Source organism: Sceloporus occidentalis, unplaced genomic scaffold, assembly GCF_023333645.1.
Source record: "Sceloporus occidentalis isolate IW3139 unplaced genomic scaffold, rSceOcc1.0.p SCAF_205, whole genome shotgun sequence".
Lineage (NCBI taxonomy): Eukaryota > Metazoa > Chordata > Lepidosauria > Squamata > Phrynosomatidae > Sceloporus > Sceloporus occidentalis.
The window spans coordinates 826,300-884,048 of NW_028317185.1; the positions used below are offsets into that span (position 1 = coordinate 826,300).

Consider the following 57,749-nt stretch of genomic DNA (forward strand, 5'->3'; position numbering starts at 1 on the left):
TAACCCGGCCCCTGAGTGCCTTATTACCCCTGTAACATCTTATTACAGTAACCCGGCCCCTGAGTGCCTTATTACCCCTGTAACATCTTATTACAGTAACCCGGCCCCTGAGTGCCTTATTACCCCTGTAACATCTTATTAAAGTAACCCGGCCCCTGAGTGCCTTATTACCCCTGTAACATCTTATTACAGTAACCCGGCCCCTGAGTGCCTTATTACCCCTCTGACACAAATAAATATTATTTTTAATAGGTGTCTTGGTCTGTCTGCTGTAAGTTATTACCCCGGGCAGCATGCAGAGCAGGTCTGTAATAAGAACGTGGAATGTGACGGCAGATCAGACCCATTCAGCCATCTATCCTGATATAAAGACTCCGACGTTAATCAGTCCTTGGTGTTTCAGATTCAGCAGCCGTATGCCTATCCCATGCATGTTTATATTCCCTCGCTGTAATAACATCTACCACTTCTGCTGGCAGGCTGTTCCACTCATCTATCACCCTCTCAGTAAAGTAAAACTTCCTTCTGTTGCATCTTAGCCTCTGACCCCCTCGTTGTAATGGCCGTTGGAGTGTCTGGGTCCCCTCGGACAGGGTGGGCCATTATGAATCCTGCAGTGAAATCTGGAATTCATATTAAAGGCGAACCTCCCAGGAGAGGCGAAGGAATGCCTGCCTCACTCCCTCGCACACAGCTAGACTGTCAGCTCCTAGGGTTTGGGAGCTCAGCTCACCATAGCAATTATGTTTGGTTTTCTCCTGAAAAACTACAAAAGTTTTCCCGTTATCCTCTAATCCCAAATTTAAACCAGAAGTTTATTTCTGTGTTTGTTGGCTGAGATTTTAGGAAAATAAAAACCTTTTTTCAAACCCAAAAATTTTGCAGAGGTTGTTTTAATTACATCGAGAAAAGTGGCTGAGAAATATCCCCATCAGACTCAACTGCAGTGCGAGACCACTGGTACTTGGTCTGCGAAAGACTACAACTCCCATCATCCTCAGAACATACTCACAACATAGCTACTGCATGCTACAACTCCTATCACGCTAACATAAAAGCTATGGATTACAACTCCCATCAGCCTTAAAATATTTCCCATAATATTTAGAGGAGACTAAGCGATATGGAACAATACTCTGCAACTCCCAACATGCCCAGCCATTGTCTTTCCTTAAATATAGATTGGCAACCCCTCTGGATGGCAATTCCCATAATCCTCAGCCAATCAAAGCGTTTCCCAAACTATATAATAAATACATAGGTAGATTTAACAATCTAAGTGTTTTTCCAAGGACTACAGCTCCTAGTATGCTCAGTCAGCTAAAGGCAGCATTGCAATGAACCACAAATCCTAGCCAGTCTTTCCCCAGAAGTAGCCCCAAATAAGGCTGGTAGTCCATGTCACTCCCCACTTCTACAAACTACAACTCCCATGATTTCCTGCCAACTCCTACAACTCTCTGATAGGCTTTCCTGCAATACCTTGGACTATAACTCCCATCATGCTCACTATAAGTCAAGGCTAAGGGGCTATGAATTATAGCCGCATCACGCTCAGCCAGGCACAGCCCTTCGCAAAAGTAAATCAAACGAGCGGCGGGTACACTCTGGCACTCCTCCTGCTGGGGACTACAACTCCTATCACGGAACTGGATCTTACTGTGGAATTAAGCATCATGATGGGAGTTGAAGTCCATGGCAGCTTCAATGAGGCGAAAAAACCCCCAAGAAGTTAACAATTAAATATCCAGATGTATGGCGACTAAAAGGTTAACCCATTCAATGCCAGACTGGGTGAGCAACGAGGAGGGGCTGCAAAACTCCCAGCATCTGTGATCTATCTGTCCGCAGAGGGTAAATAAGGATGCTTTATTACCCAAGTCAGGGTAAATCCACCCTCTTCTGCCCCTGTGCAGGGAATCGCGTTACAGAGGCAGCCATCGGGCTGAACATCTGGATCCAGTTAGCGGTCACACAGAGAACAGCCACCCAGCCCCTGGCCACGCTGGCAAATACCCCCTCAATGGACCCCTTGATGACATATACCCCACCACCCCCAATTGAGAGCGTGACCCCAAATTCCTCAAGACTCACCCACACAGCCTGCTGGACCCCCGGCTCACACAGCAAGTCTGCCGCCGAACTTCTTCTGCATCTCAAGTCAGCCTCCGGCCGGGACCCCCCCCTGCGCTGCCACGCCCCCTGCCACGCCCCCTCCCCCCAGCCCTTAAAGGGACAGGATGGCATCACCCAGCCCCTAACTGCTGGCACGAGAAGGACTGCTCTGTTATTATATTCATATTCATTATATTCATATTATATTCACATTATATCCTATTATATTCACATATATACATACAGATATACATAGACCTATACTTTTATACATATATACATACAGATATACATAGACATATAGATATACATTTATACATACAGGTATACGTAGACAGATATACATATAGATTTATACATATATACATATGTATATGTATTTATATATGTAGATCTTTATATATATATATATATATATATATATATATATATATGTATGTTTGTATGTATATATGTCTGTATATGTAGATAAAATTATGGGTTGCATGAGGAGATAGCATGAAAAAACTCAATGATCTTTATACACCAACCAAAAATACGTAATTGCTGCCTTTCTTTGCTGGTTTATATGCATTGTAATATTAATGTATAGTATTAGTAACGTATTAGTCCAGTAGACACAATGTAAAAAAAAACATTGCAGAGAATGCGGCGATACCTTTTTTATTGGACTAACATAATATTTAAAAGACTTTAAAGCTTTCGAGAGTCATCCTCTCTTCATCGGGTATTGAGTATTGCTTCAGACCTGATGAAGAGAGGATGTATCTATGTATATACAGAGCTGGAGGGTATATTACTGTATACAGCGCTGGGGGGTTATTACTGTATACAGCGCTGGGGGGTTATTACTGTATACAGCGCTGGGGGTATTAATACAGCGCTGGGGGTATTACTGTATACAGCGCTGGGGGTTATATTACTGTATACAGAGCTGGGGGGTATATTACTGTATACAGCGCTGGGGGGTTATTACTGTATACAGCGCTGGGGGTATTAATACAGCGCTGGGGGTTATATTACTGTATACAGCACTGGGGGTTATATTACTGTATACAGCGCTGGGGGGTTATATTACTGTATACAGCTCTGGGGGTTATATTACTGTATACAGTGCTGGGGGTTATTGCTGTATACAGCACTGGGGTTTATACCAGGACAAAGGATACAAAAAGGACAGGTGTTTAGAGCGACTGAGGTGACAGCCGGCACTCAGAGTGTTTGTTTAGGGATAACATCTGTGACAGCGCCGCTTCCTGGCCTTGACAGTGACGGCCTCCCAAGGTTCAAGAGCCAGCACAGAGGGCAATGGGGTATTTACAGATTTTAGAGTGTAAGCTCCTTGGAGCAGGGCTCTCCTCACATTTAGTTTCGGTAAGCCCAAATTGTTATGTCATGGACTACTTGTTATGTCCCGTTCACCCACGGTACAGCGCTGCGGAATGTGATGGCGCTATATAAAACAATAAATAATAATAATCTAGATGCCATCGAACTCCAAACAAAAGCCTCTGAGTGTTATTTTGCCCCACCATTGGTAATATCTCTGCAGAGATCCTCCAAGGCCTCAGACACGGGGCAGAAATACAGACTTGGGGCAGAAAGACAGACACTGGGCAGAAATACAGGCACAATTGCAACTTATTATGATGGTAATTACAAAAGAATGCAAGGGGTTGGTTTTGACCCCGTCCTTCGCCACCAAAGTGCCCCATCACCCCTCGTTACTGGTATGGGGAGCAGAACTATACAGCCCGGCGACTAAGAATACTGGGGTTTGACTTCATTCTCTCCAGTACCAGTATGTAATTCCCATGTAAAGTGCTGCCCCCTGCAGGATGTGGGGTGTATAAACTCACAGAAGGGGGTCTGTTAAGCAGGGGGCAGCACTTTACGTGTGGCGGTCAGCAATGCGGGAAACGTATATGAAAGAATGGCTGATGCCTGACTTACACTCTATGTGACACAGAAGGTGTGACGGCAGCGGGACGTGTCTGTCTGTGGCGATTACCGTACGGTAATATAAGACGGGTATATGCCCGTCTCATAGAATAACAGCGTTGGTCGCGGATGTGGTCACGTCCTTAGCCACCTTATACCTGTCCAGAGGGTCCGCGGTAATCTGTCTCTTCTGTCGCTTTGTATAAATACCTCCATTCACCTGCACGGCTTGAAAAGCCAGACTACACTGAATACGAAACAATTAATCAGTGATAGTAAATAAATTGTTAAAAAAAAAAAACGGACCAATTGATATCAGAAAAAAATGCAATAATAATAATATAATAATAATAAAATCAGATGCAATACTGGGAAAAAAATTATTAAAATGTTGCTGTATACGAGTACTTGCGGAGGATACCAGCAATGGTGGTCCGGCATCTCTGCCGCAGACCCTTTATTGCTGTTACTCTCTAGCAGCAGATATTCAGCCCCAAGTGATCCGCCCAGAGTGAAGCAGAATACATGTAGCAGGGGCACCTGAAATAATCACTCAGGGGCCCCTCTGTCACCTCGGCTGATCCTAACCCGGCCACCCTTGGCAAGGTGATGAAACGAGGCCCTATATATTTTCTTGGCTTTGCGATTGTGATCTGCTGTGCCTGGCGTTTCTCAGCCTCTCCCCTGCTCTCCGCTGACGGCTCTGGCACGTTCTTCCACTGGGATAAAGTGGCAAAGGGGAGGTGAATAATTTGGACGGAGGACATTCCTCCTGCAGACAGCCCTGCGTATGAATGAACTGGATACACAGGTTTCCACACCGATCCGACGCACTACATACATTCATTTTATCTGCTCAGATTCATGTCAACTTAATTTTTAACAATTAGTGCTAAATCTCTGAAAACGAGGAGGATCCCCCGATGAAATTATTTGCCCTGTGTGGCAGAGGGCCAGTCCGGCCGTGGTTAGATGTGCCTGTCTGCCAGCTTCCGCCCAGTGCCCTACCAGTTTTGCTTGCCATCAGATCTAGTCTATACATCATTTAATCATATATATATGGTTTCCTTCTGTACGATGCCAAGATCAGAAAGCAGGATTTCTGCCAAAACTTGATCACTGTATGAATGAAATATGTACATGGATGATTTTATCTGTGTATGAATTAAATGTATAATTGGATTCCATATAGAATGCAATCTATAGTGCGTGTGTGTTTTTTGTTGTTGCTATAACCAGCTGTGTGCATGAATGAACAGTACGGCTCCTTCCTGAACACCACATACGAATGAATGCCAGGATTGGTTTGAATTTATTATATATATATATATATTCAGATATATAAGCTGTATATCTGAATGCATTGCTCTACGTGTAAACAACTCACCCAAAGCTTCTCTCTGTACATGAATGAACAACGCTCACGCAATAAACACTTAACTTTATTACAAAAGTAGCTCACACGGCGATGGTGAAGAGGAAGTGACAAGTGTGACACCAGGTGAGAAGGTGGCCTGCCTGGCGGGGACAGCAGTGTTATAGGGCAGGGTGTGTTATGCTAGGAACAAGATGATGGGAACGCAAGACAGACAACAAATGTTTGGGGGCAGCAGGACAGACAAGAGGGCACAGACACGACGTTAAAGCAGGACAGACGTGACAACGATACAGGCCGACAGACTGATGCACACCCGTCAGGTGCTAAACAGAAATAGGGGTCATTAACACGGGTGGTCTCGCTGCAGAACACAAAAAGTTTCACACCTGGCCTGGTATCTGTAATGTGAATGCACACAGAGGAACACGGAACCCCAAAAATGGGATCAGTCTCAAAAACATCTACACCATGGGCCCAAGCGGCCCTTATTTAAAATGCCCGTTAAAAAAAAGATAAATTACACAAGAAAATAGTTGGGGTGGGGGGTTTAAAAGTGTTTGTAGTGTGATTCTGTCAGGGAGTCCCTGAGACTTTGTTAAGGCTGTTGTGGGCCAAAATATTTAAATGTCCCAAATTCATTCTATCAAACCGAGCAACACGGCGGCCCTGTTTTTAAAATCCAGCGTGGAAAATTTCAGTTTCTTCTTCGCGGTTTCTTCTTCCCTTTCTCGCCCCTGTTGCTCGATCACCAGAGTGGCCCATAGGCAGTGCAGGGGCCCGGTTCTCAGGTGGTCACAGGACGTCCAATCAGAGCACAAGCTTTGTCTCTATACTATAAAGATTAAAATCCCACCATCTTTCTGCAGTCCACCCGATCTAATATTTCATTTGGTATCCGAGGGCCGACACGCCACAACGCGACCGAGCCCTTGGCGGCAGTGACACGGAGACTGCCCCGATATCCCAGGCACAGCCGTGGAAAGTTTAGGCTTCGATCCTGCGCAGGCTGGAGCGGGTCATGGAGTCCCTGGAAGGGAGAGAAGGTTGAAGTGAGCGGGGAGCGGTTGCCGCCAAAGCTTTTAGCGTACTTCAACTATAGTTTGTGACTTTTGTTTGACAGCCAGCGTAACGGTCTTGGAAATATTTACTTTATACGTTCACCTCGTGGAAGGTGAAATCTGCGTCTAAAAGCGGCACAGCTAATATTATTCTAATTATTTTTACGTCCCGAAGTTCTGGTGTTTGCCAAAACCCCCTTGTACCTGGCATTGGTGTGAGGCAGGAGGTCGCTGTATAACTGCGGGATCTTGCGGGATGTTAAAGGGCTGAGCGCTTCCTTTAGCCGGTGGTAATTCCTCTCCAGCTCCCGGTGATATTCTCTCTGATCTGGACCGATGAGGCTTTTGTTCTTGCGTAGGGCGTCCTCACACCTGGAAAGACCGACGGCACAGCGATAAAATACTTTGTAAGGCCCAGGAGAGCGCGGAATATCTTCCTACAGCCGGGGCAATAAATATCTTACCCTTTATACATCGAGGCTAGGTTTAAATCACAGATGCCCTGCAAGATGTATAATCCATCAAGTCTCCATAAATAAAAGGGCTATTATCTGACAACCTTCCCTTTAAAGTGACCCCACGCAGCGTTCACGCTTCACCCCGTTATACCCGTATCCATGCCTGCGCCGAGCTCGTACCTCTTGGTGAAGTCCCTGAAGCAAAGCCGCAACTTGTTATGTAGACGGTACAGACGAGGGTCCTCTGGAATTTCTGCCAAAAACACTTGGGCCACCTCAAGAGGACCCTGAGGCAAAAACAAGGTCCACGTAGAGTTAGTTGCGACCCTCACGGCATGCGACCTCTTCTTCGTATAGCACATACAATCAGGATCATTGATTATTATTACTACATTACAACACCGACACGCAGACAAACGGTTGGCAAAATCCGGGGCTTGCCAACCAGCGAACACGCTACCCGCAGGGAAAAGCAGGACCGGCACGGGCAGCGAGCAGCACACGTTACACGTAAAAAAAGTGGACCTGGAAATTAAATGGCGCTCCTCTAAAAAACAAAAGGCTTGGTGCTTTCCAAACCCTGACCATGGTCTTCGCAACATGGATTTAAAGATCAGGGTCAGAAATGATTTAAGGAAGATTATTATTAAAATATTCAGTTCACGCGGTATGGTTATAGCCAGTGTCTCTCTAACTTCCGCTGCCTTTAGTACATTCCAGTACACACCGGCAGGTCACACATCATTATTTATTCACCTGATTGACGGTTGTTCCAACGCAACCCTGTAGAACCATCTGCAGCATCTTGGCGTCGGCTGGCTCCTGGTGCGTAGCGAATGCCAGCTCCTGGGTCTTCTTTTGCATGTCTTCAATAGCAACCTCTACCGGGATCAGAACCACCTGGAAGTTTTACAACAGTGCAGAATACAAAGAGTTAATTTATTTTGCTTTACTCTCAGTCTTTACAGGTAATTTAACTCATCCGGTGCCAGTGCCCTCCAGAATCTCTGCCACCTGTCTGCACATCTCCCATACCAGTGACCCATTAGATCCTCCTTATGACCAACCTATATCCATCATCTTCAAATTATCATGGCGTCCATAGTCCCTACCCTTGTGTCTTCTTGAAGTCCCTTGTGTCCCAATTAACCGCCCGCTCTCCATGTTGTCCAGCCAGGTCCTCTTACCTCCTCCCGCTGCAGCACATTGACACGAGTCTTGATGTAAGGGAACGCGTGCGAGGTGGTCAGCACCGTCTTGCGCTTGTACTGCTCATGCAGATCTCCGTGCGCCCGGCCGTCCAGCGTGAACGGAGTACAGAAGAGAAACGTGCGCAGGTTGTAGTTTTTGTCGAAGTAGGTAACGCGGTCCTTTAGCTCGTACGTGTCAAAGAACGGTTCCACGTACGTGATCTGGATGTAAGCCTGGACCAGGAGAAGAAGAAAGCGTGAGGTTTCAAAGTTCCATTCAACAAAACTTGAATACCTTGCCCTAAGAAGAGTCCCGAGATTTTGCACTCTTCCATTCCAGGGTAAACATCTCAACTACATACAATAAGTCTGGAACGCATGGGCAGCACAAAAAAGATAAGTATTACAAAAAAAAGGAAGCCAAGTTGTACGGTCCACCCAGAAAGTAGATTGTTTTGGTGGAGAATGTTCCAATTTCATCCTCGCTTACCTTGTTTGGGTCGAGTTTGGTTTTATCTACATGATTGGAATCTTTTACAACCACGACATTTCCTTCACCGAACCGCTGAGCGTAAAATTCCTACGAGGGAAAAAATTATAGAGTATAGAGTTTAGTTCCGGTACCGGTAAAGCCAGCAACTCAGCACCTACATAAAGCGTCGATACAATGTAACCAGGATCAGCTCCCGCATTCAGTACTCAGACACAGACAGTGACGGCGGTCATCCTCACCTCCAGACGGTGAGAGATCTCGGCCAGTTTGGTTATTGACGGTTCTTTGTACACAAACTCCTGGTCATCCAGGTCCCCAAATTTTGAGCCATAAAATCCAACTCGGAAATATGTTCCAAACATACGCTGAATGTCTGGGGGGGGGGGAGGGAGCGATAGGGTTCGGTTAGATGGATTTGGGATCAGGAATGTATTTTGGGTACAGGAATAGCAGAGAGCCGTCGGGTGTAGTGTCAGATCTGTGTATGTTGGGTACAGGAATAGCAGAGGCATCGGGTGTAGCGTCAGATCTGTGTATGTTGGTACAGGAATAGCAGAGAGACGTCGGGTGTAGCGTCAGATCCGTGTATGTTGGTGCAGGAATAGCAGAGCCATCGGGTGTAGCGTCAGATCTGTGTATATTGGGTGTAGGAATAGCAGAGAGCCGTCGGGTGTAGCGTCAGATCTGTGTATATTGGGTGTAGGAATAGCAGAGAGCCGTCGGGTGTAGCGTCAGATCTGTGTATATTGGGTGTAGGAATAGCAGAGAGCCGTCGGGTGTAGCGTCAGATCTGTGTATGTTGGTGCAGGAATAGCAGAACGTTGGTGGAGTAGCTGTGTCAGAGTGGTGTTTATAACTCTGGAAGAGCTGAGACTTAGCAGAGGTGTCGTGTCTTCTACTCACCAACACGTCCCAGTCACATCAGCCCATCAGCGGAGAGATGCGGGAGAGAAGAAGAAATAATTAGAATACAACACAGACACCGGGATAAAAGAGCGCTTAGAAGGACGCGGCCGATGCCAACGAGAACTAGCAATGTATAAACACGCGCTACAAGTGTTCACGTCACATATACTCGCAGTGCATATAAAAGTGCCAAAACATAGACATACCTAAAACAACACACATGAAACATGTATATAACACTCCTAATAAACATTTACATGCCAAAACACACATATGCACCCCTCATCCCTCCTTTAAAAGCACAAGAAATCTCTGTGTATACACAAAAGACACGTGTGTAACGGACACACACATACACAAAACACACAAAACAATGCACTGTGACGTACAAAAACATCCTCTAGTTATGCAGTAGGACTCGGACAGCTGCGTTACTGATGGAGGACACGTCGGCCTTTGGCTGTGTTTACAGCTCAATGTTTGGGGTCTTGGGGGGGGAGACAACCACGAGAGACATCGTTCTACTTAATGGCCTGCGGTCTCAACAAAACAAAACTCGGCTAATGTTCTCCTATGGACATTCGGTAACGGCAGACGTTCCCCGGTCCGCCACTGGGTGCGTTACTTTCCTAGAGGTGCTGACCCTTCTCCTAACGCCTGCACCATTTATTAGAAGATACGGATTATATGTAACGGTTTCTATATCTTCACAGGACATGGGGCATTGGAAATAACAATAAAGTTGTTTTCCGGGGGAAACATTTTTCTGTTGCTCATGTTCAGCACTTCCTGAGCTAAGCGCATTACCGCAGGAAGTGAGTGCGCAGGAATAAGGATTCCCCCAGCTGACGGGGGAATTCCGTGTTCATACAGCAAAAGTCCCATCAGATATGGAAGAACTTACATTGTCTTTAAGTGAAAAGGACTATAAATGATAAAATATTTTAGAAAACCATTTTTTTAAGCGAAGCCCCAAGAATTGTGGATCATGTTTTCCGTTTAACATGCGCCATGTGATGTTTGGGTATCAGGATGGCTGCCGCTCCTAGTGCATAAGTAGATTGTTTTCACCATGGCTGTGCTTATCGTGGGGTTAGCTGCCGTGCAGCGCGTCATGGTGGGTAAGAGAAGCAATGGAGGGGGGAATGTGAGAAACGGGTTAATTTTCACACCGCCTACCTCCCAGCCTGTGATCTGCTCGGGAGCAGAGAGGGGGGAAAAAAAAGGGATGGACAGAGGGAGAAAAAGGGGAAAAAAGTATGAATGTATCATATCGGGAGAGCAAAGAGACACAGAAGAATATTGGGATTTTTGAGAAATCGCATAGGAAATTAATTAAATACATGATGACAGACATTTAAGATGAGAAAAAAAGGGCAGATAGAGAAAAAAAAAAGAAAGGGAGGGAACAAGGAGAGAATGGAAAGAGAGCACAGATTAATAAACAGTAACACCCAACAGGTCTCCATTCCACCCCAAAGTAATACACTGCACCCGAAGCTTCTGGAACGTTACATCTTTTTCTACGTTGACCCCCAAAAAGGCATCGACATCATCTAAAGCTTTTGCTGTCTTTTGGGATAATACGGCTCTATCTATTGATTGATCTATCGATTTATCTATATGACAGCATCTGCTGAGTGGGCAGTTTTCCCGGTGGGGGTTCTTTGGAGGATCTCAGAATGTTACTGAACTATAACTCCCACAAACCTCTGCCAGACACTTGCCATGTTTTAGCTGAAGCTCACGTAAGCCGTAGCGCACAAACAGCCTGCGATCTATGTATATAAGAGCCCCCCCTGGCTGATTTACAGAACACACACCTGGTTGGTGATCTTGTTGAAGGCGTCTTGCAGCTTCCCGTGGACTGCAGCCAACTTCTTGTAATCCCGGTTAGCCTCATAGATGGGAATCAGCAGCTTATAAACCTCGTTCACCGCCTCAAACAAGCCGCCCTGCCGAGAGACGCACATGCGTTACATACCAACAGACTCGTTATATATATATATAGACATTGCCCAATAAGTCCTTAATGAAAACATATATATATATATATTCATTACAGGGAGAATGATGATGATGGGAGCGGCAGAGTGAATATATGCATCTGCGTGGCTACAACTTTTGTCTCCTATAGAGCTCCTGGAAAAGCGGCAACCCGAGTACATTGCTAGGTTGCCTTATGGAGAATCTGGAGTATGGCGGAAAGCGGTCCCCGGGGGGGGGGGTTCAGAGGCGGCCCACCTTGTCGAAGCTGAACACGGCCTTCTCCAACAGTCCCACCAATCCGGCCTCGGTGAAGAATTTCCCAGAACATATTCCTTCCTCGTCCGGCGACACCACATCGTCCGACACCGCCGACTCCTCCAGGACGTTGGACGAGATGTTCTAGAGGGAAACACCGGGAGGAGGAGGTAGGAACAGGTGAGCAATCTGTTAAACGACTGAACATTTATCCCCCTTAAACATTTAGAACCCCTTAAGGACAACCGGTTGTCCTTAAACCCATTAATCAAAATTAATGTACGGTCTTTGTCGTGAAGGGGTTTCCACATTCCATATTCCATCCCAATAAATCTAATTATACATTCGGCCAATTCTGCAGTTATTTTGCAGACCATTAATGAAGGGGCGAGAAAGCCCAACATGCCGAAGCGGACATTAGATTATCGCTCCAGGATAGTCTTTTTTTCTTTGACCAAATCAGCCATTTTTGTCCCTCCGTTGTGCTTACCGTTGGTCCACAACGTTGACCATGGCTTCCAAAACTCATATTATTATAAAAACGGAGCAATTCGGTGAGAGGTAAAGCGTTCCACGATCCATAACATACGAGGTAGTACAGATAACCTCTGTGTATCTACCTGGAAGCTGACGCACCCCACGGGCAGATGTCTGCCGTCCTCCAGCATGCTCAGATATTCTGAGACCAGCGCCGCTCCGTGCACAAAGCAATGAGCTGCCTCAGCGTGGTTCCCACGCTCAGTGTGCTTGGCCGCCATGTTCTGAAGCCACGTCAGACGGAGGTCCGGTGAGTTCTGGTATCCTTTGGCAATCCTGCGGTGAAGGGACAAGTAGGACAAGGTCAACCGAGAAGTTCCAGCCAAGCCTGGATTTATAAGCTGGCCATCTCTACGCAAAACATACGCAATGAGCCTATATCTCTAACCTGACCTGAACACGAGTCTGGCCTCCTACGGTCGGATGTCCAGCTAAAGGTGGACATATTAAACACAAACACAGGGGCATTGGTGATTGAGGTTTCATGGACCGGACTGAAAAAGTAAAATACAGTCGACCAGAAAGGTGGCCGTTCTCCATCTACTGGCGAACTTGATCACATGACTCTTGGATTTTATAGATAAAAATGTGAAAATCTGGCAAATAGTTTTGGATTCCACTGTGGTTAAATGTTTAATGTAGCCTGCAAACTCCTGGTTTAGTGAATAGACCTCTCTCTGGATTCTTACCTGTACATTAAATCCATTAACATCTCAGGATCTTCTTGATGCTCCTTCATTTTCACCGTGTCGGTCAGTATCATGTGCAGATTAAATACCAGATCCTGGACCTGCAGGAGCAGCGAAACACGGTGTACCGCAGTCACATACCCGCGCTACGACACTCACTAACATTCCTCCTAATCCTACACCCCGAAGCTCCAAATCTCGTTATAATAGTTATTTACTTATAATACATTCCCAATTTCATTGTGGTGTCATTACTTGCTCTGGGAAGCTGGTGTCTCTCAGCTCCATGTCCTCCTGCGAGTAGGTCAATATGGTCTTTAGCGACCGACGTATGTAGTCCTCGTTAAACTTCTGCGAGGTCCCCACCAAAGACGACAAGGACATGGTGACCTGCATCTTCACACGTGCGAAATTCTACAACGATAAAAAGTCCTTTTAATATCTTAACAGCATCATGGTGTTTATGGTCCGAACGCCGTAACTTCCCCTGTCCTGGTCTGTTAACGCCTCCTACTGCAAAATGTTATTGTCTTAGTTGACGTCTTTTTCTTCTGTTTCTGAGTGGAAGCCACGGAATTCTCTGGCGTTATTTAGGAAGTTCCAAGGCAGGACCGGTCACGGTTTTACTCACATTGCCAATTTCAAAGTTCTGCCTCATGAGCAGGTAGAGGGAGGCGCTGGCGTGGGCGCGCACGCTGCCGATGCCGCTGCTGCAGTGGCGCAGTAGCCGGAGACATAGGTCAGAGCACAGCTCGGTGTCATCCTCAAACAGCATCTCCGGGAACTAGGAGAGAAGAGACACGACGGGTTAAAGGGAACAAGGTGATGGTGGTACAGCCAATATGGCGGTGAGGGGGGTCCAGAGGTGGTAAAACATCTTCGAAAAGAAACGGCAGTCACTGGAGGGGGGAGCGGGATTAATATGCGCATTAAAAGGGGGCGGACTGGACTTAATATAAAGGATACGCTTTATTTGGAGTATTGTTACCTTGCACACTAGCGCCCTCTGGCTGGTGAAACAGTGTTGCAGGTACAGCGCGCTCTGATTGTAACCCATGCTGTGCAGCAGCACTTTAAGAACTCCCCCCAGGATGCTTTCCTTCATCTCCGACATCATCACTGTCTGTAAGGGGGAGAGAAATCAATTTATTGGACTCTACGGCCCCTTTAAATCACTAAATCACTTCCGCCTGGGCCAGCAACCTGAGGCATCTCACCTGCACTATGATCTCCAGCGCGTCCAGCACCACCAGATTGGCCTCGGACGCCATATTGCCTTCCACGATGACATCCAGCTCCCGCTCTGCCTGAGACCTGGAGAGGTTAGGATACGCCGAGTTACCCCCTGAGATCTGCACACGGCATACAGCCCTTCTACCTGTATAATAATCACGCGTTTTGGGCAGATTCTGGGGGGGATCTGTGTGCCGAGGATCCAACGGCGTGTATAGACACTGCCGGTGCCTGTTCCATCAGCAACCGCCCCTGCCCGCTCCAAGCGAGCCACGGGAGATTAGAGAAAGTGGGCATCGGTGGGTGTGATTCTATGACATGTATGTTCGCTTTGACCATCACAAATATTTAATTACACATTTTATTAACCGAAAATATTAGCGATTCTTTAAAGGGAAATACGTCTGGATCCAAAATGGGTTTTCAAAAAGCCCTGCGCAAAATGCCCTGGGAACGCGGGGAGGGAAACATCTCACAATTAAAAGCTTTGGCTGCCAAACATTACATGGAGCCGAGCCCTGAGAGTTTACTAGCCGAGGATGATAAGAGCCGTGGGCCGCAGCTGGACTGCCAATGGCCAGCCACGGCCGCGCTGGAAGATCCCGCGGTACCGTCACCCTAAGGTCTCACTTTTCCGTTTTGTCGCCCGTTGGCCTCCACTGCGTGACATTCTTTCTCCATCGCACGTTCTCCTGGCTCACAAAAGGGCTGCGCTCTGCAAGAATGGAGTCACGGGGCGAAAGTTATTGGCATGACAGGGATTTTCAGCCCTTTTCCGGGGCAGTATTTCTAGCCCGTCTTAACTTTTTTCCCCGTTCTCCCTTTTAGAGGTTGCTTAATGTACGTTTTTATATCTTTGGTAAGCATCGCCTCACTACTGAAACCGAACCCCCCCAAGGCTTGGTCGGTGGGGACACGACAGCGTTAGTCTCGTAAAATGGCGCTCACCTCTGCTACGTTTCACCATGTCCTGACGCGCTCCGATGGTTCCAAGTATCGCCTCTTCCAGTCGGGCCTTCATGTCCACAGACTTTTTAAACGTTAGGCTGTTTATCCTTTCAAGGGCCTTCTTACCCTAGGGGCGACAACCCCGAAAAAGAAAAAAAAAAGTGAAAGAAAGATAGTTGCACCATCAGAAAGGGGTAAAGGAAGGCAGGCGGGGGGTGACGGAGGGGCCGCTCACCTTGTACTGGAAGCAGGACACACACAGGCTTAAGAGTTCCAGGAGCCGAGTGAGCTGCAGAACGGACAGACCGGAGAACCAGCGCTGCAGAAGGTCCTGCTCCGCGTTCTTCAGCACCCAGAGGACGCAGACGAGCAAATTCCTGCTGGACTCCGCGGAGAGGACGTTACCTGCACGGGGCGGCTACGAAACCAGAGGCAGAGAACAGTGAGAGGGGGCCAAAAAAACCAAACAACCCTGGCTGGAGGGTACGACCAGGAATGGGACTTTGGAGGATTATTCACTAAATCGAGTGTTGACGGGAGAGGCGCGATAATCGTTATGGCAGAAGGACCGAGCTGACCCTGTATAAGGCGCAATTCAAAGGGTATAGAGGCTTTGAAGAAATCTCACTAATTTAACTATGCATTACACAGGGCCCGTCATGTATTGTGAAGTAAAGGAGCTGAAACACAAGTCTTCTGCAAGTCCTCCTGACAACTCTTTTAGTGAATAGCTCCATTTGGGTGTGGAATGTAAGAGGAAGGCAAGGATAGCAAGACGAAGATGGAGCAAAGGGACTTTGCGGACGGGAAGAAGATAAGGGTGTATACTGGATGAAGGGTAAAAAGAACGAAGAACAGGATAGAGGGCAATCATGGATGGGGTGGACAGGAATCGTCTCATGAAAAGGAGGAGGAGGTCAATGGGTCAAAGTAAGAAACTAAGATGAGGGAGAGTTCTCTGAACGGTCACTCACGGGAGGGGGCATCGGGAAGGTGCTGGTTTTCTGCACGCAGGGTAGCGGAGCTCCCGCGATTGCCATAGCAACTGATTGGCTGATGAAGGTTCCATCGCCGTCCACCTCGTCTGCCGGTGCGGACGAAGCATGTCGTACCCTCTGGCCGTGGGGCTCCGCTTAGGGAAGACGATAGCGTCAGCACCAACAGTGTAATATTTAGACGGTATATTTATAGGGTAACATTAAAAGCTTGAGCGTAAAATGCCGTAAATACCCGTAAAGTCGTACAGCTGGGGGAGGGCGTCCATGACGATGCCAATCAAAGGCAGGTAAAGGCGGGCAATGCTCTCCTTGACCAATGGTTTGCCGTATCGGGGGTCGGTGTCATGGCTGCAAAGCAGGTTGTGCAGAGTGCTTATCGCCTTCTTCTGGAGGAAGAACACGCTGCGCAGGGAGAGAAAACGGGCGTCTCAGACAATGCGGGTGACAATACGGCAGGAGGTGGACAATCTTCTCGACAACAATGTATCTCTACAGGGAACTCAAACCCCGAGAGAAGATAAAAGGGCAGAGAGTCTCACCCCTCCAAGTCTGGCTCCAGAATCATGGCCAGTTCACTCAGGATGAGCCCGGAAAGGAAGTGCTGCTGTCTGAACGGGACCGAGAGCTCGAACATATTGGTGACGGTCTTATCCTGAGCAGGGCTGGAGAACACGGAGCTCTGACAGGGAGAGATGGGGAACAGTTACTAGGTCACTCATACCTGGCATGCCCTGCCCGTCTCGCCCTGCGGGGGGGAGGGACAGACTCCGTGCCCCATAGCCCCCTCCTGTCTTTCACCCTGCGGTGGGAGGGGCAGACTCCGTGCCCCATAGCCCCCTCCTGTCTGTGTCACCCTGCGGGGGGGAGGGACAGACTCCGTGCCCCATAGCCCCCTCCTGTCTTTCACCCTGCGGTGGGAGGGGCAGACTCCGTGCCCCATAGCCCCCTCCTGTCTGTGTCACCCTGCGGGGGGGAGGGACAGACTCCGTGCCCCATAGCCCCCTCCTGTCTGTGTCACCCTGCGGTGGGAGGGGCAGACTCCATGCCCCATAGCCCCCTCCTGTCTGTCACCCTGCGGTGGGAGGGACAGACTCCTTATCACTTTACCTGTGATGCAGTTGAAGAGATGGAGGGAGAAGGAGAATTGGGGGGTGAGAGACAGCCACAGGGCAGGTTTAACGCCACGTAATGTTCGTGGGAACACACAATGCGGGTCAGATCCATGCGCAGAGAGATCAAGACATTGGGATTTTGCGTCTTTCCCAGTTTATTGTTAACCTGTAAAGATTAAAGCACAATCTTATTTAAACGAAGGGCTGTATAAATTCCCTGCCCGACATACAATAAATCTAGGACAGAAAACGATCTTCTCCGGCTTACACATCACAGACAGAAAATGCCAGAGAGCCCCGTAATATAAACAAACTGCTTGTCTGCTCCACATAACTAACATATCACAAAGACCAAGTTCTCTGCGTCATAAATCAGAGGTGGAGCCCCTCTCACTTCCAAATACTTAAAGGGAAGATAACCATATTATGTCCTAGTTCTCAGATCAAAGCAAGAGGTCCCTATATCATAATATCGGTATTTCACTCGTAAAGACCAAAAAAAAAAATACATGCTAAATTTATATCAGCAAGTAAGCAGGAATAATTCCTAACTGTTTAAACATATAAATGGTTAGCATCTGTATCACATAATCACATTTTATAAGATCAAAAGATAACCTCTAATTGTTGCCGCAGCAGAAGCTCATTGCTGTCAATGTAGTACACGGAGTAGGTGCAATTTTGCAGCCTATATCAATCATTGTACTTAGTTTTAAAAAAACCAAAAAACAATTCTAATTGATATGTCATGTGAATTAAACATTATTAGCACATTCTAGATTCCACTATTGTGAATTGGAATGCAGTCAGGGAGCTGAATTGCAAACCATACATTATCAACCACAATTAATACTAATTTGTTTAGATGGCTCATTGAATGGACTCCAGTTATGAACCAATTCATCTGATCCATCTCCAAACCATTCACGTCTTAAGTCTTATGTTCCTTTGGAAATTGTCTCCCTTAAAATTAGGCCCTTCCAAGTGGTCCATCATCTAAAGAAGAGACCACCGAGTTGAGCATATTTGACTCTCCTCATTCTATGAAACTTGGTCCACAAAACGAACCCTACAAGACTTTGAAGTCTCTTCTTTAGGAGCAAAACGTCAGTATACCTTTTTGTGACCGGTCACTCCACTAGCAGGCATCGTCTTTTTGTCAAAGGCTCGTCCTCCCTGTATTTTAATTTTTTTTTTTTTATTTCCACCGCCCGTAAGCGGACAAGTCCCTCACAACCTACCGCTTCATCTTCTCTGTCCCTTAAGGGGTTAAAGCTCTTATGTTATTGTATCAGACACTGCAGAAGGTCATGTTCCTGCATAAATAATGATATCGTACGGCAGCGGAAACGTACAGACTGAGTATATTGTTGACTTTTTTATTTTAATGTTTTTTTTACATTTTTTAAAACATTTTTTTTGGTTTGTTTATTTATTTATTTATTTTTTGGAGCATTGGCCACCTTCTGGATTATTTGACCGGGGTAGGTCCTCACCTGTTTGTAGTACGATCGGATGAGATTGAAAACGAAACCTCTATCCATCAGAGAAAAGAGGTCGTTGAGGAAGAAGGCAAGACTGCTGTTGAGACGTTCGGCCAACTCGGTGTCCTGCGGAAAAGAGGTCGGGAAACGATGGGCGAGATCCCGAGGAACATGAACATGAAAGAGACCGACGGACGGGAAGCAAACATGGGGAAAGACGGAGTAATGAGAGAGCGCATAGACCTTCCCGGCAGACAAGAACCTTTTGGCCCCATCTAGACACAAGGTTCTCCTGCTGTAAAGACTGTAATCAGTCGTCGGTCTCGTCAGAAATTCAGGAGCCATATGCCTATCCCATATATGTTTTAATTCCTTACCTTCTAAGCCTCTACCACCTCTGATGGGAGGTTGTTCCATCTACCACCCTCCCAGTGAAATAATGGCAGAAGTGAAGGAATGAATTGGAGGAGAGGAATGTAACCCAAAGACCGGTATGAGGAAGGGTGCGAGGAAAGCTCTATCTGACCTTGAGGTATCTGCTGGTGATCTCCGAGCAGACGGTACACACGAGTGCAGAGATGTCATCGACAAATCTCTCCGGGAAGCGCTGCTTTCGGGGGGCGTCCAGTCTCTCAGAGTTATACAGGTGGAGGGCCATGCTCTTGGTCTGCGGAGAACGAAGAGACAACAGGGATATGAAAAGTGGTTACGAGAAAAAAGCTACATACACAGCACTGTGCACATTGCCGTCACCTGGCCGACACTGATCTCTCTACAACCGCACGACTTACCATGAGCTGGAAGAAGAACCAGGCCTGACTTAGAGCCGCCTCGCGCACGCCGCTGCCGCTGACCACCCACTGCAGGGCCAGCTCCTCATGCAGAAGCTACGCAACAGAAAAGGAATGTTACACGGAATTCTACACGTCACACGTAAACGTCATACCAGCTGTCTCTGTGACCCTACAACTACCCACCATCTGTATTACAAAGTCAGATAATAACGATAACTATAGCTCTTGTCTGTGTCACCCTGCGGTGGGAGGGACAGACTCCATCCCCCATAGCCCCCTCCTGTCTGTGTCACCCTGCGGTGGGAGGGGCAGACTCCGTGCCCCATAGCTCCCTCCTGTCTGTGGCACCCTTCGGTGGGAGGGACAGACTCCATCCCCCATAGCCCCCTCCTGTCTGTGTCACCCTGCGGGGGGAGGGACAGACTCCGTGCCCCATAGCCCCCACCTGTCTGTATCACCCTGCGGTGGGAGGGGCAGACTCCGTGCCCCATAGCCCCCTCCTGTCTGTGTCACCCTGCGGGGGGAGGGGCAGACTCCGTGCCCCATAGCCCCCTCCTGTCTGTGTCACCCTGCGGGGGGAGGGGCAGACTCCGTGCCCCATAGAGTCTGTGTCTCTCTAACTAATTTCTTTACCACGTCTCTGTGTCTCACTGGTAGCTGAATTAACAAATGAAGAATGAGTGTATTAAGAAGTAAAGCGAATGGAATGCTATTAGAATATGATTGATAAACTGATTAGTTAGCAGATGGATTGTAAGACGATTCATTTATCTCAACACAGAGAGGAACTCCTAGTCAATAAAAAAACATGCTGGTCGTATCCTACAGGAACCCAAACCTTGCTTGTTGTTTTGGTTTTGTCTCATAGTGAGGACAGCGTAATCCCTAATCCACGTGTGTTTTAATTCACTCACTGAACGTCTACCTCTTCTTCTTTAAGGCCGTTCTACTTATCTAACACCCTCTGAGCGAAGGTCCATTTCCTAACGTTACACACACACACCCTGACACCTTGACATACCGTGGCTCTCCTGAAGATGCCCCCAACCACATGCTTATACCTTTTTGGCTGAAGGGCGAGGTTGGGCAGCGGGAGCTGCACCCTCCATGTAGCTGGATATGCGGTTAGGACTCCGCTCGTTGGCCTGAGGATGGTGGGACAGAAGTATAGTGATGGAAACACAAACAGATGGTGGAGGTGATGGAGAGACCAACAAGAAAAAAAAAGAAAGAAATTGAACGCATTAATAGGAAGAGGCAAAGTATGTGCAGAGACACGGGGTACGGAGATGAGAAGGAGACACAATGTAACCAATCGAAAAGTATCAGGGTTCTAAATCGGAACTGACTCGTATGACGATGCGATCACAGAGCGGGGACCAGTTTGGCTCCAGGGCCCCTATCTGGGGCCAACACCGGCTCAACCAGGAGGAGAAGCTACAGCAGATCATTAGAGGTATAGTAGATATAGTGGGGACTACAATACTTTCATTAAAGTTATTTAATGTACAGCGCTGCGGAATCTGATGGCGCTACAAACCCCCCCCCCCAAAAAAAACCTCAACAACTTCCCTGTGAACATCATGTTTAAGGCTGCAGTTTGAATACCAAGAATGAATCTGAATGCATTGTGTGTGTGAATGAATCCAAAGATCTTCATTTTGTCATATTGTACAAAGGTGACATTTTGCAGATTTGCTGTTCATTCATCATATTTTGTATTTATATAAAATGTATATAATGATGTTTGACAGATCGCTGTCCGTCGCTTGATTTTCAGTTGTGGTTCGTGATCGCAGGTCCTTTACAGACCCCAGCATAGAATTTTACCGGATTTTATTAATCCTGGGAATTCCATGACATTTATCACCAACTACTGAATTAATTAACAAACATCCAGTATACACAGCGTCCTATTCAAGAATTATTTTTTTTCAGGTTTGTTGTATGGTCTGCTAGTGATTTTTTGGTGAAAGGGATTTTTTGTTAAGTGTTTTAATGATGTATCTTTTTTTTATTTTAATCTTTGGTAATGAAATAAATTTGGTTGGTATATACTACCAGGGTGTGCGTGCCGTTTCTGGTTGTTTAAATTTAGGAATAAATAACCATGAATTTGGAATGAGCTCCTTTCCTCTGGTTAATCTGTGATATCTTTATTTACCCGACTGATATCCAGAGAACTTGCGCCAACAGATCGTATTCCTCATTGGGGGTAGGAGCTGACAGGACAGCATCTCACCCTTGGTGGTACATTATTGTAAGAGTATATGTTTAGAATATCGAATGTATTTGAGGATTAATATCAAATCTAAGCACAGATGGGGGTTATACGGTGTCACGTAGGGCAATGCGTTCATGGTAGCATGGTTACACGACACAGATGGGGGTTAAGATAAGTCTATGGCACAGAGCATGCGAGGGAAGGCTGGCACATGCAGGGGTGATACGGGGAATGTGCCACCTGTCGGAGCTCAGTGTTGGAGCTTGGCTGGGTCCTGCGTTGAACAGATTTTGGACCCCCGGGGCAATAAGCAGAGTTCACCCAAGAGTGAGAGCGATCGATGCCCTGCAAGAGAGAGAGAGAGAGAGAGAGAGAGAGCGCGCGAGAGAGAGAGAGACGGGGTGCCCCAAGGAAGGACAGAGAGACAGTGATGGAACATGAGAAAGAAGAACATAAACAAAGGAGACAAAGGATATATATAAGCAGGAAGAAGTAAGAAACAAAAGGAGAAATTGTAGAACATCATGGAGGACAGTAGGGTGAGATGGAAAAAAGTAAAGAAGGAGGGCAAAGGTGGAAGAATAGGGGGGAGAGTGGTTTAAGTAAAAAGCCAATCACCAAGACAAATGCAGAGCACCCCCCACCTCCACAAGCCCCCAAACCCTGGCCTTAAAGAGTCCGTACCTTGCTTGACATTATTTTGAGGACCTCCTCGTCGTCCGTGGGACCTGGCGTGCTGGTGAGATCTGGGTTGCTGTTGCTGATGCTCCTGCAGCGAGCGAGGTTAAGGCTGCTAGGACGGCCGGTGGCGCGGGACAGCGTGGCCGAGTGGACAGCCGGAGTGGCCGATGAACTAGGAAGAGTTGCTGCGGGATAAAGAGATTGATGGATATAAGTGAGAAGCCGGTATCAAGAATGAAAGCAATATCCTGCAGAGAAAAAATGAATGTCCCTTCAAGACTGCCAACAGTCTTTAATGTCCCAGGACAGTCCCGAGAAATGGGCTTCTTTCCAGCTTCAGCTGCCCTGGCAAAGGTCCTGTATACCAGGACTGTAAGCAGCTTAGTATGGGACCTTTAAATGAGCATTGTGTTAATGTCTCAATTGTGAAGGAAACGGAAAAAATTAAATTTAGTAAGGTTCACAACTTGCTAATTTCATATCTATGGCACATCTCCCTTTCCATGCTCCATCTATGCACCTTTCAAGACTTCCTCTTTGTGGAGTCCTGCACCAGTTACCTTAAACACACATGACGCACTAAATGCACTAAAGCGTCGGAAGGCGCTCATCCCCCATGGCATGAAATAGACGCAGGCGGTAGCCACTCACCGCTTTGCAGCTGCGAAGGCATGTCACTGAGCAGATGGAAGGCGTAATGCAGGTAGGAGGCCAGGAGCCCGTTCCGGCCCCGCTGGTCCTGAGATCCCTCCAGGGTGCGGTGAATCTGGCTCACCAGAAGAGCTACCACTTCAAAGGCTGCGCGGCCCAGGTTCACTGCAAGAAACAACAAAAATGACTGTGGGTTCCAGGGGTCTGCTTGCTAATAAGGGGCGAAAAGGGTGGAGATAGGTAAATATTAAAAAATACATTGAACGGGGCAGGAACTGCTGCCTTCTGGGGGGCTCTTGAAAAATAACAATGATATGCAATCACATGGTTGGCCACAAGGGCCACCTGCTACTTAATCTTTAGGCATCGTGTCTAACATGACTCTTTTTTTCCTGTCCCTCTATGCGCTTATAGGCTTTCCAGACCCTGTTTGGCTACTGCCAGTATATTTAACCCAAAGCCGCACGTACTGAGCTTAAAAGTGTATTTTGTAAAGAATTCGGGAGCGGAAGATCAGAATTCTAGGACAGAAGAGAAAGGACGCCCGCTAGGCACTGACCAATCTGCCCTCCGATGATCGGGGGTCTGACGATAAGCAGGATCAGTTTATCCAGCAGCTGATGGCAGAAGCAGACAGAGGGTCCGAGGGCGGCCAGGCGCAGGTTGCCCATACTAGCCCGCAGTTCAGACTCCACGTTGCTTTCGGTAATGATGACGTCTTTTAACCGGAAGGGGAAGCTCTGCTCTTCTAACACTTGCACCAGCGTGAAGAACTTGTCAAGGTGGGGGTCCTATAGAAAAACACAAGACATAATGAGCAGATCTGTCGCTTTTCCTAAATCCTATATAATAAATGCACCCAATGCTACGGAGTTTGCAGATAAAAAATAAGCAATGCATACCTATTAAAACCAAATCATATGCGTATAATATGGGAGCCGCCATCTTGCATTGTTAAAAACAACAAAACACAAAGTCCGTCAAGTTCAGCCCTTCCTAGTACCCATAGGTGTTGACCCAGATTGGGACAAAATTCACCAAAAGTCTCATTTGAGTATTCCCCCCCCACCCCAAGAGGTGAACAAAAAAAATCCAACATTACTATAGATAATGTTCCTTAGTTGCCTGCAAAGTTATAGGAGTGAAAGCATACACTTGTATACAGTAATGGTAACCCTCCCCCCATAGGCATCTCCTCTCCATAATGTACAAGCCCAATTTGGGTAGCCTCCATAGCACATTTAAGGTGTACAATGATACATCTTTACTCCCCAAGAAAAAAAATAAAAAATATTCTATTGTTTAAAATTCTGCCGCATTCATAGTTTCAGGGGGAACGCTTGTCACGTGACACAAAGGCAGGCATCGATTGGTTGTCACCATATTAACTGATGGAACTTCTTAAAACTTCTTAAACTACAATCACAAAGTGAAATTAAGCCCAAAAACCCTTCCGAAGAGCAGAAGAAACCGTCTGACACACAGACGGCCTCCACCCGGGATATAGCTGACCTGCGTGTGGACGGAAGAGGCGGCCACCAGGTCCACCATGAAGACGGCTTTGTGATTATCCACCCATTTCATTCCTGGAAGCTGAACCTTGGTAAAAACAGACAAAGCGAAGATTTAATGCATCATATAAAGATAACAATCACTTAAGATAATGGGCCCGTGTAACGGCCACCTACGGGCATCGCCAAACCCAACCAGGGCGTTCCAGAGCTCCGCAGCCCTCACTGCTTGGTCTCTCGCTACCTGTCCTGTCGGTGGGATGAAGGGTGCGGGCTTCATACCGGTACGGAGGATGGGGAGGTATATCGGTTTTCTCTTAGACTAAACGAACCCAGTTTGGTTTATTTCTCAAACTGATGGAATTTGGTTAAGTCGACCCAGTCAGGCGGCCCCATAGGTCGTGCTTTGGTATACTCACGTCGGGGGTCAGCACAGAGTAACTGGGGGGAGGCTTTTCCACGGACACGGGAAGCGAGAAGGATCCGGTGCGCAACCTGCCATGCTGCATCAGGGGAATCCACTAGGAAGCAAAAAGGAACGTGATTACCAGATCACCGTGATTACATCGTACACTGTCCCGTCCTTATTGTTTTGGGGTCGTTGACCCCAGTATGGATTTTATAAATAAATGACTAAATAATATAAATTCAAAACTAGTGATATTGTTTATTCTCAACAATAAATAATGGTTTGTTAGTTCAAGAACAGCTATAACCCCGGTCTAGAACCCGTCTAGAACCCAATACCACCCTGCAGAACAAAAGGGATGGGATTTCGAGTGTAGAAATGGGAGAGAAGGAGGTAGATGAGAAGCAGGAGCCCCCCACTCACCGTATACCCAGCTGGGGTCTCCACGAGTGAGCTCTGGTTCTGCCGGCAGCTCACGTGGTAAAAGGTGAAGAGAAGATGGTGATTTTCTGTGAGATTTCCAGGGATTTTCATCTTAAATTCTTCGTAGAATTCCGGAGACCTGAGAGGCAAGAAGGGAAGGGAAGGGAATCGGGAATGGATCATCATAACGGACACTCGGAGATGTGGATGAAGCAGCAGATGACGGAGGAAAGACTGAGAAGGATGGACAGACAGGCGGGTCAGCGGGAACCCGATCGCATGGCTGTAGCACAGCTTGAGCAGGAGTATACTGTCTGCGAATCTGTGGACGCAATATTTTGCAGATACTCACTTATTGTGATACACGACAGAAGTGTACGCTTCACTATAGAACTCGCTGCAGCTCGATTTCCCAAAGATCACCTGCAGCCAAGGACACAGGACAGTCACAAACATGTATGACTTTCCCGACATACATGACACCTGATGCGCGTTCGTAGCTTCCCGCCGCTCCGTTCCATTAGCTGTCCCTGCCGCTCTATTATACTCACCGGCATAGCTTGGTTGGGGTCTTCTCCAGCCATGTACTGCACCTTTACTGCAATATTCCTCACCGATCCCTGCCGGCTGCTGAAATTCAGGCTCCGCGGATACACAAAGAGGAGGTTCCTGTGGACAGACAATATGTTAGGGATCGGGGGGCGACTAATCACGGGCTATAGATATCAAACAGGCTAGGAAGCACGGAGTCTGCCCCTCCCACCGCAGGGCGACAGACAGGAGGGGGCTATGGGGCACGGAATCTGCCCCTCCCACCGCAGGGTGACAGACAGGAGGGAGCTATGGGGCACGGAGTCTGTCCCTCCCACCGCAGGGCGACAGACAGGAGGGAGCTATGGGGCACGGAGTCTGCCCCTCCCACCGCAGGGTAACAGATAGGAGGGGGCTATGGGGCACGGAGTCTGTCCCTCCCACCGCAGGGTGACAGACAGGAGGGAGCTATGGGGCACGGAGTCTGTCCCTCCCACAGCAGGGCGACAGACAGGAGGGAGCTATGGGGCACGGAGTCTGCCCCTCCCACTGCAGGGTGACAGACAGGAGGCGGCTATGGGGCACGGAATATGCCCCTCCCACCGCAGGGTGACAGACAGGAGGGAGCTATGGGGCACGGAGTCTGCCCCTCCCACCGCAGGGTAACAGATAGGAGGGGGCTATGGGGCACGGAGTCTGTCCCTCCCACCGCAGGGTGACAGACAGGAGGGGGCTATGGGGCACGGAGTTTGTCCCTCCCACCGCAGGGTGACACGGACAGGAGGGGGCTATGGGCATATATATATGCGTTAGACGTGCATTTTTAACTACATATGTACTTATCTCTTTGAAGTAAAGACCGTGATTGAAATATGATTTCAAAATAAGAGCTGGACTGGCAGTTATTTTTCATTCTTTAATATTAGCCCCTGCTGCCAATATATATATAAATATTAACCCCTGCTGCGGATATATGCTTATATTATACCCTGCTGCCGATATACATTAAAATTATACCCTGCTGCCGATATATAAAAATAGTTGACCCTGCTGCCAATATATATACATTAGCCCCTGCAGCCAATATTTATTGATAATAGCTCCTGCAGCCAATAAATATAAATATTAGCCCTTGCTGCCAATATATCTATAAATATTAGCCCTTGCTGCCAATATATATAAATATTAGCCCTTGCTGTCGATATATATTAATATTAGCCATGGCTGCTGATATATATTATTAGTCCCTGCAGCCAATATACATTAATATATGCCCCTGCTGCCAATATATAAATAATTAGACCCTGCTGCCAAGACATATATAACTATTTGCCCCTGCTGCCAATATATATATATATATATATATATAAATATTAGACCCTGTTGCCAATATATTTTATAGTGAAAAAATTGGACCCTACCTAAGCATTTCCTTGGGGCCCGCTCAACGCTTCCCTGCATGCAATCACTCCCTCCGCTGCCACACCCAAAAAATATATTTTGCGGTGTGCGCAGCTTCACTGGTGAGCGCCGGAATATGATGTCATATACCGGCGCTCAGCATGAAATGCCGGCTCCGCGACCAAGGCAGAAGCCTTGTAGAGAAGCATGAGAGGCGACGAACGGTTGCTGAAAACTTATTCCTCATCGACCGCCACTGGCTATGGGGCACGGAGTTATCTGCACAGTGACATATTATTATTATTATAGTTATTATTATGCTGGGCTATGATTTAAAGGGAATTTCACAGAGGATTAAAGCCAGTTGTTCAAATTCAGCTCCATGTCTATTACGAGAACAGGCAGCAAGATGTTGGGCACGGCACATATAATGGGCACAGCAATGTCCACCAATCGTAAGAAGGCAGACAGCGGCAACTCTGAGCAACCTCAGGCCAAGGTTAGCTGTGTTTACCCATCACGGACAGCAGACGGGGGGGGGGGTGAACTAATGTAACCGTATGACCCGCGTTTAGAAAGAGACAGATCCGACAGCATTAGAAAAGAAAGAGATTGGCGAGTTCAGAGTCTATGAATGAGACAGAGGTTATGGCAGCTCTCCTCCCCCTCCACTGCAGCACCTGTTGTAATATCCTTTCCCTCTTACACAACCCCGGTAGCTCCTCGCTGCCTCACACCCCTGGCTGTCCCTTTAACTCTAACAGCCGCTGCGCCGGGGTCCTCACTGTGCCGGTGCCGCCGGGGGCCATGCTTCTCCTCCTGCTCCTCGTGGTTGCGGCCCTCGGTCAGCGGGTGGCGGAGGGGAAGGTGGCGCTGCAGGAAGACGTCAACGTGCTGATCTACGGGACGCTGCAGCTGGGGCAGGGGATAGCGGACACTTACAGCTCCACCAGCAGCAAGCTCCAAAGGGCGGAGGGCCGGCAGAGCCGCCACCGGCAAGGGCTGGAGCGGCTGCAGGAGACGCTGGCCGGAGCAAAGCAAGAGGAGCGGAGGCTCCGCATAGAAGTGGGGAGGCTGCAGGTGAGCAGGTAGGAGCATGGGGGGGGGCTGCTTCTGGGGCATTTTAACATAAAAACATAGAATTTGGCCCATCTAGCCTGCCCCCTTTTCCTGCTATTGGGCATTAAGTGGCTCCTAAATCCATTTCAAAATCATTGCATTTATTTTATCTACCCCATCGTTGAACGTGCCACAATCAAGGCATTATTATTATAATTATTAATTTTATTAGTATTACTTCATAATAATACCGTAATAATAATAATCTTATAATATTAAGATTAATATTTTTGCTTAAAGCCCCAAAATCTAAAGCCATAGCTCTATATATAACACGGGAGGTCCTTCTCAATGGGGGGGGGGGCATTTGTGCAAGAAGAATAAAGGGAAACGGGTTTGGCGAAATTAACCCAGTCCATTAAATGCATTAACCTCAGACATACGGACTTCTCTTACAGAGAGAAGAGCAGGAGATTCGGACGCTATCAGGGACAATAGTCGGGGAACTCCAGGACTTACAAAAAGAGTACGGGGAACTACAAAGAAGGGTGCGCCAGATAGAAGATGGGGTGCAAGAGGAGGACGGGGATACCTCAGCTCTGAAGGTAAGAAACTAGCAGAGCTTCTCCACGCCCTGAAGTAGTAACTTCTCCAGCTTACAGTGACTGGCTTTTTTCTGAGTATGACCGTCTTGTGTATGTCCAGGCGCAGGTTGAGAGACAACATCTAATACTCCAGGTGGTAGTAGAAGCAGTGAGGCAACAACAAGCGCAGATGGAAAAGCAGAGGACGCAAATAAATAATATTCTGCGAAAGGTTAGTAAATTAGTATACAGTGTTTTACTGGGATCCACCCCAGAGGAGCCCCGCACTGTGTATAATGTAACAGAAAGAAGCTGAATAAATACATATATTACTGGGATCCACCCCAGAGGAGCCCCGCACTGTGTATAATGTAACAGAAATGAGCTGTATAAATACAGATATTACTGGGATCCACCCCAGAGGGGCTGCACTGTGTATAATGTAACAGAAAGGAGCTGTATAAATACAGATATTACTGGGATCCACCCCAGAGGGGCCCCGCACTGTGTATAATGTAACAGAAAGGAGCTGTGTAAATACAGATATTACTGAGATCCACCCCAGAGGGGGCCGCACTGTGTATAATGTAACAGAAAGGAGCTGTATAAATACAGATATTACTGTGATCCACCCCAGAGGAGCCCCGCACTGTGTATAATGTAACAGAAAGGAGCTGTATAAATACAGATATTACTGAGATCCCACCCCAGAGGGGCCCCGCACTGTGTATAATGTAACAGAAAGGAGCTGTATAAATACAGATATTACTGGGATCCCCCCCAGAGGGGGCCGCACTGTGTATAATGTAACAGAAAGGAGCTGTATAAATACAGATATTACTGGGATCCACCCCAGAGGAGCCCCGCACTGTGTATAATGTAACAGAAAGGAGCTGTATAAATACAGATATTACCGAGATCCCACCCCAGAGGGGCCCCGCACTGTGTATAATGTAACAGAAAGGAGCTGTATAAATACAGATATTACCGAGATCCCACCCCAGAGGGGCCCCGCACTGTGTATAATGTAACAGAAAGGAGCTGTATAAATACAGATATTACCGAGATCCCACCCCAGAGGGGCCCCGCACTGTGTATAATGTAACAGAAAGGAGCTGTATAAATACAGATATTACCGAGATCCCACCCCAGAGGGGCCCCGCACTGTGTATAATGTAACAGAAAGGAGCTGTATAAATACAGATATTACCGAGATCCCACCCCAGAGGGGCCCCGCACTGTGTATAATGTAACAGAAAGGAGCTGTATAAATACAGATTTTACTGAGATCCCACCCCATTGTAACAAATGTGGATTTCCTTTCATTCCAGGTTTCTGTAGATGGCTTGAGCTGACACTTTAAAGGACAACATGGACGGACCATCTCCTGATCACACAGTGCTCTCTGACTTATACATGGTGACGGCTGACTTTTCATCCGATCAGCTCTCAGAATATTGTGTCGCAAGGATACATTAGGTTTTGATAGAGCATAATAAAGCTGGTGTACAATATCATACTAATTTATTTACTATATCGGTTCCCGATTATAAATGTAACCACCACTATTACTGTTATAATACTGTATAATTCCATGGCCATTCATATATAAAATGTAAGTAGTCAAACACATTAGTGATTTTTTATTTGATTATTCTTTATAATTAATGTATTTACATAAAAATGATTTAAATAGTTTAAAAATAATAAGAAAAAAAAACATGGTGGATGTACTATATCTATTTCTTATTTAGGCTATGTTTAGCCGGATCATAATAGCATATCACTTTTATTGCCATGTGGCAAACTGCACCATATTTTCATATTTCATATAAATATAATATCCACTAATAACAAAAAAATACAGCGTTCTTCCCCATAGCAACCAATGGGATGTTCCTGCTGAATGGACCATTTTATTGGTTATTTTGATAATAAGATCACATGTTTTTATCACCTTCATTCTTTTTAAATATTTGTCCTTTGCATTTAATGTATATTTAAGAATATTAATAGAAAATGTGCCTGATATATCATACCTAGATGTTTATAAAAACTCACACCAGAATATCTTTTTACATACCCTTTATTTTAATATTAATTTTACTTGCTTTACTATTTTTTCATATATATATATTAGTTTATTTTAAAACATTGGTTTAACCCCTTCAATCCCCTATAGACGTACCGGGACGTCCAAAAAACGCCCACAAGGAAACCCCTATGGACGTCCCGGTACGTCCAGCCCTTCGTGCAGCGTCAGGGACACATCCCTGCCGCTGCACGGGAGACCAGGCTGTCGTTTGACAGCCTGGACTCCCCACTGACAGCAGAAGCCGGCTTTGCCGGCTTTCTGCTGTCCGATCGCCTGTAACAGCTTCCGGCATGAAAGCCGGTAAGCTGTTACCGGTAAACTGCCCGATCGCGCGATCGCGCGGTTGCAAACGCGCGATCGGGCATTCCCTTCCGGGTTACGTCACTGCTGACGTAACCCGGAAGGTCATCGGAGGACAGGATATCCCCTGCGGGGATATCCTGCCCTCCGATGAGGCACAGAGACGCTGCGATCTCTATGCAGGTCTGTGAGGACCTGCATAGAGATCACAGTGTGATCGGTGCAGGGGGATCGCGGGGAGGGGAGTGAGAAACCATCTCTCTCACCCCCCCTCCCGTCCTGAAACAGAAAAGCTGGGGGGGAAAAAAACGGTTAGTCATTTAAAAATAATATTAAATAAATAATTAAAATAATAATATAAATAATACAAAAAAAAATTATAATATGAGCTCTGATGTCACTGTGACATCACTGGTATGTTCAGGAGGTCCCTAGGAGGACCTCTAACCATTACTGTGTAAAAAAAAAAATGTAAAAAATACAAAAAATTTACAAAAAATTAAAATAAAATAAAAATATATAAAAAAAGATAATAAAAAAAATTCTTAAAAAAACCTTACATCCCATTGCCCTAGCATAACATCTAGCCAGTATAACCCTCCTGCCCCCGTTCACAACCCCCAAACCCTTTAAGCCATAGGCATAAAAATTATACAAAATTGTACACCTAATAGTATGCTCCCTGGTGCTGGGAAAGTCTGGAAAATCTATATAAATTAGGTATTTCTGAAATCAGGACACCTGAATTTATAAACTTGGAGGGGATTTTCCATCACTTTACCTAATTTTGTGAGGATTCAGAGGGAAAATGTAAAAAACAATTAGTTTATTTTTCTAATCTTCGCTAGTTTTTACTAAATTTCTCATTCTAAATTTTCAGCTAATCATCCAACTATGGTATCAAACGAAAGCTCTATCTGTCCTTGAAAAAACAATATATAATTTACATGGGTACACCATTCACAGGAAAAGAGAATCATCGCTAAACCGACATACCCCAAGAATGGCAAAATTGCTCTGGGCTTTGAGGTACCAAAAACCCCTGGGATTGAAGGGGTTAAAACTTTTGTGTTTACATACGGTGTTAGTATGTCGTATATTAGAGACACTGCATGGCAGACCCTGCTTTGATGACCATCCACACAGGGAGGTCAGACTGAGAAGAGGGGGAAACATAATAATAAATAATATTAATAATAATAAAAAAAATCTAAATATTTATATAGACCTCAGTGACATCATCATATCATCTCCATATGCCCCTAGGGTCTGGAAAGGCCCTAAAGGACTTGTGTTTCACTGCTGTATTATTAATTTCTTTTTTTAATATAAAAAATATATAAAGTAATATTTATATAATTTATAAAATGTGGTGTTTAATATTGTCCATGGTTATAGATTTTAGTTCTAATAAACATTTTGTACGTAACTAGATATAGTTTTACACAAAAGCTTAACTTGCCCTGACAAAAAGAGTCAGTATTGTGTGGGACCACAAAACACGTAGAAGAAACATATGCCAGCAACGGTAAAGGATGGGTACGGAGTGTGATGGGGGTTGCCGGTAGGAGGGCAGCACTCACCGGTACGAGGTGTAGGGTGAATACACCTCCCGCGGAGGGAACTCCAGGATTTCCTTCGTCGGACGCACTCTGGGATCGGGATACGGTATAACATGGCGCAGCTCCGGGGACAGACAGTACTGCGGAGAGTCGGGAGCCGGGGACACGTCAATTTTCAGATGGGCTGGAAAGGAAGAGACGAGATGATGTTAGGGCGATATCTGTATGAACGGTTTAGGATAACTGGCAGCCATGCTCACGGAGAAGAGAAAAACAAGCAGGAATAATAGTCTCTGCTAAAGGTAACCAGGTGAGTTCAGGTGATGCTTTCAACCAAAATCAAAAGGATGGGTGCGGGAAGAAACCTCCAGTCCATACATACATACATACACTTTCAGAGAGAATGGATGGGACCTAAACGTCAGGCCATACAGATGATAACAGAGAAAACGGATGGGAGCTAAATGTCAGGCCATACAGCCGATAACAGAGAAAACGGATGGGAGCTAAATGTCAGGCCATACAGCCGATAACAGAGAAAACGGATGGGAGCTAAATGTCAGGCCATACAGCCGATAACAGAGAAAACGGATGGGAGCTAAATGTCAGGCTATACAGCCGATAACAGAGAGAATGGATGGGAGCTAAATGTCAGGCCATACAGATTGTGCATGCATGTGTTTAGTTACAGTAACTGTATCCAGGTCTACCGGTATTTCTGCCTTTATGGCCGATGCTCAGACCAGGGAACTTTCTAAATGACCCGAGAGTCTTTAAATATTAACCCCTTAAAAGCCTATAATGCAGATTCTACATAGCAACTGTGTTACCCAAATGGCTCTCGTCGGAACCTTGACTTGTCATTATTTGAAGATGCACTTCATTAAATCACCTGCATTCAAGCAGGGATATCAGCCATAAAATACTGGTGGCAAAATAAATAACTCAGAGTCTGATATATAATCAGAGCCGCGTAGGACAGGAAGGAGTCAGTTCCAGGCTGCGTGATCCTGAGAATCTGCCCGTCGCCCCGAGATAGGGGGGAAAGCCTGAGACTCCGGGGCAAAGCCTGAGAGTTCCAGTTATGCTGATGATAGCGTGTGGGAAACGTATGTATAACATGCGCCTCTTTGCTCACAGGGCCAGGTCTGCTTGTTTACGTGTTTATCGTAAGGCTGACTAATTCACTTTGCTTCCTCTTACACTTTCTCACGTCTGTTCTGGGAATTGCGTTATTAGATAGATTAACAAAGGCTTTCTGGCACACAGCGGTCACTGGGCTGCAGGGTCACATCTGGTGCGGAGGGAAGTAGGACTTCTGATGGCGGAGACAGATGGACATTAATTTCTGAAGCCGGCAACTTCCTTCCTGTGCTATGGATTAAATAAATGAAATGACCCCTGGGATGTCTCCCTGTTACTCCATATCTCACCACTGCTCACCCTTATTCATGATTCCTCCCATTCACCCCAATATCCCCCTTCTCCACACTAAACACCCTTCCCCAGATCCTTCCCATTCACTTCAATATCCCTATCTCCACGCCTTGCATGATTCCTCACATTTACCCCAATATCCCCCTTCTCCACACCTTGCACCATTTCCCAGATTATTCCTCTTCATCCTGTCCTCATTTGCCCATCATCACACCAATGATCCTTTCGCAAATGTATTTATTCACACTATCTCCCTCTTCCACACCCTTCGCAGGATTCCTCACATTCATCATGTCCTAATATACACCATCTCCACACCACACACCCTTTCCCAAATTCCTTACATTCACCAAGCCCTACCAGCTCCACCTCCATACCAAGCACTCCAATTCACACTAATATCCCTCATCTCCACACCACCCACCATTCCCAGGATTCCTCCCATGGACCCTTACACCTCCGTCTCCACGCCATGAACCCTTACACCTCCACGCCATGGACCCTTACACCTCCATCTCCACGCCATGGACCCTTACACCTCCGTCTCCACGCCATGAACCCTTATACCTCCACCTCCACGCCATGGACCCTTACACCTCCATCTCCACGCCATGGACCCTTACACCTCCGTCTCCACGCCATGGACCCTTACACCTCCGTCTCCACGCCATGGACCCTTACACCTCCACGCCACGGACCCTTACACCTCCGTCTCCACGCCATGGACCCTTACACCTCCATCTCCACGCCACGGACCCTTACACCTCCGTCTCCACGCCACGGACCCTTACACCTCCGTCTCCACGCCACGGACCCTTACACCTCCGTCTCCACGCCATGGACCCTTACACCTCCACGCCATGGACCCTTACACCTCCGTCTCCACGCCATGGACCCTTACACCTCCACGCCATGGACCCTTACACCTCCGTCTCCACGCCATGGACCCTTACACCTCCACGCCATGGACCCTTACACCTCCACGCCATGGACCCTTACACCTCCGTCTCCACGCCATGGACCCTTACACCTCCATCTCCACGCCATGGACCCTTACACCTCCGTCTCCACGCCATGGACCCTTACACCTCCACGCCATGGACCCTTACACCTCCGTCTCCACGCCATGGACCCTTACACATCCGTCTCCACGCCATGGACCCTTACACCTCCACGCCATGGACCCTTACACCTCCGTCTCCACGCCATGGACCCTTACACCTCCACGCCATGGACCCTTACACCTCCACGCCATGGACCCTTACACCTCCGTCTCCACGCCATGGACCCTTACACCTCCATCTCCACGCCATGGACCCTTACACCTCCGTCTCCACGCCATGGATCCTTACACCTCCATGCCATGGACCCTTACACCTCCGTCTCCACGCCATGGACCCTTACACCTCCACGCCATGGACCCTTACACCTCCATCTCCACGCCACGGACCCTTACACCTCCGTCTCCACGCCATGGACCCTTACACCTCCACGCCATGGACCCTTACACCTCCGTCTCCACGCCATGGACCCTTACACCTCCGTCTCCACGCCATGGACCCTTACACCTCCGTCTCCACGCCATGGACCCTTACACCTCCACGCCATGGACCCTTACACCTCCGTCTCCACGCCATGGACCCTTACACCTCCACGCCATGGACCCTTACACCTCCGTCTCCACGCCATGGACCCTTACACCTCCACGCCATGGACCCTTACACCTCCGTCTCCACGCCATGGACCCTTACACCTCCACGCCATGGACCCTTACACCTCCGTCTCCACGCCATGGACCCTTACACCTCCATCTCCACGCCATGGACCCTTACACCTCCGTCTCCACGCCATGGATCCTTACACCTCCACGCCATGGACCCTTACACCTCCGTCTCCACGCCATGGACCCTTACACCTCCGTCTCCACGCCATGGACCCTTACACCTCCGTCTCCACGCCATGGACCCTTACACATCCGTCTCCACGCCATGGACCCTTACACCTCCACGCCATGGACCCTTACACCTCCGTCTCCACGCCATGGACCCTTACACATCCGTCTCCACGCCATGGACCCTTACACCTCCACGCCATGGACCCTTACACCTCCGTCTCCACGCCATGGACCCTTACACCTCCATCTCCACGCCATGGACCCTTACACCTCCGTCTCCACGCCATGGATCCTTACACCTCCATGCCATGGACCCTTACACCTCCGTCTCCACGCCATGGACCCTTACACCTCCGTCTCCACGCCATGGATCCTTACACCTCCATGCCATGGACCCTTACACCTCCGTCTCCACGCCATGGACCCTTACACCTCCACGCCATGGACCCTTACACCTCCATCTCCACGCCACGGACCCTTACACCTCCGTCTCCACGCCATGGACCCTTACACCTCCGTCTCCACGCCATGGACCCTTACACCTCCGTCTCCACGCCATGGACCCTTACACCTCCGTCTCCACGCCATGGACCCTTACACCTCCGTCTCCACGCCATGGATCCTTACACCTCCACGCCATGGACCCTTACACCTCCGTCTCCACGCCATGGACCCTTACACCTCCACGCCATGGACCCTTACACCTCCACGCCATGGACCCTTACACCTCCGTCTCCACGCCATGGACCCTTACACCTCCGTCTCCACGCCATGGACCCTTACACCTCCGTCTCCACGCCATGGACCCTTACACCTCCGTCTCCACGCCATGGACCCTTACACCTCCGTCTCCACGCCATGGACCCTTACACCTCCACGCCATGGACCCTTACACCTCCACGCCATGGACCCTTACACCTCCGTCTCCACGCCATGGACCCTTACACCTCCACGCCATGGACCCTTACACCTCCACGCCATGGACCCTTACACCTCCACGCCATGGACCCTTACACCTCCGTCTCCACGCCATGGACCCTTACACCTCCATCTCCACGCCATGGACCCTTACACCTCCGTCTCCACGCCATGGATCCTTACACCTCCACGCCATGGACCCTTACACCTCCGTCTCCACGCCATGGACCCTTACACCTCCATCTCCACGCCACGGACCCTTACACCTCCGTCTCCACGCCATGGACCCTTACACCTCCGTCTCCACGCCATGGACCTTTACACCTCCGTCTCCACGCCATGGACCCTTACACCTCCGTCTCCACGCCATGGACCCTTACACCTCCGTCTCCACGCCATGGACCCTTACACCTCCATCTCCACGCCATGGACCCTTACACCTCCATCTCCACATTCCTCCCAGTCACCTATCCCTAAACCCCCCCCATGTCCACGCTGGATCCTCGCATCCGCCCTGCGTTATCATCTCCAAGTTCACATAGTCATCATAGAGGTACGATTGAAACACCATAGACTTTTTCCCATTATGATCATTCCCAAGCACAAAATCAGGTTAGAAATTGTTACATTGTTTTACCATTTCTGTAACCATTTTCCTTATAAAATGATAATAACCGTCAGCGGTATAAATGGGTACGGATAAATTATAACCCGAGACAGATCTGGTCCCTTCGTGCTGCCTGTAGCCTCTTTAATATTGGTTTTGTGGAGAAGCGTCCACAGCTTTTATGGAATAATCTCTGTCTGCTTCTCGCTCCTGCAGGATGTGATGGCATTAAATAAATTATGATTATGCCCGTAACATTCACAATTCTAGAATCTTGTCTCTCAATAAATGATACTAATGTCTCATCCTGCCACAAAGCTCTAAATAAATAACATTCATTATTTCCATACCGCTCAGGTTTCGGAACTTATTAGCGATTTCAAACACATTAATGATAGTGCCCGTTATGCCAGGACCCGGGGGCACTCGCTGTACCTGTTACGGGCCGCAGTCTGCGTAATGCAGTGGACGGTCTCCTCATATCTGCGAGGAACTTGTACAGGTCCTCGTCGCTGAGACGGTCGCCTTCCTGTAAAGAGAGCGCCGGAGTTTATCACGAAATACGTTACCCCCCCCCGGAGCGTCCGTCACTACGAACGAGACTACGAATGATACGCGAGGTGTACTGACCTGCTTGAAGAAGTTGGTAACGGTAAGAGTCGCCGGACGGAAAGTTGTGAACCCGCACACTTCATCGCCAACACTCATTCGCTCAAAGGCTTTCCTCTTCCTCTCATTCCACGTCCCTTTCCGGTCTGCGGCGAGAAGGATAAAAACCAAGCCAAGGTTACAAATCGGAACCGGCTAATGTCTGCAGTCAAAGATTGTCTTATATCCAGGTGTTCTACCGCGAGAAATTCTACTGCTTCGAAAGAAGCTTTAACTTGACAAGCAGAGCCCGTGTATTAACAATAATGGCGCACAAATCAAATTACAGAACCTTCAGGCGAGGTTTGATCCCCAGAATTATATAGGCCAGCTCTGTGTTACAAAGGCTAAAAATGATTAAAAACGCGAGAGGGGGTTCTAATTACCGCTCTCCGAGTCCGAGTCCCGCTCAGCCGTTGCCGTGCTGTTGATAATATTCATCAGGTGAATCGCGGTCCAGGCGAAAGGCATTCGGTACCTGCCTAGGCGTGAGCAGAACTGTTCCGCTTGGGATCTCAGCTTGTCCACCTTCTCCTTATTCTGTGGATAGAAAACATTTAGAGACTCAACGCCTGCCCTAGAGAGCGCCACATGTCTACCTTAAAGAGATCTCCAGGAGTTTAAGACATTTATCCCAGCAGAAGTGAGTCTAAGCAGGGTCGTCTGGGGGACTCGCTGGTAGAGCGGTCTCTTACCTTGACAGCATCGCTCTCTTTGAGGACCATGTACGGCTCACAGCACTCTCCTATATCCCCCTGCTGCAGGACCTTCTCCAGCTGCAAAACAAGAATACAATAGCCACGTAGGACCTAAAACTCCTTTAAGCCATGTACAGCACACTCCATTCATTCATTCGCACATACACACTGCATTCATATATGGAACATATCAGAACCAATGTCTACGGAGAAGTCTATGGCCGGGAAGTCCACAAAGACCGAGCTCTGTGCTACACCCAGAACTCTAAGCCTCGCACACACAGCACCTTGATGACGAGGTATATGTCAGGAGAGGGATATGTGATGGAGAAGATGGCGGATCGCGCCAGGGTAGAAGGAGCTGGATGCCCGCTCTGTGTCCTCAGCATGTTCTTCACAGAGTCCGAGTTCAGGTCAAAGTGGAAACCTTCTGATATCTGAGAAGAGATGATCCAATGAGAGACAGACAATGGGGGTGCCATGTTTTATAAGCTGGGACTAGTCTTAGAGGTACCAGCCCTCCTAGAGGTGTGCTCCACTAAGCCTTTGCCGAGTCCCAGAGATTCTAGCCTGTGTCCAGCCCTGGCCCGATGCTATATCTATATGAATTCCTAGAGGTGTCACACTCAGTATTCCCACGTCCAGGCTTTAGAAGCGAGATGCTCGCTCACGGTATCTTCAGGCACCTGTACTTACTTTTTTCTTTTCTTTAGCATCATAGAGCGCCATGACCCCAAATATCGGCTCAATCTCTATCTCAAACCTGCAGCGAGAGAGAAACGATGGGGGGCATGATTTATAACAGCACTGCCGGGAACAAATGTCCACGGTTAATTACTTATTTTTTGTAGAAAAATGCTTGATTTAGGTCTGTAAGTTATTGAAACGGCCAGTTAACATATTCCTTACAGTGTTTCGAGACCCTGGATTAGCAGTCATCTTGGATACAAAGTTCATCGTTCTATTCACGCTAAAAAGCATCCAAAAAGTTTCGTAAACTCCAATAACTGTTTCCAAAAAGTTGCTGTGATTCTGCCTTCGCTTGTTACGGTTAATGGTTTCGGAAGCGGAATTTTAAAGGAGGAACCGGGTTTGGAAAACCTCATCGTCATTCAGTTTTAGACAAACAACCAAAATAAGCGAGTTCTTTTGGGCAAAGATTGTTTGACCCCCTTAGCACGGGGTGTGGGGCGAGACACCTGGGCGGGCGAGAGGTTGATCATTGTGGTTGGCATCACTACTCTGGGACGGCAAACGAGCGAAAGGAGGTACCCATACATAGTACGAGGCAACCCGAGACATGTACGGCCAGTTTGTGTTCTGTTTTTACACATGTTAGAAACTTTATGGGTTCTCTGCTTTTAAATGCTCGGCTTAGGGCGGCCGAAGAGGATGTTTCTTCCTGATAACTAGGATCATGTTCCAATAAGGTCATCAAAGTTCATCACCCGGGACCTCTTGACACGGACCGCTTATTCTAATACCGTAATACTATATCGGTTTCTTTCATGAGTCCAATAAAAAGTTATTAAATAAAAGCTTTAGTTTTCGCAAAATATTTGAGCTCTCGCTCTGTTATCTGAGCCCAATCTACTGGACGAACACCCTGACTCCTTACCATGCTGCCTGTGGGGAAACAACAGAATGGCTCAGTGTTAATCACCCAGCTGGACATTTTAATAATGAAAGATTATGGAGGAACGGACTTCATTAGCATTGCCATAAAGCGTCAGCACATGACTGACAACAATGGCTGCCTCCAGGTCTGCAGATAAAAGGGAGTTTATTGGAGCAAAATGAGAAAACCAGGTTTTTGTCAATGCCGACCTACATGTATATGGCATTTACATATATATATATAGATCATACATGTTTCCGTATCTACCCGCTCGGCCCTACAAGCGCAGTTTTTAATAAGATGAAATCGTAGAAGGACGCATGGAGATATTACCACTCATCCACCCTGACTGGCTTCAAAAATCCACCGTGTAACAAGTAACATAACCATCGAAATACAACGGAGGGCAGAACTCATCGGATCCCAACCCGGCACTCACTTCAGCGATAAGCATTTCACCAGGATCCTCTGTCCAAAGTGTTCCTTGGGCACCTCGGGGATGGAGGATCTCTCCACCGCCTCGTCCTGGAGAAACACAGCGGGAATAAAAAAGATAAAAAGCAAAGAATAGAAAATCTAGGCGGCGAGGAAGCGCGTCGGGTACCAACGGTAACAAAGGAGACAGCGAGCTGCCAAAGACGCGTCGAGAATTGGGAAGAAGGTTGTGAGAATTTGTGAAGGACCCAAAAATGTGATTTAAAGACCAGCTTCTCTAACAAAACAAATGGGAAGCTGGGGGTTAATAAACTAAAGTCCTAAAGACACCATAATCGAAGCTATATTTTTAGTGTCTCTACAGGTACATCGAAATATTTTTGAAAGATTACAGGATAAAAAAAAAAAGGTAAAAAAAAAATACTGGTATCGACAACGCCTGATGGACTTGGAACCGGAAAAACAAATAACGGGGAGCCTGAGAAGGCGTTAACCTCGTCGGGAGCAGAGTAGAGGGCCAGGATTTGAGAATGGCGGTGGTCCTTGCGCAGTTCCTCGTTGACCCGGTCCGTCTCCTCCGGCGGTGACCTCTCCAGCAGACCCGGGAGCAAGGGATCAGGAGACGAGTTCTTGAGATCGAAAATACTGGAAGCCCAGCTACCCCTGGGGGTCTCGTCGAGAGAGGCAGATGCACGCTTCCGGTCATCCTGATGATGGACAAGAGGCTCAGCAAAGCAGAAATATCCTTAAAACACAATCAGTCCGCTCACAAACTGGTTTATACTTCTGGGACCAAGTCGTACCAAATCACAACTAATATCATTCCTAACGGCCGGACTTGTGTACCTGGGGCATGCGCGAAGCACCTATTATCTCAGCTCATCCCTTAGTTTTCTCCTTGTTCTAATGGGCTTTGTTGCTATGTATACTACCATTACTTGATTCTATCATTGCTTGAATATCAACTATACATATAAATAAATTCAGGGCCGACCCACAAGAGATACCGAAGTTTTTTGGCATTCGTTGGCGAATAAGCAATTGTCTTTAAAACCTGCAGTATTTAATAGCTTCCATTAACGTGTCTTAAAAGCATCACAGACAGAATTCTAACACTCTGGTAAGAAAGGCTGAAATTGCACCCTTCGGGAAACTCCGTGAAGACACATAGAAGAACACGTTCCCTTAGTTTAACTTTAAATTCGGTTAAAAGGACTGGAACCCGCTTGTGCCGCGCTCAACGCATGAATAAAATCTCGTTGGAAGCGGAAGGCAATTAGAAATTAGTAGGTTCAGAGACCAAGCCAAGACAGGGAGGAAAGCACTCAAGTGATAAATCATTAGGCACACTAGGCATATGCCTAGGGGCGCCAAGCTCTGGGGTCAAATGGTGATTTACTAGATAATCTGGCCGGGACGCTGCCATCGGACACATAGTAGCCCAGACTAACGTAGCACCGAATTCCAACATGACCTTGTATATATGTTATATATATATATATATATATATATATTGTGACAAAAGGTGTGGTATAGTGATAGATGGCAGATATATTAGACCAGCCTTGGTCAATAGTAGCCTACTTTAACCCCTTAAGGACCGGGCTCATTTTTCGTTTTGTACCCTGTGGGACCGAGGCTGTTTTGACACTTTTGTGGTGCTTGTGTTCAGCTGTAATTTTCTCCTCACCCATTTAGTGTACCCACATAAGTTATATATTGTTTTTTTCAGGACAAGATGGGCTTTCTTCAGATACCATTATTTTGATCGTATCATCTTATTTACTATAAAAAAATTAAAAAAACATGGTGAAAAATTGAAAAAAAAAACACATTTTATGACTTTTATTTGAAAAATCTTTTACTCACCTAAAAAAGCAAGTAAAAAAACTAGCTAAATAGATTCTACTACTTGTCCTGAGTTTAGAAATACCCAATGTTTTTATGTTTTTTTGCTGTTTTTTGTAAGTTATAAGGCAATAAGTACAAGCAGCGTTTTATGATTTCCAAATCTTTTTTAACAAATCTGGTCAGTCTGCCTCCATCTCCTCTTTGGAACATCTTTGAAGCCGGTTAACTCAATTTAACCCATTCAAACCATATATTTTTGAAAACTAGACACCCCAGGGTATTCCAAATGCTGTTATTTTAACCCTTTCCATGCACCAATTATACAACTACACTGTCACGGCACAGCGTACAGAGGAGACTCCGTAGTCAGGTAGGACTGCAGGGATGGTCCAGAGAGCCGAGGTCAGGATACCGGAGAGCAGGAAAAACGAGGAGCAAGCCGAGGTCAGGATACCGGAGAGTAGGATAAACGAGGAGCAAGCCGAGGTCAGGATACCAGAGATCAGAATAGTCAAGCAAGCCGAGGTCAAATTCAGGAATCAAGCAGAGGAACGCTATCTGGGTGCTAGCACAGGGCATAGACGACCATCAGAAGGCAAGGTCTTAGTGTACTGAAGTCTCTTAAGTAGGCACAGGAAGTTAGGCACTAATTGGAGATCTCCCGCCAAAATTTCAAAGTGCCGTTACGTCACTTCCTGCGCGGCCATCTTGTGGTTGGCGATTGCGTAATCGTCCTATATAAGCAGGTGCGGTTTCCTCGGGCGCCACTAGGTGGCGTGAAGAAGAACGCGTCCGGATACCAGAGCTGGACCTGTGAAGCTGCTGGGAACGCGACGTGGAAGCGGTAAGTTCCCCTTCCATCTGCAGCGGCTGTCTCCGCTGTGCAGAAGCGGGGGGTCTCCCCCTTCTCCGCGGCGGCTGCGCCTGCCCTGCAGAAGCGGGGGGTCTCCCCCTTCTCCGCGGCGGCTGCGCCTGCCCTGCAGAAGCGGGGGGTCTCCCCCTTCTCCGCGGCGACCGCGTCTTCTGTGCAGAAGTGGGGGGTCTCCCCCTTCTGCGCGGGGACCGAGGTTGCCGTGCGGGAGCAGGGGGTCTTCCCCTACCTCGCGGCGGCTGCCGCTGCCGTTCAGAAGCGGGGGGTCTCCCTCTTCTTCGCGGCAGCTGCGGCTGCCGGACCGAAGCGGAGGGTCTCCCCCTGCCTCGCGGTGGTTGCTGTTGCCGGCCGGGGGACCCAGCGGATCTCCCTGCCGGTAGCGTGACATACACTTTGTCAAACTTTGTAATAGTAATTTTTTTTATTTTTTTTTCACACAAATTGTACTTTAGTTATAGATATACAGGTTCTGGTATATGCCACTGTCAAACAACACCCCAATGTGTGTTCAGGAACATCTCCTGAGTGCAGTGATACCCGACATGCATGGGTTTGTCGGGTTGTTTCAGATTTAAAATGCCACATTTGGGAAGTGCGCTTTTTTTCTCCATTTTGGTCAGTCTGTACCTATGCCCTATATTTGAGCTAGGCCACTCCAATTTACCCCATCAGCCATTTTTTTTATATATTAGACACCCCTTGGGTATTTGAAGTGCTTTTTTTTTAACTCTTTGTTGAGATTTTTGAGAAATTTTAGCACTTGCTCAAAATAATAAACTTTATTTTTTAATTTTATTTTATTTTTTTAATACTTTTTTTATATTTTTTTTTACACATTTTTCTGGTACTGGATGGTTCATCTAGTGACATCACTGCATAATAATTTTTAAATGTTAGCACATTTTTTTTTAATTTTTTTTCCATTTTTTATTTATTTTTATTTTTTTTGAATATTTTACTAATCACATAGTGATTAGAAAGCTGGGCTCCATTGACTTGCATGGTTGAATGCAGTACCCGTATTCAACCAGCAAGTGGAGCCAGTTCTCTAGAGGGTCTGGAGACCCTCTAGCGAACTTTTTCGTCTTTATTGTTTTATTTCCCGGGCCGCCGCCATCTTGCTTGATGGCGAAGATCACCGGCAGCGGCGGCTGTGACCGCTCTCCGGAGCGGTCACAGCCCACCCAGAGGTAAGTGTTTGGTGTCGCTGGATGCCTCCTGATCGAGGCATTCCAGCGACACCATTAAACGCTTTTAAAACGGGCGTCCGCCGCCATACAATGTATGGTGGCTGTTGACGCCTCCGGGAGGGGCCAGACATGGCCCCCGATGCCGATCTCGGCCTTGCTGAATGCCTCGACATCGAGGCATTACAGTAACGCCGTTTAAGCGAAGAAAGTGATCGTTGATCACTTTCTAAGCTTATTTTACTTTTTGACGGTTCAGGACCGTCAAAGGTCATTTAGTGACCTTCATGTCATGACGGTCCTGAACCGGCAAAGGTCGCGAAGGGGTTAAAATATGTCCCAGGGAAATATGTTGTTTATTTACAAACTGCACTACTGGCAGTTTGCAAAACATGGTAAGGGTCCCTGGGGCGGAGCATCTGGAAGAGCAGGGTGGGCCAGTGCTCCAACAGCACTACTTGCTGTTTTGATCCAGTCCAGAGCCTGTATTCTGGACAGGAGCTCCACAGGTGTGGACTAAGTAACAGCTCACCTGTGGCTGATTAATTAGCAGCCAGAAGGTTAAAGGGATTGAGCCTGATTCAGAGAGAGAGACCAGTGTTATTCCAGCTGGGAGAGCTGATGAACTGAGGAGTGGGTTCTCTCTTAAAACCATTTTTGATGATAACTTGTGAATGTTTGGAGCTGTTTTTACTAAGCAAGTGCTCAAACAAAGACTGTTATCCTGTGCTACTTATAAACGGCTGCTGTTTATTTCTTTAAAATAAACATTGAAGCTGAGCTGGATGTGTCCTGGACTTCATTTACCCTAGAAGACTGTGGTTACAGCCAAGATCCTTGACAAAAAATCCCAAGGAAAAGGGAGGCCTGTCACATAATATATATATATATATATATATATATATATATAAGAATGCAAAAAAACTGAATGTTGCAGAATCTTGTAATACCTTTTTTATTGGACTAACAGTATTGGACTGTTTATATGAAGGTCGTATATACTGTTAGTCCAATAAAAAAGCTATTACAAGATTCTGCAACATTCAGTTTTTTTGCATTCTTATACACTGGACTAATACGGCTACCCCAAACTACAATATATATATATATATATATATATATATATATATATATATATATATATACACACATATATCTATATATATATAAACCCCATAAGGACATGGGTGGCTGGATTACCCTGAATTAAGCAGGTTTCAGCCAGACCTCGCTGTTGACTCATCAATCACCTGCCATTCCTCACAATACTATGAGTAATAAAGGTGTCACCTGAGAGCAGGGTGGGATACACGGCACGCCAGAAACCATTAGAAGCCGGAATCTCCACCCAACACATTTGTGGCTAAACGCAATATTATTACGAGGATTGGATTCATAATGTTGAATGCGCAGACCCTTCCCAGAAATAACGAATAATGTAATATTTGCCCCATTTTTGCTGGGAACGATCGTGTTGACACCAAAGCAGGCGCTGAAAGGGACTATTGGCACTGTGGGACTGTGAACGGGTCACCCAGTCTGTGGGTTAACTCTTTCATATTCTCCTCTGATCTAATGATATCGGAGCATTCCAACTGGTACTTTTCTCATTGCTATATCACGGCTGAAATCCCTGCTTGAACACAGGTGACTTCAGATTATCTTTACATCCTAACAAGTCATGACTGTTATTAGAACCAGTCGGTTGCCTCCATTTGCGAGTCGATACCATAGAATCGCTGTGATGGGGTTAACGTTTAAAGTTTTGGGGTGGGGGTTCGGCTCATTTAGAACATTACCCGCTTATGGCCGTAACATTCAAGCAGTTAAGCAAAGGCTGGACGAAGCCAGAGAACTTTACTGCCGGTTTAAATAAGGGAAGAAGGAATCAATCCCCGCGTTTGTTCCGAGCTCCGCTTGCTCCTTCGCTGTTTCAATGAGAAAGCACTTTCTTCCCATTAAAGCAGCAGGGTCGCCGTCACAAAACACTCCGGCTTCTATTTTAACCAACAGTACCTTTAAAAATTGTATTTTAAGGCAAGGACCGGGGGCAGCGTTTAGTTTAATAATATGTGATTTCAACATGACTCACGTTAAAAGAAGAAAAAAAATACCACAAGAAAAGAATATTAAAGTCCGTTCATTAAAGCCCCTGGGCCGCGGTGTTGGGGGGGGGGGGGCGTTGGGAGCTTTAATTCACTTCCCCCGGCAGAAGGCAGAATGCGGCTTTAAATAAGAGAGGAGAAAGGAGTTTCTAAATATAAAAATAAGGATCGGCAGGGACCCCCCGTCAGGCTTTCTTTCCTCTCACCCCGCATTCTGTACGCGTTCCAACGACCTCCGATCTCAAGGTCACCAAACGAAGAAACAGATCCTCAGCAGAAATTGTTTAAAAAAACAAATATGTCCGATAATTCATTTTATTTTCCTGCTTTGCACAGATTTCAGCGTAAAAACCCTCATTATTTAAATGAAATTACCTATAAATGGGGCGTTGTGTTTGGCCGTCGGTACAATTATTTTGCAGATAATTAATATGGACCAATTTTCAGAATCCAAGAAGCATTAATTTATACATTTTACATATATTTTTATTAAACGTTATAAGAGAGAGAGATACACACACACTGTATGCATGTGTGTGTGTATAAATATATATATATATATATATATACACACATATATATATCCCTCTATATAATTAATAATACTTGGTTGACTCCTCGGATTACCTGCTCCTCCTGGTTCCCCTTCTCGTCCGCAACTTCATCCAGTTCATAGAGCTGCCGGCTCAGAGTTTTCTGGCGCTGCCGCTGCCGCTCGGCAGTGATGGGGGTGTACGCTGTGCTCAGGCTCTGGGATCTGTTACCGAAAACAGAACAAGCCGATGCCTAAAAGTCTTCTACATTCACCTAATTCACTTGTACGTAACCCTGAATCTAAACTCTGCGTGGCATGAAGAATGCTTACAAACAAATCAATTGAACCCCCTCCATATCAATACCCATCAATATACGTGGATATCAGAGTATGCTGACGGCGTTCCAGCTACCGGTGAATTAGCCTCTATATGTATCGTGTGTGTGTGTTATTCCGTATTTTAGATTGTTAGCTCTGCGTATTAGCTCCCTTACCTCCGCTGCACAATCACCCAGTCATGGGTATAAACTTTTAATGCATCACGAACACGGGCGTCCAGCTTTCTGTCATGCAAAAAAAATAAAAAAATGGCGTTCAATGGACACACAGATCACACTCTATTTTATACACATGAAGCTGTAATATTCTGCTATTATACTAATTATATATTTATATATATATATATATATATATACACATACACACACTGTATATATATATATATATAAACCTCTATTGCCAAGTGCATAATTTATGGTGCAAACAATGATGCCACCACTAGAGGTCAGTAGAGTAAATTCTATTTTGGGTAATATTGGGGTATTCTACGACCCTCTTAGTTTTTTGTCTGCAAATTCTCTACCATGTTGTTTTAACCCCTGTTTTAACCCTGTATCAGAACATGTACTGGTCAGTTTTAAACTGTGTTTTTCACTTGCTTGGTCAGAAATGCTTTTGACTTGATAAAGGGAGGACTCCCGAAAGCTCGTCTATTATTTTAAATACTGTTAGTCCAATAAAAAAGGTATTACAAGATTCTGCAACATTCTGTTTTTTTGCATTCTTAATCTTAAATACAAATTCCGAGCTTAGTTTATAGATATAGACATGTGATTGAGTTTGGGGGAGAAGGAAGCGCTAATTAACAAACATTGCTCCCACACAGTGTTACCTCTGAGGTCAACGACCCCGCACCGAAACATTCTCTCACCCCTCCTCTGGCGCCGCCGGCTCCAAGGTGCGACATTCTCTGGGTTCATACAGGATCTCTATGTCATCTTGAGGAAAGTCGTACAGATCTCTCAGCTCCTCGCACTCGGCATCAGGTGGGTGGCTGGACAGGTAGCCCTCAAAATCCAGGGGTTCTACCGCTTCTGATAAAGGGATCTGATGGGTTCAAGGGTGAGAGAAGACAGAGAAGGGGCACACAGAGGGTTAATACACTACGAACAAACGGTGAACCCACAACAGAAACAGAGAGGGTATACAGTAACCAATGAGATGAATGCGTAGGGCGGACAGGACAACCAATAGACACACAGTAACAGCAGCCAATAGGATAAATGCCAGCTGTTACCGGGGTCACATGGCTACACTGCGGAACCCTTTAAAAATGTTAACACAGTAAATAGACAGCAAACTTCCAAAACAGGCAGATTTGTAATGATGTCATAATACATTTATTTTTTCCATGTGGGCAGATCACGGAGGGAGAGTACCCCATGGGGGTAAATGCGACGAGGTCGGGACGCTTTCCAGACAAGTTAGATTTAGGAGAATTCTTAGAATATCAGAGATCACACAGCGAAGGGCAGGGATCCACAGCTAAAAATGCCTCTTCTAAATGTCACTGAGCTCCGTTTAGCGAGTAAGACACGTGACGGGGCATATTTACTAACTCGGCTGCTCGCAAGAAGCGGAACGCTTCATCTCTACCAAAGCATAGCTCTCGAATGTCCCGGGTTTCGGAGGACAGTCATGGAGGACAGTAAAGGAGCTGGAACATTAACTCCCCTCCACCCCTCGCCGTATTAGTAAATAGACCCCAAAATACCGGGCAAAGGGAGACTAAGCAGTACCTCGATTAAAAAAAAAAACACAAAAAAAAACACCCCAACTGGATGAGCGACGGGCCACAAAATATTCAGGATGTTTTTAAGCAAAAGCAGAAAAACTAGTTTTACAAAAAGGATCAAAAGGTCATCGATAAGAAAAAACAAACAGTAAACTTTACAGCGTTTTTACGCTTTCACGCGGTACCAAAAATGGACAAAGCCTACGGGGGTCTGCGCTCCCACCGCCATTAACAGAATCACAGACAGCGACTGCAGCCCGGCGAGAGACCCCGGAGACCAGGAATGTGGCGGAATCTGCCGGTGCTTTATAAATAAAGTATAATAATAATAATAATAATAATAATAATAATGGACAGGACAGCAGAGACCCCCAGGCCGGGAGAGGAGGGGGCTTTGGACTCACACTTTGAACGCCTCCTTTCTTTTTGGAAAGTTGTGGGGATCCGCCATATTCCCGGGAAACTTGCTTCCGGACCTCCGAAGCCCCGGTCCTAAAAAAAAAAAACCATACAAAAAAATAATTATACAAAAACACAGATTTCATCAAACTATAAATGTGTCTCTACGAGATGGGCTGAGCTGGCCCTGCATAATGTATAGCGCAAACCCTGAGGTGACCTTCAAGGAACCTCACTGTTTTAAATATGCTGTATACAGGGCTATATAAGCTATCCCTGGAGCAGAAGCCCCCCCCCCCCCCTGGTTTCATCCCAACTCCCTCTTTTAGCTTATTCATGGATCAGGGTCTCAGATGGCAGAGCCAGCATTATCTAACCACTCCGCTCCATCCCTACAGAGGCTGACTGGACCAATCAGCAACTTACCAATAGGGAAGAGATAAGTGGGGAGGAATAATCACGCAGTTCCTAAGAGCAGGAAGACAACACGGCTGCTCCCTTGGTATCCACAAGGCGGGTTTATAAGACATACATATTTCTTATTCTAATACATGAACATCTTTCTATGGGTTTAGGGTTTGTGAGAAGCTCTCCCCCCGGGAGGGGGGGCATTAAAAACCTCCGCCCCCACTACAATCAAGTCATCCTCACCCCAGCGGTCCCTCTCCTCCTGCCTCACCCCATCTCGACCTCCTATTAGATTGTAAGCTCGCAAGAACAGGGTCATCTTCTACACCAATATGTCTTAATGTGTGTTAATATTATTGTTAATCGTGTGTGGGTTGCGCATGCAGAGCGTTTCACACAGGCACGCTCTGCAGCGCATGCACAGATTATCCACTATAAACGAGCAGTCATAATTCTATCTGTAATAAGACAGACTTGGGTAACTGGGTAACACGAGGCAGAACCAAGGAAGGGACGGGGCTGACATAAGGCAGGCCCAGTGATGGGGCGGGGCTAATGAAGCCATGCCAAGAAAGGGGCGGGGACAGTATGAACAGCTCAGTAATGACTTTTTAAAGCTAAATTAATGGCAAAATGCCCCCTTATCACCCCGCCCCCCGTGTGGGCGGTACCCGGGGCTTTATCTTCTCGTCTATATGTGTTGTGTTGTTGACATTAAGCTCCAGCATGTGACTCTGCAATGCTTTTCCTCCCCGCCCCGTGTAGTTTTATTTGCTTCGTATCTCCAGGCTGCCAAAGAACAGAAGTATCTGATAAGATCCCGACAGGTAACCCGACACCGTGCAACGCGAGCGTCAGCTCTGCGCCTCAGGGTCGCCTGGGGGGGGGGGGGGGAAATCACACGTGGCGGCTCCATATGGGGTCTCGCTCCCCACTAAAGTGCCATACGCAGTAAAAGTGCAGAGCAGTTTATGAAGGACCGGCCGTAGAACACACATGGCGATACACAAGTTCTTGCATCGTTCTTGTGTTGCCAACACTTGCATCCACTTGAGTTTTCAAGCTGCCATACAAGCTGGATTTCATACCTCCCAAGTGTCCCTTTTCCCATAGGACAGTCCTGATTTTTACGTTTTAGTGGGTCGTGGGCTAGTTGGATCTACGCTGAGCAGCCAAGCGAACCGTGAAGTAAATGGAGTCGGGGTGCAGCTCAGGGGGTATTGCATTTTGTAAGCAATTGTTTGCCTGACCTATGAAATCGCTTTATATCCCCCCCCACCACGGGGGCAGCCCCTCACTAACAGCTGCCCCCCGCAAATACCCCAGGGCTTCTGTGTGTTCTGACTGAGCGGCCACGAGCCACAGGCACGGCTTTCATTGTCTCGACAGTGGCCACGGGAAAACAAATCAGACAGGGAAGAGCGGCGCTCTAAAAAAGGGGATTTATCCGCCTCACGGGACTCTCGCCCTGCAGGGCTTATCCGCTATTGTGAGGAAGAGAGCCGGGCAGACAGGCGAGAGACGGCCAAAAACAAAGAAAGAGAGGACGGGCGACGGAGATCGTCTCGCCGACACAAAACAATGCAACGGATCTGTGTGTTACGCGGCGGCTCTGCTGATGGGAGTGAGCAGATTAACCCCGTATAAAACACGCAAAGCCAATTAAAGCAACACTTTCACGCACTGTGTGATGAAAGTCGACTAAGTCCTCCCCGGCATCGATAAAACATTTATGCAAGACGATTCTGTTGCTTTAACGCGCACCCAATCTGTGGGCAGGCGAGAAAAATAACAGTGTTATGTACGAAAACACGCGGCTTTGACTCATGTGCGTAGAACACAGGAACTCGACAGACCAATGAAAGAGCCAGCTGCTGGGTCAATGGCCAGCATCTCAGGTCCCCCAACTGGCCCATTTACACTACGGCCGAGCCTCCATAGCCTGCGTGCCTTTAAGGCGTGACATCGTATCCCAGCGCTCTATGGTAGCCAAAGGGGCATCAGGCCTGGGGCAACACCAAAGGTAAATCCGCCCCGGCCCCCGACACAGGTAACTCAATTTGTTCACCTGAAATGTTGGAGGGTATGGAACGTGCGACAGCCTCATCCCCCGCAAACATTCTGAGCCCCTACAAAGGAGGAAAGAGGACTGGCTCTCCAGAACAGGGACACTCTGCAGCCATGACAACGTACGTTCAGCACACGGGACTCCGGTAGGACTCTGTCTGAAGCAGACCGTCTAACCCTCTTCCAGATGAGTCAATTATTACACGGGGCATCCGGAGACGTCACAAAATGAGACAATAAATCCCGTTAAAGAGACCGCAGGGGACGCGTTTCACTGCGAGAGAATCATCCGGAACAGGAGATCATCAACGACGTCTCGGTAGTTTCTACTGCTGTAAAGACGTTATTCAGTCGTCGGTCTCGTCTTAGATTCAGGAGCCGTATGCCTATCCCCTGTATGTTTAAACCCCCTCACTGTATTACCCTCTACCACTTCTGCTGGGAGGCTGCTCCGTTCATCTACCACCCTCCTAGTAGTGGATGAAATGACGCAGGCTTGCGGCAGGCATTGTCCCGCTTCCCCACCTCTAGACCCCGACTAAAATAACGCGAGGCTCACAATCTGCTCCGAGAACCATCATCACCAAAAAGACTGACCGCGTGCGCAAAATCCAGACCGGACCACCCATGGAGGACACGTCCCGGGGGGCCGAAACATATCCTGCGTCCAGTGGAGGCGACCGAACCTGACCTCATCTGCTACATGAAGAGGTCAACATGTTCCGAAAAACCCCAGCGTCAGCAGGAAGCAACAAAATACATAACAAAAAAAGGATTTTTAATCATAAAAACGCTGGTAGGTACACTTTGTATGGGGACTGATAACAGAACAGCCTCCCAGCAGAAGCGGTAGACGATAAATGATGTATCATTAAAGTGCGTCATTGTGATTTTAATTCCATTAAATGCATCTGCCGTCAGTCAGACACGCATGTCTCATCCCCTCCCCCGACAATCACAAACTACACTGCGCTAATTGCTTTACGGCAAAGTCCTTGCCAAGTCCTTCATTAGTCAGGCGGCCCCAGAGAGGCGAGCGCAGAGGTGATGCAGTGAGATAAGGACCGGGGCGTTTAGTAGAAAGGAGTAAGATCACTTAAAGCTGAAATTCACTCATAAAACGCAGATACAGCAACATACAGACAGTCCAGTACAGCTACGGGGGAGTTACCACGTACGAACATAAATACCCAGTACAAAATATTTACCCCCAGCTCTGTATAAGGTAATATACCCCCCAGCGCTGAATACTGTAATAACCCCCTGTATGCAGTAGTGCAGGTCGGCATTGATGGAAACCTGGTTTTATCTCATCTTGTTCTTTATCTGCAGACCTGGAGGCGGCCATTGTTGTCATTCGTGTGATATTTTGGGTGACTTTCCCACCTCAGACACCGCACTGAGCTGATGCTTTATGGCGATGCTAATGAAGTCCGATCCTCCATAGACTTTCTTTAGAGCGTCAGACTAATATAAATAATTAAAACTGGAACATTCCAGCGCCCCCCAACTAATCACACTAATCGAGCTCTGCGCAGCACCCTGGGCATAGTTCTGTATAACACATTCTGCTCTGCATATCTCAGACTCTGCGCATGTCGGGCTCTCGGATCACGGAGTGTTGGTACAGCGTGCGGCTGACATACTGTCAGCAGTTGTACCCGTCTCTAGTTTAGAAGATCCGATTGGCCGAGCCGCACCTTCATACACCTGTTATTCCAGCTCAGATGACACGCCCCTAAACTTCCTGTTCTTAAAGGGGCAGCCTCTCCATTTCTCCCTCATAGCCCCCTCCTGTCTGTGTCACCCTGCGGTGGGAGGGGCAGACTCCGTGCCCCATAGCCCCCTCCTGTCTGTCACCCTGCGGTGGGAGGGGCAGACTCCGTGTCCCATAGCCCCCTCCTGTCTGTGTCACCCTGCGGTGGGAGGGGCAGACTCCGTGCCCCATAGCCCCCTCCTGTCTGTCACCCTGCGGTGGGAGGGGCAGACTCCGTGTCCCATAGCCCCCTCCTGTCTGTGTCACCCTGCGGTGGGAGGGGCAGACTCCGTGTCTCATAGCTCCCTCCTGTCTCGGTATATTTCCTGACAAGGCTTATAATATAGTTAAGTGGCTCCCCGCCGTTTCCTCGCTCATTACAGCAGGAAACTTCTTTCGGCCATAAATCTGCTAATTGCGTGATGGCTGCGGGCAGATAACGGCTGCGGGTAAAATCTGTGCAAAAGGACATCCACACAACATACTTTCTCATTAACCAATTAAGCGCCATGCCAGGCATAAGCCAGGGGCGGACACACTGTGAATTCAGCCTCAACAGGTCACGGGGCGGGCTGAGGCTGTTAGGAGTTGTATTGACCCCAAAATCCCCAAATACCGTGTTATTTAAAGGGCACGAGCCATTATTATTACTTCAAATTTATATTTCGAAGGAATTTCAACCTTCCAATGCGATAAAAAAATAAAAAAGTACCCCATTCAGTGGGGCAAGAGAGCCACACAATGCCCGTGGGTCGGCGAGTTACAGGACCTCCAGCCCAGGCACAGGCCAAGAGTCCTAGCTATGGCTCTAGTGATGCAATCTTATAAAAAAAAAATTTATAAAATAATTCTAATAAGTAATAATCATCACAATAATAAAAGTAATAATTTTAATAATAATCACAATAAAATAATCATTTTAATAGTAATAATTGTAATTAGAATAATAATACTAAAAGTAATAATACTACTTCTAATAGTAATAGTATTATGATGATTATAATAACAATAATAATAAGTTTAATTTATCTTCCGTGCCTGCGCTGCCGTAGATGGTATAATGTTTGCTGTATCCGCTGTAATAATAATAATAATAATAACGTTGTGTGTATTCCGTCTGTAAGTTACACCGGTCCGTCGGAGGAAGAATGCATGTGATATATGATTGAAGTCCCCCGCGTGTATCTGGAAAGCGCATGGAGTCTATCAAAACGTACGTGTTATTAAAACCCTTGTTTTACAAAGAGGGCCTTCGAGCGTCTCTCTTTTAAATATTTCCAGTAAAGGGGCCCCCGGGGGTTTAAACGGCAAATTAAATGAACCTGAAAATAAAATACCCACCGCGAATCGGTACATATATATATATAATAATAAATTATCATATTTATAACTTGATATATATATATAAAGATATTTAAAATTTTTATAGAATTTGAATTCTTATAGAATTCTAATTGAATTTACACACACACACGTGTATATATATATATATATATATATATACACACATATATATATATACACACATATATATACACACACACAGTATATATACACATATATATACACACACACAGTATATATAGATATATGTATATCTATATAATTTAAATCTGGTTTACATAGGCTTTTTACTAAATGGTACATAATATATATATTATATAATATATAATATTTTGATATCATATATATATTATAAATTATATTATATAAATATATATATATATAATGGTAATGTATGAGGGGAAGGACTATTAGCACATAATTGTTACTGTATGAAGAGCGTGCCGCGATGTGCTCGCAGGGGTATGTGTATATAGGAGTCACTGTAAAGTTCTCTTTACATTAATATTTACATACAGCGGAACGCTCCAGTCTGTAGGACCCGGCCGGCCACGAACGGATCGTTCAGGGAATGTTAGATTCAGGCTCGGATGCGCCCGGACTCTCAAGATCAGGTCAAGGAAATGAAAGTGTTAAAATTAACTAATAGCCATAAACGCATTTACTGCATCATCCATGAGCTTCCGAAGTTTGCAATCAAGACTTATAATATTGTTTTTATATAATTATTGACGAATGAACCCATTTGGACCTGCGAGAACCGGCAGCGCACCAGAATCCGGACGGATATTCTACTGAGAAACGCGACTCTGACCCCAAACACATTAACACCGACTCTTAATTCCAATTAATGAATGATTTCAGTCCAGCATCAGCTTAAAGTTAACCGAAATGCCTAATATCTGAGTTCCTTAGGGCTCATGCAGGGGTCCTGCGCAGTACCGGACCCTCTCCTGCGTGAATCACCTATATCTGTGTTATATCATAGTTTATGGCAGACTGGTTTTTGGAACACTCCTTATCGTACTGCCAGAGGAAAAACAACACAAATGCTCAGTCTTAATCACCCAGTCAGACACTGACAAGTGAAACTCTATGGGGTGACGGACTTCACTGGGTAGGGGGTTATTACTGTATACAGCCCTAGGGGTTATATTACTGTATGTGGTCCTAGGGTGTTATATTACTCTATACGGAGCTGGGGGTTATTATTACTGTACACAGCGCTGGGGGGGTATATTACTGTATACAGCGCTGGGGGGGTATATTACTGTATACAGCGCTGGGGGGGTATATTACTGTATACAGCGCTGGGGGGGTATATTACTGTACACAGCGCTGGGGGGGTATATTACTGTACACAGCGCTGGGGGGTATATTACTGTACACAGCGCTGGGGGGGTATATTACTGTACACAGCGCTGGGGGGGTATATTACTGTACACAGCGCTGGGGGGGTATATTACTGTATACAGCGCTGGGGGTTATATTACTGTATACAGCGCTGGGGGGGTTATTACTGTACACAGCGCTGGGGGGGTATATTACTGTACACAGCACTGGGGGTTATATTACTGTATACAGCGCTGGGGGGGTTATTACTGTACACAGCGCTGGGGGGGTATATTACTGTATACAGCGCTGGGGGGGTATATTACTGTATACAGCGCTGGGGGGGTATATTACTGTATACAGCGCTGGGGGGGTTATTACTGTACACAGCGCTGGGGGGTATATTACTGTATACAGCGCTGGGGGGTTATATTACTGTATACAGCGCTGGGGGGTATATTACTGTATACAGCGCTGGGGGGGTATATTACTGTACACAGCGCTGGGGGGGTATATTACTGTATACAGCGCTGGGGGGGTATATTACTGTATACAG

General features: G+C 46.8%; 1 protein-coding gene across 1 annotated transcript; it reads right to left on the minus strand.

Moving 5' to 3' along the window:
* Positions 1–6,418: 6,418 nt before the first annotated feature.
* LOC149277935 (dedicator of cytokinesis protein 6-like) lies at positions 6,419–52,072 on the minus strand. Its single transcript, XM_089502567.1, has 51 exons — positions 52,040–52,072; positions 51,534–51,571; positions 50,292–50,379; positions 49,024–49,199; positions 48,308–48,376; positions 47,906–48,035; positions 41,759–41,971; positions 41,269–41,354; positions 39,908–39,974; positions 39,499–39,648; positions 39,209–39,289; positions 38,900–39,053; positions 38,496–38,620; positions 38,301–38,394; positions 33,031–33,193; positions 26,029–26,146; positions 25,830–25,900; positions 25,478–25,616; positions 25,065–25,166; positions 24,647–24,733; positions 23,694–23,925; positions 23,131–23,299; positions 22,487–22,655; positions 22,043–22,147; positions 20,640–20,723; positions 19,576–19,671; positions 19,311–19,451; positions 18,797–18,910; positions 17,296–17,466; positions 16,728–16,867; positions 16,421–16,590; positions 16,165–16,322; positions 15,426–15,608; positions 15,191–15,317; positions 14,873–14,957; positions 14,227–14,323; positions 13,998–14,132; positions 13,641–13,793; positions 13,265–13,423; positions 13,010–13,110; positions 12,404–12,596; positions 11,784–11,927; positions 11,363–11,494; positions 10,719–10,733; positions 8,873–8,998; positions 8,631–8,720; positions 8,138–8,374; positions 7,707–7,850; positions 7,131–7,237; positions 6,697–6,864; positions 6,419–6,461 (listed from the first exon to the last, which is right to left on the minus strand). Exons 1-51 carry the CDS (start codon positions 52,070–52,072, stop codon positions 6,419–6,421), a joined length of 6,372 nt encoding a protein of 2,123 aa, XP_089358693.1.
* Between the last annotated feature and the right edge of the window lie 5,677 nt (positions 52,073–57,749).

Bases quoted from the DNA above. Each gene is read 5' to 3' on its own strand.
- LOC149277935 (XM_089502567.1), bottom strand. From the start codon at position 52,072: ATGAAAGCCGTGCCTGTGGCTCGTGGCCGCTCA. The intron at 48,036-48,307 runs GTAAGGGAGCTA...TTTCGGTAACAG, and splicing joins TGGGTGATTGTGCAGCGGAG to ATCCCAGAGCCTGAGCACAG. The intron at 22,148-22,486 runs GTACGGACTCTT...TCTCTCTTGCAG, and splicing joins TCAAAATAATGTCAAGCAAG to GGCATCGATCGCTCTCACTC.